The sequence below is a fragment of the Carcharodon carcharias genome, unplaced genomic scaffold (assembly GCF_017639515.1).
Source record: "Carcharodon carcharias isolate sCarCar2 unplaced genomic scaffold, sCarCar2.pri U02, whole genome shotgun sequence".
NCBI classification, from domain to species: domain Eukaryota; kingdom Metazoa; phylum Chordata; class Chondrichthyes; order Lamniformes; family Lamnidae; genus Carcharodon; species Carcharodon carcharias.
In genome coordinates this window covers 469230-541318 of record NW_024470889.1, presented here as the reverse complement: position 1 = coordinate 541318, position 72089 = coordinate 469230, and the positions used below count along the sequence as shown (strand labels likewise).

The 72089-nt window shown below is 47.7% G+C and overlaps 1 protein-coding gene across 1 annotated transcript; it reads right to left on the bottom strand.

Annotated features, from left to right (window-relative positions):
* Window positions 1-18922: 18922 nt before the first annotated feature.
* On the bottom strand, window positions 18923-25253 carry LOC121275112 (tyrosinase-like). Its single transcript, XM_041182526.1, has 2 exons — window positions 24444-25253; window positions 18923-19051 (listed from the first exon to the last, which is right to left on the bottom strand). Exons 1-2 carry the CDS (start codon window positions 25251-25253, stop codon window positions 18923-18925), a joined length of 939 nt encoding a protein of 312 aa, XP_041038460.1.
* Between the last annotated feature and the right edge of the window lie 46836 nt (window positions 25254-72089).

The following is a 72089-nucleotide window of genomic DNA, read 5'->3' as shown; positions in this document are numbered from 1 at the left end:
TTACCCTTTCTACCATCCCTGAGGACTGTGGCTGGTCGGGAATATGCAGTTTCCATTGAAATCCCAGAACCTGCGCTAAGTCTTTTACTGTCTTTCTGGTAAAGTGAGGCCCTCGGTCACTATTTATTCCCAGAGGTTTTCCCTATCCAGGTGATATTTCTTTCCACAATATTTCCACGAGCATTCGAGCAGCATCTTTCCGTGTGGGGGAAGCTTCTACCCATCGGGTGACCATGTCCACGATCACTAACATATTCTTATATCCCAAGGCCCAGGGCAAAGGCCCAAAGCCAGTGAGTAAAGTTTGGGAGGGTGTCCTGGGCGGGGGAGGTGATCAGACTCGGCTGCTGCTCCTTTGTTATTCTGCTGCCAAATCCAACAAGAGCCAGTGATTTGTCAGCGATGAGCATTGGTCTCGAGGCAGCGATGCCTCAGGAATGGGGACACTGAGGGGCTGACAGGACCTTCTCACTCAGCTCACAGTCTGGATGGAATCACTTGGAGACACAGCCAATCAGGGGACATCGGCTCCGTGCCAGCCAATCAGGAGACAGCGGCTCCGTGCCCAGCCAATCAGGAGACTGCAGCTCCGTGCCCAGCCAATCAGGGGATAGCGCCTCCGTGCCAGCCAATCAGGAGACAGCGGCTCCGTGGCAGCAATTCAGGGCACAGCGGCTCCGTGCCAGCTAATCAAGAGACAGCGGCTCCGTGCCCAGCCAGTCAGGGGAGAGCGGCTCCGTGCTAACCAATCAGGGGACAGTGCCTCCGTGCCAGCCAATCAGGGCACAGAAGCTATGTCCCGCGCTCAGACTGCGCGCGCATACTGATCGTTACCGCTCGTGCGCTGAGGCTGTGGCCGGAGATTGTGGCTGGAGCCCTGGAGCCGGGTAAGTGGGGGCGGATTGGGGGGGGGGGGGGTCACCGGTCATGGGGCCGCGGCGAGGGCAGGATTTCAATGACCAGTCTCCACCCCTCCCAATGTCACCTCCCGCGGTTGGGAACCGAGTTTGTGTCCAGAGGTAACTCGGTGGCGGGGGAGACCCGCCTGAGGCCCGTTTAACCCCTGAGGGGGGGCGGGGCTCCCGCCCTAGGTCACAGCCAGGGGGCGGGGTTCCCCCCTTGGGTCACAGCCAGGGGGCGGGGTTCCCCCCTTGGGTCACAGCCAGGGGGCGGAGTTCCCGCCTTGGGTCACAGCCAGGGGGCGGGGTTCCCGCTTTGGGGTCACAGCCAGGGGGCGGGGTTCGCCCCTTGGGTCACAGCCAGGGGGCGGAGTTCCCGACTTGGGTCGCAGCCAGGGGGCGGGGTTCCTGCCTTGGGTCACAGCCAGGGGGCGGGGTTCCCGCCTTGGGTCACAGCCAGGGGGCGGGGTTCCCGCCCTGGGTCACAGCCGGGGGTCGGGGTTCCCGCCCTGGGTCACAGCCGGGGGGCGTGGTTCCCCCTTTGGGGTCAGAGCCAGGGGGCGTGGTTCCCCCCTTGGGGTTACAGTCTGGGGGCGTGGTTCCCTCTTTGGGGTCACAGCTGGGGGGCGAGGTTCCTGCCCTGGATCACAGACGGGGGGCGGGGTTCCCGCCCTGGGTCACAGCTGGGGGGCGTGGTTCCCTCTTTGGGGTCACAGCCGGGGGGGCGAGGTTCCTGCCCTGGGTCACAGCCAGGGGGCGGGGTTCCCGCCTTAGGGTCACAGCCAGGGGGCGGGGTTCCCGCCTTAGGGTCACAGCCGGGGGTGGGGTTCCTGCCCTGGGTCACAGCCAGGGGGCGGGATTCCCGCTTTGGGTCACAGCCGGGGGGCGGGGTTCCTGCCTTGGGTAACAGCCGGGGGGTGGGGTTCCCGCCTTAGGGTCACAGCCAGGGGGTGGGGTTCCTGCCCTGGGTCACAGCCAGGAGGTGGGGTTCCCCCCTTGGGGTCACAGCCAGGGAGCGGGGTTCCCGCCCTGGGTCACAGCCAGGGGGCAGGGTTCCCCCCTTGGGTCACAGCCAGGGGACGGGGTTCCCCCCTTGGGTCACGGCCAGGGGGGCGGGGTTCCCCCCTTGGGTCACAGCCAGGGGGCGGGGTTCCCCCCTTGGGTCACTGCCAGGGGCCGGGGTTCCCGCCCTGGGTCACTGCCAGGGGGCGGGGTTCCCCCCTTGGGTCACAGCCAGTGGGCGGGGTTCCCCCCTTGGGTCACAGCCAGTGGGCGGGGTTCCCCCCTTGGGTCACAGCCAGGGACGGGGTTCCCCCCTTGGGTCACAGCCAGGGGGCGGGGTTCCTGCCCTGGGTCACACCCCATTCTCCGGCCATCCTGCTCGCTCCAGTGCGTTTCAATAAATTCCACCCAAAGTCACTGATCAATCCAATAGGCAATTCAGGAGGAAGTTCCATTTCCAGGGAGCAGGGAGATATTGATGAGGCGACCGGCATAGAGATGTATTTCAGAGGAAGTTAGATAAACACATGGGGGAGGAAGGAGGAGAAGAGACTGACCTTTGGGTTTAGATGAAGAGGGGGAGGAGCAAGGGAAATGGAGACGGTGGTCATGTCACTGGCCTAGTAAGCCCAAGGTCTAGGTCTGGGGGCACTGGGTTCAAATCCCATCGTGCCAGCCGGTGGATTTTAAATTCAGTTAATAAACCCGACATGACAACTATTGTCAATTTGTTATAAAGATCGACCTGACTCACTAACGGCCTCCCTTTAGGGAAGAATATCCTTACCTGGTCTGACCTGCATGTGACCCTGGACCCACAGGAATGTGGTTGACTCTTAACTGACCTCTGAAATGACCGAGCAAGCTGCTCAGTTCAAGGGTAATTAGGGATGGGCAACAAATGTTGGCCTTGCCAGTGACGCCCACATTCCATGAAAAAATCTAGATTCTTTTGTTTAGAGGATCTTTCAAATCATCTTTCTTTAAATTATTCCCTAACTCAGCTGTAGAGTTTAATCAACCGACAGATAATATGATTTGAATGGTCTTTTTTAAAGACAAATTTTGGTGATGCAGTTGGTCAGCTGATCCTCAAATGGGATCTTTTACATCGATTTGAGAGGATGGATGGGTCTTTGGTTACAAATTGCATCCAAAATTTGTAGCAGCTAAAAGCAGTGAGGTGCTCCCTCAGCTCTGCACTGATGTGTCAACATCAATTTTTGGGCACAAGCCTCGGATGTGGAGCTTGAACGTGGACCTTCTGACTGAGGCAGACTGACTTACCCACTGTCCCAAGGGAACGTTGACCTCCTGCAGCCTTTTCTCCAGTTGCAGGCTTGGCTTCTAACAATGCTGGTTCCCTGATATTCCCAACAAGATTTAAGTATATTTCTGAAAATCTCCAAGTGCTTGCTGAATATTGGTACTAACCCTGAGCAGGAGTAGCTGCTTTTTTTCTCCGGGTTCACACCAACAATGTCAGCTCTGGCCCAGTGAGCACAGTTCTTGACTTTGAATGGGAAGGTTGTGGCCAAGTCCTAATCCAAAGATTTGAACACAAAACCTAGACTGATGCTCCCAGTGCAGTACTGAGGGAGTGCTGCAGTCTTCAAGGTGCTGCTGTATTTGGGTAAGGCATCAAATGGAGGCCCCTGTCTGCCATCTCAGGTGAACGTAAAAGATCCCGTGGAGCTGTTTTGGATAAAAGCCTCAAACGAGATCACTAAAACAGAAGTCCTGCTCGTAATTGCATTTCTGTTTGTAGGAGCTTGCTGAGTGTAACTTGGCTCGGATATTAACTTCATTGCAACAGTGACGACGCTCCACATGTACTTAATTCCTTTCAAGCACTTTGGGATGTCCTGAGGCCATAACCAGTATTAAATACATGCAAGTTCTTTGTTTCCTATAATACTAACAACAGAGGTGAGGGTGGCCTTGGCAACCAGGCCTGGCATTGCCTGTTTTCACCTGAAGCACAATGATAAGGCACTGAAACCACCATAAAATGCAGTTTGGCTGAAATGAATAGAAACAGTATAAATGAATTGACAGTGGTTGGGAGCAAGGAGAGTAACCGTCTGTTAAATTTCCAGTGACTGAAACTTGCTATAAACAAGCGGGATTTAATAGTAACCTATAAAATTCTAACAGGACCAGACAGGGTAGATGCAGGAAGGATGTTCCCGATGGTGGGGGTGTCCAGAACCAGGGGTCACAGTCTGAGGATATGGGGTAGACCATTTAGGACTGAGATGAGGAGAAATTTCTTTACCCAGACAGTGGTGAGCCTGTGGAATTCACTACCACAGAAAGTAGTTGAGGCCAAAACATTGTATGTTTTCAAGAAGGAGTTAGATATAGCTCTTGGGGGCGAAAGGGATTAAAGGGTATGGGGAGAAAGCGGGAGCAGGCTATTGAGTTGGATGATCAGCCATGATCATGATGAACGGTGGAGCAGGCGCGAAGGGCCTGTTTCTATGTTTCTATGAGCTCTTTTGCATATTGGATATATTAGAAATTCAGCAATATTTTGAAATGTAGTCAGAGTAATTGTTATCCTGGGGGATTTGCTGTGCTGTCACATTAAGGTGAAAATGGCTTTCTAACTTCTGGTGTCAAATGCCAATCTGAATCCCCAGAGCAGAAATGCCCAGCTGCAGCAAATCTTTCTCAGGACAGGCAGTCTGATGCAGCTTTGAATCCACTCTGGCTTCAGCCCAACGTCAAGGCAAGATCACCTGTGAACTTGTTAACATTTCAACATGTCTTAGTAATATAAATAGACAACACTCCCACATTTGTAAGATTGATCATTATATAAATAACGTCCACTCCCACATAAAGGGCAGTGAAGACCTGGAACTGTGTTGTTGGAAAAGGCTGTTGATGGTAGGTCATTTGGAGATTTTGGGACTGAGATCCATGTTTCTATGTTGCTAACCACATTCTCCTAACATTCAATATGAGCACATGGGGAGCAGGGCACTGCATTTTCTGAGTTTCTCTCTGGCTCGGGGCAGGAGTGAGGGTAGCAGGTAACTGTGGCCTGGTGGGTGATGGGTGAGTGCTGCCTCCTGGAAATTCTGCTCTGAGATCAGTACTTCTGCAGGGTAATTACAACTTAACTTTCTTATTTCGGATCTCACTGAGAGGCGAGAACGAGATCTTCAACTTCCTTAATCACTTTCTGAAAAATGACAAAGGATTAGACGGAGTGAAATTGAGTTGGGTGGTGAGCACAAAACAGACGGTATCACTTTGCCCATCCCACACTCCATCCAACTCTCAGTTCCATTGACTTCATTAACGACCAGCACAAGTGATTCTGCTTGTTTAGCATCACTGCTTGTGCCCATATCACTCCTTTATCATGATTATTTTGGACTACACAGCTTTTTCTCCCCTGTATTTTGTTTTTTAAGGGTAGGCCACAATGAGGATTAATGGCTTGGAAAATGTGAATGATCAGACAAGGGTGCTGAAGGGTGCAGACAAAGCTTGAGTTATTTTGGTTGAATCATTGCGGGGTTTGGGGCCGTTGTGACAGAGATGGGGAGATATTAGACGTTGTGCTGGTTCCTTCACACTGCTCCACTGGGCAGGGTTGAAACACTCATTCCACCACTGAATTGAAAACCATCCCACCAGCTCTCCTGGAATTCCTTGAGATTGGACAGTAGCCTACCAATATTATACGATAGGCTACCAATATTATAATCAAGTGCAGCGCTAAATTACATTTACAGCGCAAAGACTGGTCATTCAGCCCAACTATTCCATGCCAGGGTTTATACTCCACACAATCCTCCTGCCGAATTTTTCAGCTAACCCTGGGCAGTGTCTTCTCCACTGTACAAAAAAGGTTCTCTGGCATCAGGGCCATTTGAAAGTGGTGTGCCCTGCAGCGCCATCTTATAGGAGGCAGCCAATGAGCAGCCCATTATGGGAGATGTGGATGCTGCTGAGGTATCCGTGGCCCTTAATTGTGTCACGGGCGAACTAGCAACTGCTGCCCCAAGATCCGACCTCCATGAAAATCTCCTGGAGGCCGAAACACATTGGAGAACAGACCCAACCGGCTTCAGTCATATTTTCTCGGCTCCCTCCCCACCCCCCAACTGAATCCAAATCCTCAGGGCTGGTAAGATTCTGCCCTCTATCACCATGTCCTTCTATTTGAGTATTGCTGAAAAAAAGACCTGTCTCAGCTTTTCGTCTAGGAGTCATCAGTGTGATACAAAAAATTTAGATGTGGCCCTTTTTTCAGCAATACTCAAGTTGTTTACTACCAAAGCTTCGATTGCTTTCTCCCTCATGTGGTTACCCAGCTTTTCTTTAAATGCATCTATGGTATTCACTGATGGAGCAGGTTTCGTGTTCTTGCAGTTGTCTAAGTGCAGGAGCAATGTACATTCACGTGGTACAGGAAAGGTCAGACATAGGACTGAGGGTGATGAAACTTTATAGGCCTCAAAGGTATACAATTAATGAGGGAGTAATGAATTATACTTTCCCCGTCACTTAAAATGTTTAATTAAAAAAAGAAATCTTTCTTCTGGTGCTGCAGAAACAGCTGGCCAGGCTGTATCATAGTCGTCTTCTACAGGCCTCCACCAGCAATAAGCATCTTTCTTTCCCCTCCCTACCGCGCCCCACCTCTCCCCTCCCTACCGCGCCCCACCTCTCCCCTCCCTATGGCGCCCCACCTCTCCCCTCCCTACCGCGCCCCACCTCTCCCCTCCCTACCGCGCCCCACCTCTCCCCTCCCTACCGCGCCCCACCTCTCCCCTCCCTACCGCGCCCCACCTCTCCCCTCCCTACCGCGCCCCACCTCTCCCCTCCCTACCGCGCCCCACCTCTCCCCTCCCTACCGCGCCCCACCTCTCCCCTCCCTACCGCGCCCCACCTCTCCCCTCCCTACCGCGCCCCACCTCTCCCCTCCCTACCGCGCCCCACCTCTCCCCTCCCTACCGCGCCCCACCTCTCCCCTCCCTACCGCGCCCCACCTCTCCCCTCCCTACCGCGCCCCACCTCTCCCCTCCCTACCGCGCCCCACCTCTCCCCTCCAAGCCCTGACAAGGCTGGTCCCCGACAGTAAATGGACAATAATAAATGAAAGAAAGAAGGTGCATTTACCTGACACCTTTCACAACTTCGAGACATCCCAGATTGTTTGACAGATAATGATGAAAGATGATGAGGGTCAGTTATGAGCAGGAGAGGGTAATGTCACTGAATGTGTAGTTCAGAATCCCAGGCTAATGCTGTGTGGACATGGGTTCAAATCCCACTCTGGGAGCTGGTGGAATTTAAATTCTGTTAATAAAACCTGGAACACAAAGTAATACTGAGTATGTTATTGTTTGTTGTTAAAAAGCTCTCTGGGTCACTAATGTCCTTTTGGGAAGGAAATCTGCCATCCTTATCCGGTCTGGCCTACTTGGGACTCCAGACCCCCAGCAATGTGGTTGACTCTTAACTGCCCTCTGAAATGGCCGAATGAGCCACTCAGTTGAAGGGCAGTTAGGGATGGGCAACCCTTGCCAATGATGCCGACACGCCACGAAAGAATAAAAAAATACTTTTCAAAGTGCTGTCAAAGTTGCAATTAAGCTGCCACAGAGCTCACAACAAGATCCCATAAATAACACTGGGCCAGATATGACCAGATCGCTTTAGTTGGTAAATGTTGGCCAGTGCGTGAGGAGAACTGTCTGCTCTTCTTTGACTAGAACCACGGGACTTTTTCCACTTGCCTGAGAAGTCAGACAGGGCCTCAGTGAAAGTACAGAATTTCCAGAGTGTTGCACGAATTATGTGCTCAGCCTTCTGTCCCCAACTGAGCTCCACTTGACGCTTCCATCTGACCCTCCAAATCACCTGGGGTGAGGAGTGCAGGGTGAAGGTGCAGCCATGGTGAAGTTGTGCCAGTGTAGTAGCCAGGAGAAAAGTCTGGCCCTGGATCTTTACTGCTGGTAACTCAGCTCTTTCGTGCTATCAGCCTCAATGACTCTCTGAAGCTAGTCGCTTTGATCGCACAAATTTACAGAATTCAATGGCATTAAAGGAAAAGGAAAAACAATATACGATTTAGACTTTAATGAGAGATTTTCTTCTTATACAATGGGTATTGAGGAGAGTTGGTCCCTGTAAGGGGACCCACACTATTTCCCATCCATCCACTATTGGCCAGGCTCCGTTATTCGTGTGCTTGATGTTCCTCCACAAAGTCCAGTCCTGGGCCAGGATTTTACAGCCCCTCCCGCCCAGTGGGATATTATGGTCCCACCGAAGTGAATGGAGATTTTAATGGCTTGCTGCATCTGCCGGGTGAGCGGGGAGACACAACGTGGCGAGGCCGTAAAATCCTGGCCCTGGTGATAACTGGCACCGAAGCATAAGAGAGCTCCCTGGAGATGCTTTTTCTGAACAGATGATCTTTAGGGATGCGTCCCAAAACCCTTCATAAATCAGTACCTTCTTTTTCAAATGATTTACATTAAAATCAATGAATTGACATTGAAACGTCAAAGTGAATTAATTATGCAGCAATGTTTTCTGTGAGCAGTATAACGCCAAGTTTATCCAGTCACTTTAAAACAGGAGCTCACCTTCCCAGAAGTGTCTTGACTGTATTTTCTCGGGGAGATGTAAAGTGTTCAGTACAGTTTTAAGAGCTGACTGAATTTCCTGTGTGATTTTCTTGTCATTGAACCTACTTTCTGTTGATAAAAACAAAAAAAACTGCGGATGCTGGAAATCCAAAACAAAAACAGAATTGCCTGGAAAAACTCAGCAGGTCTGGCAGCATTCGGCGGAGAAGAAAAGAGTTGACGTTTCGAGTCCTCATGACCCTTCGACAGAACTTGAGTTCGAGTCCAAGAAAGAGTTGAAATATAAGCTGGTTTAAGGTGCGTGGGGGGGCGGGGGGGGGGGGGGGGTGGTGGCGGAGAGAGAGAGAGAGAGAGAGAAGTTGAGGGGGGGTGTGGTTGTAGGGACAAACAAGCAGTGATAGAAGCAGATCATCAAAAGATGTCAACAACAATAGAACAAAAGAACACATAGGTGTTAAAGTTGGTGATATTATCTAAACGAATGTGCTAATTAAGAATGGATGGTAGGGCACTCAAGGTATAGCTCTATTGGGGATGGGGAGAGCATAAAAGATTTTAAGGTATTTAAAAATAATGGAAATAGGTGGGAAAAGAAAAATCTATATAATTTATTGGAAAAAAAAGGAAGGGGGAAACAGAAAGGGGGTGGGGATGGGGGAGGGAGCTCACGACCTAAAGTTGTTGAATTCAATATTCAGTCCGGAAGGCTGTAAAGTGCCTAGTCGGAAGATGAGGTGTTGTTCCTCCAGTTTGCGTTGGGCTTCACTGGAACAATGCAGCAAGCCAAGGACAGACATGTGGGCAAGAGAGCAGGGTGGAGTGTTAAAATGGCAAACGACAGGGAGGTTTGGGTCATTCTTGCGGACAGACCGCAGGTGTTCTGCAAAGCGGTCGCCCAGTTTACGTTTGGTCACTCCAATGTAGAGGAGACCACATTGGGAGCAACGAATGCAGTAGACTAAGTTGGGGGAAATGCAAGTGAAATGTTGCTTCACTTGAAAGGAGTGTTTGGGCCCTTGGATGGTGAGGAGAGAGGAAGTGAAGGGGCAGGTGTTGCATCTTTTGCGTGGGCATGGGGTGGTGCCATAGGAGGGGGTTGAGGAGTAGGGGGTGATGGAGGAGTGGACCAGGGTGTCTCGGAGGGAGCGATCCCTACGGAATGCCGATAAGGGGGGTGAAGGGAAGATGTGTTTGGTGGTGGCATCATGCTGGAGTTGGCGGAAATGGCGGAGGATGATCCTTTGAATGCGGAGGCTGGTGGGGTGATAAGTGAGGACAAGGGGGACCCTATCATGTTTCTGGGAGGGAGGAGAAGGCGTGAGGGCGGATGCGCGGGAGATGGGCCGGACATGGTTGAGGGCCCTGTCAACGACCGTGGGTGGAAAACCTCGGTTAAGGAAGAAGGAGGACATGTCAGAGGAACTATTTTTGAAGGTGGCATCATCGGACCAGATGCGACAGAGGCGAAGGAACTGAGAGAATGGGATGGAGTCCTTACAGGAAGCGGGGTGTGAGGAGCTGTAGTCGAGGTAGCTGTGGGAGTCGGTGGGTTTGTAATGGATATTGGTGGACAGTCTATCACCAGAGATTGAGACAGAGGGGTCAAGGAAGGGAAGGGAAGTGTCAGAGATAGACCACGTGAAAATGATGGAGGGGTGGAGATTGGAAGCAAAATTAATAAATGTTTCCAAGTCCCGATGAGAGCATGAAGCGGCACCGAAGTAATCATCGATGTACTGGAGAAAGAGTTGTGGAAGGGGGCCGGAGTAGGACTGGAACAAGGAATGTTCCACATACCCCATAAAGAGACAGGCATAGCTGGGGCCCATGCGGGTACCCATAGCCACACCTTTTATTTGGAGGAAGTGAGGAGTTGAAGGAGAAATTGTTCAGTCCCTGACCTTCCCCTCTCCGATGCTGAATGTTCAGTGCTCAGGAAAGGACTTAGTTTCATACCCTTACGCCCTCACCTCAATGAATTTCGGGCTCGGCATGATGCTGAACTTTTCTTCCGCCGTCTTCGTCTCCGGGCTCACTTCTTTGGGCAGGAGTCCTCTCCCAGTTCAACGGATCCTTTTACCCATCTCCAATATTCTCCCTCCACCTGGACCCCTCCCTCTGGATTCTTAGCTTCTCTTGATATTTTCATTGAGAACTGTCGGCGCGACATTAGTCGTCTCAATTTCTCTGCTCCTCTCACTCATTCTAAACTGTCTCTCTCTGAACTTACTGCACTCCATTCTCTCAGGTCCAACCCTGACATTGTCATCAAACCCGCTGACAAGGGTGGTACTGTTGTTGTCTGGCGCACTGACCTCTACCTCGCGGAGGCTGAGCGTCAACTAGCAGACATTTCCTCCTACCTCTCCCCGGACCATGACCCCACCACTGAACATCAAGCCATTGTTTCCAGGACTGTCACTGACCTCATCTCCTCTGGGGATCTTCCTCCCACAGCTTCCAACCTGATAGTCGCCCAACCTCGGACGGCCTGCTTCTATCCCCTACCCAAAATCCACAAACAGAACTGCCCCGGTAGACCGATCGTCTCAGCTTGCTCCTGCCCCACAGAACTCATTTCTCGTTATCTTGACTCCCTTCTCCCTCCCCTTGTCCAGTCCCTTCCCACCTACATCCGTGATTCCTCTGACACCTTACGTCACATCAACCATTTCCAGTTCCCTGGCCCCAACCGCTTCCTCTTCACCATGGACGTCCAATCCCTCTACACCTCCATCCCCCACCAGGATGGTCTGAGGGCCCTCAGCTTCTTCCTCGAACAGAGGCCCGAACAATCCCCATCCACCACTACTCTCCTCCGTCTGGCTGAACTTGTTCTCACGCTGAACAATTTCTCCTTCAACTCCTTTCACTTCCTCCAAATAAAAGGTGTGGCTATGGGAACCCACATGGGCCCCAGCTATGCCTGTCTCTTTATGGGGTATGTGGAACATTCCTTGTTCCAGTCCTACTCCGGCCCCCTTCCACAACTCTTTCTCCGGTACATCGATGATTACTTCGGTGCCGCTTCATGCTCTCATCAGGACTTGGAAAAATTTATTAATTTTGCTTCCAATCTCCACCCCTCCATCATTTTCACGTGGTCTATCTCTGACACTTCCCTTCCCTTCCTTGACCCCTCTGTCTCAATCTCTGGTAATAGACTGTCCACCAATATCCATTACAAACCCACCGACTCCCACAGCTACCTCGACTATAGCTCCTCACACCCCGCTTCCTGTAAGGACTCCATCCCATTCTCTCAGTTCCTTCACCTCCGTCGCATCTGTTCCGATGATGCCACCTTCAAAAACAGTTCCTCTGACATGTCCTCATTCTTCCTTAACCAAGGTTTTCCCACACACGGTTGTTGACAGGGCCCTCAACCGTGTCCGGCCCATCTCCCGCGCATCCGCCCTCACGCCTTCTCCTCCCTCCCAGAAACATGATAGGGTCCCCCTTGTCCTCACTTATCACCCCACCAGCCTCCGCATTCAAAGGATCATCCTCCGCCATTTCCGCCAACTCCAGCATGATGCCACCACCAAACACATCTTCATTTCACCCCCCCTATCGGCTTTCCATAGGGATCGCTCCCTCCGGGACACCCTGGTCCACTCCTCCATCACCCCCTACTCCTCAACCCCCTCCTATGGCACCACCCCATGCCCACGCAAAAGATGCAACACCTGCCCCTTCACTTCCTCTCTCCTCACCATCCAAGGGCCCAAACACTCCTTTCAAGTGAAGCAGCATTTCACCTGCATTTCCCCCAACTTAGTCTACTGCTTTTGTTGCTCCCAATGTGGTCTCCTCTACATTGGAGTGATCAAACGTAAACTGGGTGACCGCTTTGCAGAACACCTGCGGTCTGTCCGCAAGAATGACCCAAACCTCCCTGTCGCTTGCCATTTTAACACTCCACCCTGCTCTCTTGCCCACATGTCTGTCCTTGGCTTGCTGCATTGTTCCAGTGAAGCCCAACGCAAACTGGAGGAACAACACCTCATCTTCCGACTTGGCACTTTACAGCCTTCCGGACTGAATATTGAATTCAACAACTTTAGGTCGTGAGCTCCCTCCCCCATCCCCACCCCCTTTCTGTTTCCCCCTTCCTTTTTTTTCCAATAAATTATATAGATTTTTCTTTTCCCACCTATTTCCATTATTTTTAAATATCTTAAAATCTTTTATGCTCCCCCCACCCCCACTAGAGCTATACCTTGAGTGCCCTATCATCCATTCTTAATTAGCACATTCGTTTAGATAATATCACCAACTTTAACACCTATGTGTTCTTTTGTTCTATTGCTGTTGACATCTTTTGATGATCTGCTTCTATCACTGCTTGTTTGTCCCTACAACCACACCCCCACTCCACTTCTCTCTCTCTCTCTCTCTCTCCGCCCCCACCCCACACACCTTAAACCAGCTTATATTTCAACTCTTTCTTGGACTCGAACTCAAGTTCTGTCGAAGGGTCATCAGGACTGGAAACGTCAACTCTTTTCTTCTCCGCCGATGCTGCCAGACCTGCTGAGTTTTTCCAGGTAACTCTGTTTCTACCTTCTGTTGAACCATTCCCAGGATCAGCCCCCAGATGACAGGCGGCAACTGCCAAAAGCTTCAATTTCAAAGCAGTGACAGCCAGGCACCATTGGTTAATGCCTTACAAACCAGAAGGAACGTTAACACCAAAGCCTTGAGATTCGGGACAAACCAAATCGCGTTCAGCATTTTTTACTTCAAAGTTCATTTAAATCCGCACACAAACAAATGTCAAGAGGGAAACACCAAGCGGACTTGCAACTAGGAGTTGGGTAGGAGAGGGGTGGAGTGAGAAATTGAAAAAGAGAAAGAATGCTTTCGTGTAGCAGTACAATCCATCTCAAACTCTCTGCACTTGAATCTTCTGAAGACACTCTTTCTGCATGACCCCTCCCGCCCGGCCACCTGACCCCACGTCTGATTTACAGCAGACACCTCTTACCTTCAACGAGTCGATGTTTAGACTTTCTTTCATTGACATTCTTTGAATCACTATCTCCTCCTTTCTCTCATATTGTTCCCTCTCCACCCCTCTTTCTGACTGATGCTTCTTTCCCCCTCAATCAATGGGAACTAACTCTCAGTAAAGCCTAAACCAATCCAAGAGTTGAGTAACTCGAGGAAGCTCTTCTAAAAATCCGACATTCCTGAGCAGGTTACAAGCAGAAGATGGTCTCTTGTCCCAAATGTTTCCTTGTTTGCCATTGGAATTTTTCTTCTCTTTCCATTTTATTGATTGTAATCAGTCTTCCATTAGCTGAGTTTTTCTCCCTTGCTTCCCCAAAGTCCCAAATCTTTGTCATATTTGCTTTTGCTCCTCGCTGTGTTGAATGTGTCATCTCTTATTCCCACTCATTCTTTCCCAGGACCTCATCCTGCATTGTTCCTCTATTCTCACAGTCCAGGTCACACGAGACAATAGCTTTATTAAAATGAATTGCACATTATTTTAGAATTCTTTATAAAGTTCTTTTCAAGTAAGTTTGTTGTTCCAAAAGAAGAAAAAGAGAAAACTTGATCTTCAACTCCCCTGCATTCGAAACACTGATCTTTCACAAAGACTTCCATTTATATAGCACCCAATCACACCACTGAAATGTCTGGAACACTTCACAAATGTTGAAGTGCACTGACTGTTGGTGAACTGCCCAGACTACACTACCTACTCACAGTAGAATTTCAACGCACATGTGCACTTGCTATTAGAATTTGAAGTGAACTCTGTACCCCAGGAAGGGTATGCAACATTTTGAAGTTTAATTCTGAATCTGTGTTAAACAATATTTCATGTACCTCTCGTTTAAATCTCAGCATGGAAACTTGAAACTGTTGCCAAAGCTACAAGTATTCAGAAGCTAGCAGTGTCCTTTGTCTAAAAATAAATTATACCTTTTTACTCCTTTTATTTCCTTTTCTGATGGTGCAACCCTCAAGTCCCTCCATTGTGAGTCCAGTCAACAGTTTGTTTCAGGACCATTATATCCCAGCCCAGAGCTGGTCTCATCCAACATTACAGAAGTGTAAGTTTCTAGGGTTACAGGGTAACAATTAGAAACTAGAGGTGGACTCTTTACCCTTTTCAGTGCCCAGATGAGCAACTCACTTGTAAGTACCTGAACACAATCCTGGCTGTGATCAACTTACTCCATATGCAAAAGTGATTGAACCTCAAAACTTCCCACTCTCCTCAAGTGCATTTAAACTCCACAAGTGTGGAGCACAGCTGAAAGGGCTTTGTCCTGATGCTAAACGTAGGAGTGTAAAATGTGTGTGAAGCTTGGATGTGACTCTGAGATGATGATGAGCACTGTGACTGCACTTAGGCTGCACATAAATTGAAATTATAATGTCAACTGACTCCACAATTGGGAAGTAAATGCACCCTAAGGTGCAATAACCACTTCCAAGTCAGTCATTAAAGTGCCTTTTTATTAATGATTAATTAAACTGTAAACAGATGTGAAGGCTTCTTCCCATAGTAAAAGTGCCATCCAGTGTTTCTGTTTGTGGAATGCTGACTAGATATTGGGTTACTTTCATAAAATGAGTGACTAAATGGGAACTAAATAATATAACGTACTAGAGAGCAAGTCCACAGAGTTTAATTGGCACATGTTTGTCCTAAACTAGAAATCTCAAGATGGCAAAATTCATGGTTCAGGTTGTTCCAAGATGTTCTGAGAATAGGATTGAAGCACCTTATTGGGTACAGTGGTATATTGGCTCTGTTACTGAACTAGTAATCTGGAGGCTTAGACTATTTATTATTTTATTCTTTGATAGGATGTGGGCATTGTTGACAAGGCCAGTCTTTGTTGCCCATCCCTAACTGCCCTTGAGCTGAGTGCAGTCACATGTAGGCCAGACCAGGTAAGGGCAGCAGACTTCCTTCCCTAAAGAACATGAGTGTCCCAGATAAGTTTTTAGAGCAATCAATAATAGGTTATGGTCATCATTATTGAGACTAGCTTTATATTCCAGGTTTTATTAATTGTATTTACATTCCACCAGCTGCCTTGGTCGGACTTGAAGCCGCGACCCCAGATCATTAGCTTGGGCTCCTGGATTATGAGTCCAGTCACATGAGCATGACACAACCTTCTCCCCCTAATAATTTGGAGAATATGTTCCAATTCCACCATGCTAGTTGGAGAATGTAAATTAAGGTAGTTAAATAAATCTGGAATAAAAAAGCTAGTATATGTAGTGGTGACCATAAAATGACCAGAATGTTGTCCAAACCCATTTGGTTCACGAATGTAATTTGGAGAGAGAGACCTGTCCTTACCCGGTGTGGCCCATTGTGACTCCAGACCCACAGCAATGTGGTTAACTCTGAATTGGCCTAGCAAGCCGGACAGTTACCACCACCTCTTCCTTAAGGGCAATTAAGGATGGACAACAAATGCTGGGCTTGCAATGAATAAAGAAAACCATTAGAAACAATAGGAGCAAAGTAATGGAAGGTTTACCTTGTATCTAGCTGGTTCTGCACCTGGCCCAGTTGTGCTCGCAGTGACTCCAGAAAACGGTTGGGGGAGGTGGAGATTGAGCTGGCCAGCATCAGTGCTGGGTGCCCACACAGGACTGGAATTTCACAGCATTGAGACTGGGATAATGACAGAATGCTGTTTCATCCCCATTGCCCCGCCCAGCTTCTTGGGCACCTGCAGAGCCTGATTTTCAATGGAATGATGTACATTGATCGGTTTAAAAAAACAGGGGCATTGAATAAACACCAGGTTTGGCATGAGGTCTATTATTGCAGATCCTGTCACTTCCAAAACCAAGAACAGCTATTTGACCGTGGCTACTCTGCAGGCAAGCACGTCCGTGCTCCTCTTCTTCCAGTTTAAGACCACTTCTGCCGATCGATTCATCTTCAACAATGGTGACGGCAATGACTTCATTGCTGTGGGACTAGGTAAAGGGTATGGGAAACTTGTTTGGGTCGTTTTGTTTGAGCTCTCACTGGATTCGCCACATCTGCTGTTGGTCAGTGACTCATGGCGAGTAGGAGCAGTGTAAATGTAAAGGGAAATCACAGGGCTGTAGTGTAAAACATCTGAGTTTCAAAGCAAGTACCCAGCCAGTCAGCTGAGAGTGAATGGTGGTTTAAATCAGAATGTAGAAACTACTCCTTAAAGTAGTATTTGTCTTGACACAACAGCCTTTATGACAAATCTTAAAAAGTGCTTATTTAACTAATTAGATCATAGGGTCACAGCTAATCCCCCCTACCAGCCCCCACCAAAAAAATAATTATTGGCTTGTTGACTTTTAGTGAATGGCCTTGGGTGTGGGTTCAGTTTCTCTGGCTTTTCTTGTGCCAAACTGAGCTAGAACAAGAGATTATTTTGATGATAAATATCACAAAGATTGGCAGAGATCTGACAGGCCATTTATTTCATTTGCTTCAGTCTTGCATCATAGCTTCGAACTGCTTCTTCAACCATTCTGGGATCTCTGCCTCCACGAGCCCACATTTTTCTATATGCATTCTTTCTGCAAATTGACTCCCTGACATCAGCTCTGACCTGCTAACTGTTTGTGCAGAGATCTCCCTGCTCTAAGTGTGACATTTTACAGTGGAATAGTGCTGTTATTAATCTTTGCTATTCCAGTTGCTATCTTGTACGTCTTCATCCCATTCACTACCTTTCAACATGACCGATTCAGAGCTTTCATGTCGATTCGAGCCCCGGCTACCTTCATCACAGCAGTGACTTTGCTTTAAATGGCTCTGAAGGTGCTTTGCGACATCTAGAGGCAACATACAAAGGCCAGTTCTTCCTTTGCAAATCCACACTCTTGAAGTTCATACATGAAGAGATAACGGGACAAGGCATTAGAGAATGAAAGCTACCCATGGAACCTTGTATCCTACAAAGATAGTCAATGCTTTTGAGAGGGGAAAGATAGAAAACAGAAGCAGAAGTGGCTCATTCGGCCCTTTGAGGCTGCTCTGCCTTTCAATTTGATCATGGCTGATCCTCTATCTCAATGCCATATTCCTGCTCTCTCCCCATAATCCCTTGATGCCTTTAGAGTTTAGAAATCTATCTATTTCCTTCTTAAGTATAATCAGTGACTCTAGCGAGAGAATTCCACAGCTTTACCACCATCTGAGTGAAGAGGTTTCTCTGCATCTCAGCCCTAAATAGCCTACCCCATATCCTGAGATTGTGACCTCTTGTTCTAGAACCCCCCAACCAGCTAGAGGAAAGATCGTCCCTGCATTCAATCTGTCCATCCCTGTCAGAATTTTATATGTTTCAGTAAGATCCCCTCTCATTCTTCTAAACTCCAGTCAACACAGGCCGAGTCGGCCCAACCTCTCCCTCATACAACAACCCTGCCTTCCCAGGCATCAAGCAATTCAAGAGTGCTTCTCTTTGAAAAGGAAAGAATATGAAATAATCATCGAGGGTCTGGTTACCATTTTCATTGCCAAAGTTAAATTAAAATGAAACAATGAATCTGTGAGAAATGCACAACTTCTCAATTTTCTATTTTCTCATTTTGATATTAATTAGGTCACGTATATTTTTTGCTAAGCAGTGTAATATTTTTATTGCAATTCTAATGTATAATTGCAATTTACAATATATACAAATTCCTTTATTTAATTTGTGTTTGTTGATATCCTTTGCTCACCAGTCCTGACTCCAGGATTTGTTTAAAACTTGGTGAATCCATGTCCTTCTGCAGATACATCCACAGTGTGTTTGACCTGGAAATGGGCCAAACATTATCAAGCGGAACTCTGAAAAGGTCTTGGGTGACAATCAATGGCTCAATGTGGTTATCGCCAAAGACAACAGCAACACACACACTTAAGGTGGATGCTAGATCTGTGACTCATCATCAATGGTGCCAAAACCCTGGTCCTTAAAGGTAAGCTTCTTTCAATTTAGACCCCTCAAAACCCCGCACAACCCCAATTCAGTCAGTTAAGCTGCAAGATCAATTAAATTACGCACACATTACCATTTGGAGAGGACTTATGCTGGCCAACAAAGCTAAGGCTGTTGATGAGCTATGTTCACACAAAGACTGCAGTTTTCTGTAATTACCATGGTTAATTCTTAGGCCACCACAATTCACAACAATGAGAAAGAACTCCTGACTCTTTCAAGAAATGTGGACACAGGGGATGTGATGCCTTGGGTGCTTAATGTACCGTGTAATGTGATATGTCCCGATTGGGGGACTTGGCCAATTCACTGACTCGGGTGAAACTGTGCCAACAAATCCCCAGGCTGGATCCAGGGATGTGGTATAGTGTCTGACCTCTGCAGCTGGCCTTTAGGGCCCTGGTCAAAGTAGAGAGGATTAGGCCCATTCCACTGTCTAGTTGCCCCTTTTCTTGGATTGTGCCAACGTCTGGATGTCAGTGTGGAACTCGATGTTCTCGTTTCTGAAATTGTGGCTGCCGACTTTGGTTTTGTACATGCAGAATGGGAACTGTAGTCGGAAAGGCTGGTGACACCAATAGGACAATACAAAAGCTTCATCAGGGCCTTGAGCAGGGGAGAGAACCCGGGAACAGTGAGGCTGGGAGCATGTGTTTTACTTGACTGGGGTGTAAAATTGTGATTGCTGAATGCAATAAAAAAATAAGGCAGACAAGGGCAACAACTGACACTTGCATTTGGCCCTGAATGTTTGCAAGAAGGGCTACAAGGCGTGGTCTGGGTGAACCCTGAATGAGTGGCTGTGCTGGGTGGTGGGGGGAGTTAACAGGGGTTGGAATCAGTGGCAATGGGGTAGAACAGTGCTTCCCAATTTGCCTTTGGTGTTGTCAGATGCACCCTCCCTCTGATCTAGAAGCATTAGCTCCACATCTCCTGCTTACCTGAACACTTTGCATGCAGGCAGAAAAGCTTTCATTAAAACGTGAGGTTTCGGAGAAAATTTGGCGAGCCCTATGGCACTGCATAAAACATCTGGAATACCGTTTAGACAGGGAGACACGGTATGTTATTAAAGGGAAAGCTACAAAGAGTGGAAAGGACCTGGCAAGGTAATGGGATGTGATGCGAAAACAGTAATTGTGCAACACTGCAGTCAAACTGTCCAGGTACTTTCTTTGTTGTTAATTGGCACTGACTCTACCTTTACAGGTTCTGAACAGAACATAGAATGCGAGGAGGGGCGCATACACACACACATACATACGTACATACACACACACACATATACATACATACATACACACACACATATACATACATACATACACACACACATACATACACACACACACATACATACATACATACACACACACATACATACACACATACATGCATACATACACACACATACATACACACACACACATACACACACACATACATACACATACACACACAAACACACACACATATACAGACATACATATACATACACACACACACACATACATACATATACACCCATACATACACATACACACACATACATAGATACACACACACATACATAGGTACACATACATACGCGCATACATACACATACACACACATACATACACACACACAATATACATACACACACATACATACACACACACACACACACACACGCATACATACATACACACACACATACATGCACACACACACACACATACATAGATACACACATAAATACATACACATACACACACACACATACATAGATACACACACAGACACACATACATACACACACAAATGCACACACACATACATGCATACAAATACACATACATACATGCAAACGCACATACGTACACACACATAAATATACACACACACATACACACACAGACACACATACACACACATACACATACACACACACATACATAGATACACACACACATACACACACACATACATACACACATATATGCACACACTTCAGAGAGAATCAGTGACTCAGGCAGTGAGAGAGAGAATCAGTGACTCAGGCAGTGAGTGAGAGAATCAATGACAGAGGCAGAGAGAGAGAGAGAATCAGTGAAAGAGGCAGTGAGAGAGAGAGAATCAGTGACAAAGGCAGTGAGAGAGAATCAGTGGCAGAGGCAGAGAGAGTCAGAGACAAAAAGAGATACAGAATCAGTGACAGACATCGAGAGAGATATAGATGATCAGTGACAGAGGCAGTGAGAGAGAGGGAATCAGTGACAGAGGCAGAGAGAGAGAGAATCAGTGACAGGCAGTGAGAGAGTGAGAGAGAATCAGTGACAGGCAGTGAGAGAGAGAGAACCAATGACAGCGGCAATGAGAGAGAGAGAGAGAATCAGTGACAGAGGTAGTGAGAGAGAGAATTAGTGACAGCGGCAGTGAGAGAGAGAGAATCAGTGACAGAGGTAGTGAGAGAGAGAATCAGTGACAGAGGTAGTGAGAGAGAGAATCAGTGACAGAGGTAGTGAGAGAGAGAATCAGTGACAGGTAGTGAGAGAGAGAGAATCAGTGACAGAGGTAGTGAGAGAGAGAATCAGTGACAGAGGTAGTGAGAGAGAGAGAGAGAATCAGTGACAGAGGCAGTGAGAGAGAGAATCAATGACAGAGGTAGTGAGAGAGAGAGAATCAGTGACAGAGGTAGTGGGAGAGAGAGAATCAGTGACAGAGGTAGTGAGAGAGAGAGAATCAGTGACAGAGGTAGTGAAAGAGAGAGAGAGAATCAGTGACAGAGGCAGTGAGAGAGAGAGAATCAGTGACAGGCAATCAGAAACAGGTATAGAAAATGTGTGACAGGCAGTGTTAGAGAACCAGTGACTGAGGCATTGAGAGAGGAAGAGACTTCGTGGCACAGGTCATAAGAGAAGGAGAGAATCAGTGACAGGAAGTGAAAGAGAGAGACACAGAGAAAGAGAATCAGTGGCAGCAGTAGTGAGAGAACAAGGGAAGGAGGGAGAATCAGTGACAGAGGTAATGAAAGAGAGAGAGAAAAGTTTTACCATGATGCTTCTGGGGATGGGAGATTTTAGTCACAAGTTTCGATGGGAAATGCTGCGATTGATCTCCTTGAATCACAGGAGGTTGATGGGAGATTTGTTAGAAATGAACGAGGTGTTGACAGGGTTTATTAAGCTAGACAAGGTGGCTGTCCCATTAGCTGATCGTACAAGGACTGGGGAACACAGAGTTTTCATTTCAGGCAAGAGATGCAGAAGGAATGTGGGCAAGAAGTGTTTTAACACAGCGAGAGGTGATGTTCTGGAACCCCACGCGGTGGTGGAAGTGGAGATGATGAATGATGTGAAAAGGAAAATGGATGAGAACTTGAGGGGAAACAGGGATAAATGGGGGTCTGGGACTGACTGGATTGCTGTCCAGAGGGCCAGCATGGACTTGATGGGCTGAATGGTCTACTTTTTTTTCTTTATTTTTTTCATGGGTTGTGAGCATTGTCCGCAAGGCCAGCATTTGTTACCCATCTCTAATTGCCCTTGAACTGAGTGGCTCTGCTCGGCCATTTCAGAGGGCAGTTAAGAGTCAACCACAAAAAGGTGTGTCTGGAGTCACATGCTGGCCAGACCGGGTAAGAATGGCAGATTTCCTTTCCTAAAGGACATTAGTGAACCAGATGGGTTTTTTCAACAATTGATGATAGTTTCATGGTCACCATTCCTGGCACTAGCTTTCAACTCCAGATTTATTGATTGAATTGAACTTCCACCAGCTGCTGTGGTGGGATTTGAATGTGTATTCTGAGCCACAAATGACACTATGAGAGTCCGAGACAAACAAAGAGAGATTGACAAAAAGAAAAATACCTGGAAAAACTCAGCAGGTCTGACAGCATCTGCGGAGAGGAACACAGTTAACGTTTCAGGTCTGAATGACCCTTCAACAGAACGAAGGAAATAGAGAAATGAGGTGAAATATAACCTGGTTGATGGGGGTGGGACACGTAGAGCTGGATAGAGGAGCAGTGATAGGTGGAGGCAAAGAAGAGATTGCCAAAAAAATCATAGACAAAAGGGGTGTTGACGGTGGTGATATTATCTATGGAATGTGCTAATAGGGACATTAAGGATAGCAGGTAGGACAGGGCAAATGGCCCTGGTGGGGTTGGGGTGGGGGGGAAGGGATCGAAATGGGCTAAAAGGTGGAGATAAAACAATAGATCGAAATAAATTTTAAAATAGGTGGGAAAAGACAAACGTATATATTTTTTAAAAATTGTGAATTATTGGGAAAAGGGGGATTGGAAAGGGGGTGGGGATGGAGGAGAGAGTACATCATCTGAAATTGTTGAATTCAATATTAAGCCCGGAACACTATAAAGTGCCTAATCGGAAGATGAGGTGCTGTTCCTCCAGTTTGCGTTGGGCTTCACTGGAACAATGCAGCAGGCCAAGGACAGACATGTGGACATGAGAGCAGGGTGGAGTGTTGAAATGGCAGTGGACAGGGAGGTCTGGGTCATTCTTGCGGACAGACCGAAGGTGTTCTGCAAAGCGGTCATCCAGTCTGTGTTTGGTCTCTCCAATGTAGAGGAGACCACACTGGGAGCAGCGAATGCAGTAGACTAAATTGAGGGAAGTGCAAGTGAAATGCTGCTTCACTTGAAAGGAATGTTTGGGCCCTTGGACGGTGAGGAGGGGGGAAGTGAAGGGGCAGGTATTGCACCTTCTGTAGTTGCATGGGAAGGTGCCATGGGAGGGGGATGAGGTGTAGGGTGTGATGGAGGATTGGACCAGGGCGTCCCATAGGGTATGATCCCTATGAAATGCCACCGGGGGGGGTGAAGGGAAGATGGGTTTGGTGGTGGCATATTGCTGGAGTTGGCGGAAATGGCGGAGGATGATCCTTTGAATGTGGAGGCTGGTGGGGTGATAAGTGAGGACAAGGGGGACCCTATCACGTTTCTGGGAGGGAGGAGAAGGTGTGAGAGCGGATGCGCGGGAGATGGGCTGGACACGGTTAGGCCCTGTCAACCACCGTGGGTGGAAAACCTCAGTTAAGGAAGAAGGAAGACCTGTCAGAGGAACTGTTTTGGGAAGTGGCATCATCAGAACAGATGTGACGGAGGCGAAGGAACTGAGAGAATGAGTCCTTACAGGAAGCGGGGTGTGAGGAGCTGTAGTCGAGGTAGCTGTGGGAGTCGGTGGGTTTGTAATGGATATTGGTGGACAGTCTATCACCAGAGATTGAGACAGAAAGGTCAAGGAAGGGAAGGGAAGTGTCAGAGATGGACCATGTGAAAATGATGGAGGGGTGGAGATTGGAAGCAAAATTAATAAATTTTTCTAAGTCCCGACGAGAGCATGAAGCAGCACCGAAGTAATCGTCGATGTACCGGAGAAAGAGTTGTGGGAGGGGACCGGAGCAGGACTGGAACAAGGAATGTTCCACATACCCCATAAAGAGACAGGCATAGCTGGGGCCCATGCGGATACCCATAGCTACACCTTTTATTTGGAGGAAGTGAGAGGAGTTAAAGGAGAAATTGTTTAGTGAGAGAACAAGTTCAGCCAGACAGAGGAGAGTAGTGGTGGATGGGGATGGGGAAAGAGAGTGAGAGACAGTGTGACACTGAGAGGGAGACTGAGAAAGAGAGAGATTCAGAGAAAGAGTCAAAGAGATTCAGAGGCAGAGACAGTGAGAGCGAGAAATAGAGACAGAGAGAGGAAAAGAGAGTCAGTGAAAGAGACGGGCAGAGACAGTAAGAGAGAGAAACAGAGAGAGGGAAAGAGAGAGTCAGTGAGAAAGATGGAGGTAGAGTGAGAAACAGAAATAGAGAAACAGCAGGAGAGAGAGACATGGACAGAGAGAGAGAGAGGGAGATGGATTGTGGGTGGTATCTTAGAGGAGTTGGAGATTGAGTGGGGAGAGAGGTGTTAAAGCCGACATGAACAGTGAGTTGATCTTACCAGCCAGCTGCAGAAGCAGGAGGTCTGACTGAGGACCCCTTGTGCATCATTGGAACCGAAGATATGGTCAATGCAGATGTCACAGCTCTGCTGTCCTGCCCAGGCCCAGTATGGGAGGTAGAAATCCTGCTCTCCAGTCAGGTTTCTCATCTCCCTCTCAAAGGACAGGAGGTAGACATGGTGCCAACAGGGGAAGGCAGGTCCCCGGTGGGCGTAGGTACTCAGCTGGCCATCCCCCTGGGGCTTGGCACAGAGATAGTGTGCCCAGGCCAAGATGTCGTTGAGGCTGGCATCACGGACATGGAGCGGCGAGCCGGGCTCAGGACTGGAGCTTGTATAGATGACGTATCGGGAGCTGACTGTGCGCTTGGCAAGCAGGAGGCGGTCCAGGAAGAGGTCCCGCTCAGACACTGACATCTGCCGCAGATCCCGCCTCTCCACCAGGCGTCGCCGCTGGCATTGTGAGCCCACCCGGCCGGGGGCACACTCCCCACAGTCCACACCGCCACATCCCCGTTGGCACGCGCACAGCCAGCTGAAGAAGTAGGACGGCCAGCCTAGGCGGAAATGGGTGGCGCGCCCCTCACCCACCTGCCCATCTGACCAGGGTGACGGCAGTGCCAGCTCCTGGCAGTAACCCCGGCCTGAGGCACTCCCACAGGGTGAGCCGTCGCCCCACCAGTGTGGGCAGCACATGCGATTTGCTATGTGCCAATCACTGGCGCAAGTGCGAGGGACCTGCCCTTGGGTGCTTGCCAAGATAGCCAATACCAGCAGTAGCTGGCAGCAGCAGGCACAAGGTTTGGACATTGGGAGAAAGTAAGCTCACAATCTGTAACCAAGAGCATCTCTCGTGGTCACTTGAAGTTTCAGGCACACTCGCCTTGTGGCTGATACAGCCTTGTCGCTGATACAGCCTTGTACCTGATACAGCCATGTACCTGATACAGCCTTGTCGCTGATACAGCCTTGTACCTGATACAGCCTTGTACCTGATACAGCCTTGTTGCTGATGCAGCCTTGTTGCTGATGCAGCCTTGTACCTGATACAGCCTTGTCACTGATACAGCCTTGTACCTGATACAGCCTTGTCACTGATACAGCCTTGTCACTGATACAGCCTTGTACCTGATACAGCCTTGTCACTGATACAGCCTTGTCGCTGATATAGCTTTGTACCTGATACAGCCTTGTCGCTGATACAGCCTTGTCGCTGATACAGCCTTGTCGCTGATACAGCCTTGTACCTGATACAGCCTTGTCGCTGATACAGCCTTGTACCTGATACAGCCTTGCAGCTGAAACAGCCTTGTACCTGATACAGCCTTGTCGCTGATACAGCCTGGTCGCTGATACGGCCTTGTCGCTGATAAGGCCTTGTCGCTGATACGGCCTTGTCATTGATACAGCCTTGTACCTGATACAGACTTGTACCTGATACAGCCTTGTACCTGATACAGCCTTGTCACTGTTACAGCCTTGTCACTGATACAGCCTTGTACCTGTTACAGCCTTGTCGCTGGTACAGCCTTGTCACTGATACAGCCTTATCACTGATACAGCCTTGTACCTGATACAGCCTTGTCACTGATACAGCCTTGTCACTGATATAGCCTTGTCGCTGATACAGCCTTGTACCTGATACAGCCTCGTCTCTGATACAGCCTTGTACCTGATACAGCCATGTCACTGGTACAGCCTTGTACCTGATACAGCCTTGTCGCTGATACAGCCTTGTACAAGATACAGTTTTGTCACTGGTACAGCCTTGTACCTGATACAGCCTTGTCGCTGATACAGCCTTGTACCTGATACAGCCTTGTCGCTGATACAGCCTTGTACCTGATAACAGCCTTGTACCTGATAACAGCCTTGTACCTGATAAAGCCTTGTACCTGATACAGCCTTGTCGCTGATACAGCCTTGTCGCTGATACAGCCTTGTTGCTGATACAGCCTTTCCCCGATACAGCCTTGTCCCGATACAGCCTTTTCCCTGATACAGCCTTGTACTTGATACAGCCTTGTCACTATTACGGCCTTGTCGCTGATACAGCCTTGTCGCTGATACAGCCTTGTCGCTGATACAGCCTTTTCACTGGTACAGCCTTGTACCTGATACAGCCTTGTCGCTGATACAGCCTTGTACCTGATACAGCCTTGTCACTGCTACAGCCTTGTCACTGATACAGCCTTGTCACTGATACAGCCTTTTCACTGATACAGCCTTGTTCCTGATACAGCCGTGTACCTGATACAGCCTTGTACCTGATACAGCCTTGTAACTGCTACAGCCTTGTCGAAGATACAGCCTTGTCATTGACACAGTCTTTTCCCGGATAAAGCCTTGACCCTGATACAGCCTTGTACTTGATACAGCCTTGTACTTGATACAGCCTTGTCACTATTATAGCCTTGTCACTGATACAGCCTTGTCGCTGATACAGCCTTGTACCTGATACAGCCTTGTCACTGATACATCCTTGTTCTTGTTATAGCCTTGTCGCTGATACAGCCTTGTCGCTGATACAGCCTTGTACCTGTTACAGCCTTGTCGCTGATACAGCCTTGTACCTGATACTACCTTGTCACTGGTACAGCCTTGTTCCTCATACTGCCTTGTCACTGATACAGCCTTATAACTGATACAGCCTTATACCTGATACAGCCTTGTACCTGATACAGCCTTCTACCTGATAACAGCGTTGTACCTGATACATCCGTGTACCTGCTACAGCCTTGTCGCTGATACAGCCTTGTCATTGATACAGCCTTGTCCCTGATACAGCCTTGACCTTGATACAGCCTTGTACTTGATACAGCCTTGTCACTATTACAGCCTTGTTACTGATACAGCCTTGTACCTTATACAGCCTTGTCACTGATACAGCCATGTACCTGAAACAGCCTTGTCACTGATACAGCCTTTTACCTGATACAGCCTTGTCGCTGTTACAGCCTTGTCACTGATACAGCCTTGTCACTGATACAGCCTTGTACCTGATACAGCCTTGTACATGATACAGCCTTGTCATTGATACAGCCTTGTACCTGATATAGCCGTGTACCTGATACAGCCTTGTCGCTGATACAGCCTTGTCGCTGATACAGCCTTGTCGCTGATACAGCCTTGTCACTGATACAGCCTTGTCGCTGATACAGCCTTGTCCCTGGTACAACCTTGTACCTGATACAGCCTTGTCGCTGATACAGCCTTGTACCTGATACAGCCTTGTCACTGGTACAGCCTTGTAACTGATACAGCCTTGTCACTGATACAGCCTTGTACCTGATACAGTCTTGTACCTGATACAGCCTTGTACCTGATACAGCCGTGTAACTGCTACAGCCTTGTCGCAGATACAGCCTTGTCATTGACACAGTCTTTTCCCTGATAAAGCCTTGACCCTGATACAGCCTTGTACTTGATACAGCCTTGTACTTGATACAGCCTTGTCACTATTATAGCCTTGTCACTGATACAGCCTTGTCGCTGATACAGCCTTGTACCTGATACAGCCTTGTCACTGATACATCCTTGTTCTTGTTATAGCCTTGTCGCTGATACAGCCTTGTCGCTGATACAGCCTTGTACCTGTTACAGCCTTGTCTCTGATACAGCCTTGTACCTGATACTACCTTGTCACTGGTACAGCCTTGTTCCTCATACTGCCTTGTCACTGATACAGCCTTATAACTGATACAGCCTTATACCTGATACAGCCTTGTACCTGATACAGCCTTCTACCTGATAACAGCGTTGTACCTGATACATCTGTGTACCTGCTACAGCCTTGTCGCTGATACAGCCTTGTCATTGATACAGCCTTGTCCCTGATACAGCCTTGACCTTGATACAGCCTTGTACTTGATACAGCCTTGTCACTATTACAGCCTTGTTACTGATACAGCCTTGTCACTGATACAGCCTTGTCACTGATACAGCCTTGTACCTGATACAGCCTTGTCACTGATACAGCCTTGTTGATGTTACAGCCTTGTTGATGTTACAGCCTTGTACCTGATACAGCCTTGTCACTGATACAGCCTTGTCACTGATACAGCCTTGTCGCTTTTATAGCCTTGTACCTGATACAGCCTTGTACCTGACACAGCCTTGTACCTGACACAGCCTTGTACCTGACACAGCCTTGTACCTGATACAGCCTTGTACCTGATACAGCCTTGTCACTGGTACAGCCTTTTCACTGATACAGCCTTGTCACTGATACAGCCTTGTCACTGATATCGCCATGACACTGATACAGCCTTGACACTGATGCAGCCTTGTACCTAATACAGCCTTGACAGTGATACAGCCTTGTACCTGATACAGCCTTGTACCTGATACAGCCTTGTACCTGATACAGCCTTGTCGCTGATACAGCCTTGTCGCTGATACAGACTTGTCGCTGATACAGCCTTGTCGCTGATACAGCCTTGTCACTGATACAGCCTTGTCCCTGATACAGCCTTGTACCTGATAGAGCGTTGTCGCTGTTACAGCCTTGTTACTGATACAGCCTTGTACCTGATTCAGCCCTGTCACTGGTACAGCCTTGTACCTGATACAGCCTTGTCACTGGTACAGCCTTGTACCTGATACAGCCTTGTCACTGATACAGCCATGTACCTGAAACAGCCTTGTCACTGATTCAGCCTTTTACCTGATACAGCCTTGTCGCTGTTACAGCCTTGTCGCTGTTACAGCCTTGTCGCTGATACAGCCTTGTCACTGATACAGCCTTGTACCTGATACAGCCTTGTACCTGATATAGCCGTGTACCTGATACAGCCTTGTCGCTGATACAGCCTTGTCACTGATACAGCCTTGTACCTGACAGAGCATTGTCGTTGTTACAGCCTTGTCACTGATACAGCCTTGTACCTGATACAGCCTTGTACTTGATACAGCCTCATCGCTGATACAACCTTGTCGCTGATACAGCCTTGTCACTGGTAAAGCCTTGTCACTGATACAGCTTTGTCACTGATACAGCCTTGTCACTGATACAGCCTTGTCACTGATACAGCCTCGACACTGATACCACCTTGACCCTGCTGCAGCCTTGTACCTGATACAGCCTTGACACTGATACAGCCTTGTACCTGATACAGCATTGTACCTCATACAGCATTGTATCTGATACAGCCTTGTCGCTGATACAGCCTTGTCGCTGATACAGCCTTGTCGCTGATTCAGCCTTGTACCTAATACAGCCTTGTCACTTGTACAGCCTTGTACCTGATACAGCCTTGTACCTGATACAGCCTTGTACCTGATACAGCCTTGTACCTGATAACAGCCTTGTACCTGATACAGCCATGTACCTGATACAGCCTTGTCCCTGATGCAGCCTTGACCCTGATACAGCCTTGTCACTGATACATCCTTGTCGCTGTTATAGCCTTGTCGCTGATACAGCCTTGTCGCTGATACAGCCTTGTCGCTGATACAGCCTTGTACCTGATGCAGCCTTGTACCTGATACAGCCTTGTCACTGGTACAGCCTTGTCACTGGTACAGCCTTGTCACTGGTACAGCCTTGTCGCTGATACAGCCTTGTACCTTATACAGCCTTGTCATTGATACAGCCTTGTACCTGATACAGCCGTGTAGCTGATACAGCTTTGTCGCTGATACAGCCTTATACCTGATACATCCTTGTCGCTGATACAACCTTGTCGTTGATACCGCCTTGTCACTGATACAGCCTTGTCATTGTTACAGCCTTGTCGCTGATACAGCCTTGTCGCTGATACAGCCTTGTCGCTGATACAGCCTTGTCGCTGATACAGCCTTGTCGCTGATACAGCCTTGTCGCTGATACAGCCTTATACCTGATACAGCCTTGTACCTGATACAGCCTTGTCACTGTTACAGCCTTTTCGCTGTTATAGCCTTGTACCTGATACAGCTTTGTACCTGATAAAGCCTTGTCACTGGTAGAGCCTTGTACCTGATACAACCTTGTCACTGATACAGCCCTGTCGCTGTTACAGCCTTGTACCTGATACAGCCTTGTACCTGCTACAGCCTTGTACCTGATACAGCCTTGTACCTGATACAGCCTTGTACCTGATACAGCCTTGTCACTGGTAGAGCCTTTTCACTGATACAGCCTTTTCACTGATACAGCCTTGTCACTGATACAGCCTTGACACTGATACAGCCTTGACACTGATGCAGCCTTGTACCTTATACAGCCTTGACACTGATACAGCCTTGTACCTGATTCTGCCTTGTCACTGATACACCCTTGTCACTGATACAGCCTTGTCACTGATACAGCCTTTTCACTGATACAGCCTTGTACCTGATACAGCCTTGTCGCTGATACAGCCTTGTCGCTGATACAGACTTGTCGTTGATACAGCCTTGTCGTTGATACAGCCTTGTCACTGATACAGCCTTGTCACTGTTACAGCCTTGTCATTGATATAGCCTTGTCACGGATGCAGCCTTGTACCTGATATAGCCTTGAACCTGATACAGCCCTGTCACTGATACAGCCTTGTCGCTGTTATAGCCTTGTACCTGATGCAGCCTTTTACCTGATGCAGCCTTTTCACTGATACAGCCTTGTACCTGATACAGCCTTGTCGCTGATACAGCCTTGTCGCTGATACAGCCTTGTCGCTGATACAACCTTGTCGTTGATACAGCCTTGTCACTGATACAGCCTTTTCACTGTTACAGCCTTGTCGCTGATACAGCCTTGTCACTGATACATCCTTGTACCTGATACAGCCTTGTACCTGATACAGCCTTGTCACTGATATCGCCATGACACTGATACAGGCTTGACACTGATGCCGCCTTGTAGCTAATACAGCCTTGACAGTGATACAGCCTTGTACCTGATACAGCCTTGTACCTGATACAGCCTTGTCGCTGATACAGCCTTGTCGCTGATACAGACTTGTCGCTGATACAGCCTTGTCGCTGATACAGCCTTGTCACTGATACAGCCTTGTCCCTGATACAGCCTTCTCACTGATACAGCCTCGTCGCTGATACAGCCTTGTCACTGAACAGCCTTGTCCCTGATACAGCCTTGACACTGATAGCAGCCTTGTACCTGATACAGCCTTGTACTGATACAGCCTTGTACCTGATATCACCTTGTACCTGATACAGCTTGTACCTGATACAGCCTTGTAGCTGATACAGCCTTGGACTGATACAGCCTTGTCGCTGATTCAGCCTTGTACTGATACAGACTTGTCACTGATACAGCCTTGTCCCTGATACAGGCCTTGTACTGATAGCAGCCTTGTACTGATACAGCCTTGTCACTGATGACAGCCTTGACCCTGATACAGCCTTGTCCTGATACAGCCTTGACACTGATACAGCCTTGTCGCTGATACAGCCTTGTCGCTGATACAGCCTTGTACCTGATGCAGCCTTGTACCTGATACAGCCTTGTCACTGGTACAGCCTTGTCACTGGTACAGCCTTGTCACTGGTACAGCCTTGTCACTGGTACAGCCTTGTACCTGATACAGTCTTGTCGCTGATACAGCCTTGTACCTTATACAGCCTTGTCATTGATACAGCCTTGTACCTGATACAGCCTTGTACCTGATACAGCCTTGTCGCTGATACAGCCTTGTCGCTGATACAGCCTTATACCTGATACAGCCTTGTACCTGATACAGCCTTGTCACTGTTACAGCCTTTTCGCTGTTATAGCCTTGTACCTGATACAGCTTTGTACCTGATAAAGCCTTGTCACTGGTACAGCCTTGTACCTGATACAACCTTGTCACTGATACAGCCCTGTCGCTGTTATAGCCTTGTACCTGATACAGCCTTGTACCTGATACAGCCTTGTACCTGATACAGCCTTGTACCTGATACAGCCTTGTCACTGGTACAGCCTTGTCACTGATACAGCCTTGTACCTGATACAGCCTTGTACCTGATGCAGCCTTGTCGCTGATGCAGCCTTGTACCTGATACAGCCTTGTCACTGATACAGCCTTGTACCTGATACAGCCTTGTCACTGATACAGCCTTGTCACTGATACAGCCTTGTACCTGATACAGCCTTGTCACTGATACAGCCTTGTCGCTGATACAGCTTTGTACCTGATACAGCCTTGTCGCTGATACAGCCTTGTCGCTGATACAGCCTTGTCGCTGATACAGCCTTGTACCTGATACAGCCTTGTCGCTGATACAGCCTTGTACCTGATACAGCCTTGTAGCTGAAACAGCCTTGTACCTGATACAGCCTTGTCGCTGATACAGCCTGGTCGCTGATACGGCCTTGTCGCTGATAAGGCCTTGTCGCTGATACGGCCTTGTCATTGATACAGCCTTGTACCTGATACAGACTTGTACCTGATACAGCCTTGTACCTGATACAGCCTTGTCACTGTTACAGCCTTGTCACTGATACAGCCTTGTACCTGTTACAGCCTTGTCGCTGGTACAGCCTTGTCACTGATACAGCCTTATCACTGATACAGCCTTGTACCTGATACAGCCTTGTCACTGATACAGCCTTGTCACTGATATAGCCTTGTCGCTGATACAGCCTTGTACCTGATACAGCCTCGTCTCTGATACAGCCTTGTACCTGATACAGCCATGTCACTGGTACAGCCTTGTACCTGATACAGCCTTGTCGCTGATACAGCCTTGTACAAGATACAGTTTTGTCACTGGTACAGCCTTGTACCTGATACAGCCTTGTCGCTGATACAGCCTTGTACCTGATACAGCCTTGTCGCTGATACAGCCTTGTACCTGATAACAGCCTTGTACCTGATAACAGCCTTGTACCTGATAAAGCCTTGTACCTGATACAGCCTTGTCGCTGATACAGCCTTGTCGCTGATACAGCCTTGTTGCTGATACAGCCTTTCCCCGATACAGCCTTGTCCCGATACAGCCTTTTCCCTGATACAGCCTTGTACTTGATACAGCCTTGTCACTATTACGGCCTTGTCGCTGATACAGCCTTGTCGCTGATACAGCCTTGTCGCTGATACAGCCTTGTCCCTGGTACAACCTTGTACCTGATACAGCCTTGTCGCTGATACAGCCTTGTACCTGATACAGCCTTGTCACTGGTACAGCCTTGTAACTGATACAGCCTTGTCACTGATACAGCCTTGTCACTGATACAGCCTTGTACCTGATACAGTCTTGTACCTGATACAGCCTTGTACCTGATACAGCCGTGTAACTGCTACAGCCTTGTCGAAGATACAGCCTTGTCATTGACACAGTCTTTTCCCGGATAAAGCCTTGACCCTGATACAGCCTTGTACTTGATACAGCCTTGTACTTGATACAGCCTTGTCACTATTATAGCCTTGTCACTGATACAGCCTTGTCGCTGATACAGCCTTGTACCTGATACAGCCTTGTCACTGATACATCCTTGTTCTTGTTATAGCCTTGTCGCTGATACAGCCTTGTCGCTGATACAGCCTTGTACCTGTTACAGCCTTGTCGCTGATACAGCCTTGTACCTGATACTACCTTGTCACTGGTACAGCCTTGTTCCTCATACTGCCTTGTCACTGATACAGCCTTATAACTGATACAGCCTTATACCTGATACAGCCTTGTACCTGATACAGCCTTCTACCTGATAACAGCGTTGTACCTGATACAGCCGTGTACCTGCTACAGCCTTGTCGCTGATACAGCCTTGTCATTGATACAGCCTTGTCCCTGATACAGCCTTGACCCTGATACAGCCTTGTACTTGATACAGCCTTGTCACTATTACAGCCTTGTTACTGATACAGCCTTGTACCTTATACAGCCTTGTCACTGATACAGCCATGTACCTGAAACAGCCTTGTCACTGATACAGCCTTTTACCTGATACAGCCTTGTCGGTGATACAGCCTTGTCGCTGATACAGCCTTGTACCTAATACAGCCTTGTCACTGGTACAGCCTTGTACCTGATACAGCCTTGTACCTGATACAGCCATGTACCTGATACAGCCTTGTCCCTGATGCAGCCTTGACCCTGATACAGCCTTGTCACTGATACATCCTTGTCGCTGTTATAGCCTTGTCGCTGATACAGCCTTGTCGCTCATACAGCCTTGTCGCTGATACAGCCTTGTACCTGATGCAGCCTTGTACCTGATACAGCCTTGTCACTGGTACAGCCTTGTCACTGGTACAGCCTTGTCACTGATACAGTCTTGTCGCTGATACAGCCTTGTACCTTATACAGCCTTGTCATTGATACAGCCTTGTACCTGATACAGCCTTGTCGCTGATACAGCCTTATACCTGATACAGCCTTGTACCTGATACAGCCTTGTCACTGTTACAGCCTTTTCGCTGTTATAGCCTTGTACCTGATACAGCTTTGTACCTGATAAAGCCTTGTCACTGGTACAGCCTTGTACCTGATACAACCTTGTCACTGATACAGCCCTGTCGCTGTTATAGCCTTGTACCTGATACAGCCTTGTACCTGATACAGCCTTGTACCTGATACAGCCTTGTCACTGTTAGAGCCTTTTCACTGATACAGCCTTTTTGCTGATACAGCCTTGTCACTGATACAGCCTTGTACTTGATACAGCCTTGTCACTATTATAGCCTTGTCACTGATACAGCCTTGTCGCTGATACAGCCTTGTACCTGATACAGCCTTGTCACTGATACATCCTTGTTCTTGTTATAGCCTTGTCGCTGATACAGCCTTGTCGCTGATACAGCCTTGTACCTGTTACAGCCTTGTCGCTGATACAGCCTTGTACCTGATACTACCTTGTCACTGGTACAGCCTTGTTCCTCATACTGCCTTGTCACTGATACAGCCTTATAACTGATACAGCCTTATACCTGATACAGCCTTGTACCTGATACAGCCTTCTACCTGATAACAGCGTTGTACCTGATACATCCGTGTACCTGCTACAGCCTTGTCGCTGATACAGCCTTGTCATTGATACAGCCTTGTCCCTGATACAGCCTTGACCTTGATACAGCCTTGTACTTGATACAGCCTTGTCACTATTACAGCCTTGTTACTGATACAGCCTTGTCACTGATACAGCCTTGTCACTGATACAGCCTTGTACCTGAAACAGCCTTGTCACTGATACAGCCTTGTCACTGTTACAGCCTTGTCGCTGTTACAGCCTTGTCGCTGATACAGCCTTGTCACTGATACAGCCTTGTCACTGATACAGCCTTGTACATGATACAGCCTTGTACCTGATACAGCCTTGTACCTGATATCGCCTTGTACCTGACACAGCCTTGTCGCTGATACAGCCTTGTCACTGATACAGCCTTGTCACTGATACAGCCTTGTCACTGGTACAGCCTTGTCACTGATACAGCCTTGTCACTGATACAGCCTTGTCACTGATACAGCCTTGACACTGATACAGCCTTGTACTGTTACAGCCTTGTACCTGATACAGCCTTGTACCTGATACAGCCTTGTACCTGATACATCCTTGTACCTGATAAAGCCTTGTAACTGATACAGCCTTGTCCGCCTTGTCCTGATACAGCCTTGTACTGATACAGCCTTGTACCTGATACAGCCTTGTCACTGATACAGCCTTGTACCTGATACAGCCTTGTCCTGATACAGCCTTGTCACTGATACAGCCTTGTACCTGATACAGCCTTGTCCCTGATACAGCCTTGTACTGATACAGCCTTGTACCTGATACAGCCTTGTCACTGATACAGCCTTGTACCTGATACAGCCTTGTACCTGATACAGCCTTGTACCTGATACAGCCTTGTGGCTGATACAGCCTTGTCACTGATACAGCCTTGTCACTGATACAGCCTTGTCACTGATACAGCCTTGTCACTGATACAGCCTTGTCACTGATACAGCCTTGTACCTGATACAGCCTTGTCACTGATACAGCCTTGTACCTGATACAGCCTTGTCACTGATACAGCCTTGTCACTGATACAGCCTTGTATCTGATACAGCCTTGTCACTGATACAACCTTGTACCTGATACAGCCTTGTACTGATACAGCCTTGTCCTGATACAGCCTTGTACCTGATACAGCCTTGTACCTGATACAGCCTTGTCACTGATACAGCCTTGTACTGATACAGCCTTGTACTGATACAGCCTTGTCACTGATACAGCCTTGTACTGATACAGCCTTGTCCTGATACAGCCTTGTACCTGATACAGCCTTGTAGCTGATACAGTTTTGTCGCTGATACAGCCTTGTCACTGATACATCCTTGTACCTGATACAGCCTTGTCACTGATACAGCCTTGTACCTGATACAGCCTTGTACCTGATACAGCCTTGTTCCTGATACAGCCTTGTCACTGATACAGCCTTGTCACTGATACAGCCTTGTCACTGATACAGCCTTGTCACTGATACAGCCTTGTACCTGATACAGCCTTGTCACGGATACAGCCTTGTAACGGATACAGCCTTGTCACTGATACAGCCTTGTAACTGATACAGCCTTGTACCTGATACAGCCTTGTCGCTGATACAGCCATGTCACTGATACAGCCTTGTCATGATACAGCCTTGTACCTGATACAGCCTTGTACCTGATACAGCCTTGTCGCTGATACAGCCTTGTCATGATACAGCCTTGTACCTGATACAGCCTTGTACCTGATACAGCCTTGTCACTGATACAGCCTTGTACCTGATACAGCCTTGTACCTGATACAGCCTTGTACCTGATACAGCCTTGTCGCTGTTACAGCCTTGTCGCTGATACAGCCTTGTCGCTGATACAGCCTTGTTCCTGATACAGCCTTGTCCTGATACAGCCTTGTCCTTGATACAGCCTTGTAGCCTGATACAGCCTCTGTACTGATACAGCCTTGTACTGATACAGCCTTGTCAGCTGATACAGCCTTGTCCTTGATACAGCCTTGTCACCTGATAAGCCTTGTCACTGTTACAGCCTTGTACCTGATACAGCCTTGTACCTGATACAGCCTTGTCACTGATACAGCCTTGTACTGATACAGCCTTGTCCTGATACAGCCTTGTCCTGATACAGCCTTGTGACTGATACTGCCTTGTACCTGATACAGCTTTGTCACTGATACAACCTTGTCACTGATACAGCCTTTTCACTTATACAGCCTTGTACCTGATACAGCTTTGTACCTGATACAGCCTTGTCACTGATACAGCCTTGTCCCTGATACAGCCTTGTCACTGATACAGCCTTTTCCCGATACAGCCTTGTCTCTGATTCAGCCTTGTACCTGATACAGCCTTGTCGCTGATACAGCCTTGTCCTGATACAGCCTTGTACCTGATACAGCCTTGTCACTGATACAGCCTTGTCACTGATACAGCCTTGTACCTGATACAGCCTTGTACCTGATACAGCCTTGTACCTGATACAGCCTTGTCACTGATACAGCCTTGTCACTGATACAGCCTTGTACCTGATACAGCCTTGTCACTGATACAGCCTTGTACCTGATACAGCCTTGTCACTGATACAGCCTTGTCACTGATACAGCCTTGTCACTGATACAGCCTTGTCACTGATACAGCCTTGTCACTGATACAGCCTTGTACCTGATACAGCCTTGTCCCTGATACAGCCTTGTAACTGATACAGCCTTGTCACTGATACAGCCTTGTCGCTGATACAGCCTTGTCACTGATACAGCCTTGTACCTGATACAGCCTTGTCACTGATACAGCCTTGTCACTGATACAGCCTTGTACCTGATACAGCCTTGCACCTGATACAGCCTTGTCGCTGATACAGCCTTGTCACTGATACAGCCTTGTCACTGATACAGCCTTGTCACTGATACAGCCTTGTCACTGATACAGCCTTGTACCTGATACAGCCTTGTCCCTGATACAGCCTTGTCACTGATACAGCCTTGTCGCTGATACAGCCTTGTCACTGATACAGCCTTGTCACTGATACAGCCTTGTCACTGATACAGCCTTGTACCTGATACAGCCTTGTCGCTGATACAGCCTTGTCGCTGATACAGCCTTGTCGCTGATACAGCCTTGTCGTTGATACAGCCTTGTCACTGATACAGCCTTGTCACTGTTACAGCCTTGTCACTGATACAGCCTTGTCACTGATACAGCCTTGTACCTGATACAGCCTTGTACCTGATACAGCATTGTCGCTGATACAGCCTTGTCGCTGATACAGCCTTGTCGCTGATACAGCCTTGTACCTGATACAGCCTTGTCATGATACAGCCTTGTACCTGATACAGCCTTGTCGCTGATACAGCCTTGTCGCTGATACAGCCTTGTCGCTGATACAGCCTTGTCGTTGATACAGCCTTGTCACTGATACAGCCTTGTCACTGATCCAGCCTTGTCGCTGATACAGCCTTGTCACTGATACAGCCTTGTACCTGATACAGCCTTGTACCTGATACAGCCTTGTCACTGATATCGCCATGACACTGATACAGCTGTAGCTGATACAGCCTTGTCGCTGATACAGCCTTGTCGCAGATACAGCCTTGTACCTGATACAGCCTTGTCACTGATACAGCCTTGTACCTGATACAGCCTTGTCACTGATACAGCCTTGTACCTGATACAGCCTTGTCACTGATACAGCCTTGTCACTGATACAGCCTTGTCACTGATACAGCCTTGACCCTGATACAGCCTTGTACCTGATACAGCCTTGTCACTGATACAGCCTTGTACCTGATACAGCCTTGTACCTGATACAGCCTTGTCGCTGATACAGCTTTGTGGCTGATACAGCCTTGTAGCTGATACAGCCTTGTCGCTGATACAGCCTTGTCACTGATACAGCCTTGTCGCTGATACAGCCTTGTCGCTGATACAGCCTTGTCGCTGATACAGCCTTGTCACTGATACAGCCTTGTACCTGATACAGCCTTGTCACTGATACAGCCTTGTCACTGATACAGCCTTGTCACTGATACAGCCTTGTACCTGATACAGCCTTGTCGCTGATACAGCCTTGTACCTGATACAGCCTTGTACCTGATACAGCCTTGTACCTGATACAGCCTTGTATCTGATACAGCCTTGTCACTGATACAGCCTTGTCACTGATACAGCCTTGTCACTGATACAGCCTTGTCACTGATACAGCCTTGACACTGATGCAGCCTTGTACCTGATACAGCCTTGACACTGATACAGCCTTGTACCTGATACTGCCTTGTCACTGATACAGCCTTGTCACTGATACAGCCTTGTCACTGATACAGCCTTGTCACTGATACAGCCTTGTACCTGATACAGCCCTTGTCGCTGATACAGCCTTGTCGCTGATACAGCCTTGTCGTTGATACAGCCTTGTACCTGATACAGCCTTGTCACTGATACAGCCTTGTCACTGATACAGCCTTGTCACTGATACAGCCGTGTCACTGATACAGCCTTGTACCTGATATTGCCTTGTCACTGATACAGCATTGTCGCTGTACAGCCTTGTACCTGATACAGCCTTTTAACTCATAAAGGCTTGTCCCTGATACAGCCTTGTACTTGATATTGCCTTGTCACTGATACAGCATTGTCGCTGTACAGCCTTGTAAGTGATACAGCTTGTACCCTGATACAGCCTTGTCGCTGATACAGCCTTGTACCTGATACAGCCTTGTACCCTGATACAGCCTTGTACCTGATACAGCCTTGTACCTGTACAGCCTTGTCACTGATACAGCCTTGTACCTGATACAGCTTGTCCTGATACAGCCTTGTCCTGTTACAGCCTTGTCACTGATACATCCTTGTCCCTGATACAGCCTTGTACTGATACAGCCTTGTCACTGTTACAAGCCTTGTCACTGATACAGCCTTGTACCTGATACAGCGTTGCCCCTGATACAGCCTTGTACCTGATACAGCCTTGTCACTGATACAGCCTTGTCACTGCTACAGCCTTGTGTCTGATACAGCTTGTACCTGATACAGCCTTGTACCTGATACAGCCTTGTCACTGGATACAGCCTTGTCGCTGATACAGCCTTGTCACTGATAAGCCTTGTCGCTGATACAGCCGTGTATCTGATACAGCCTTGCCCTGATACAGCCTTGACCTTGATACAGCCTTGTACCTGATACAGCCTTGTACCTGATACAGCCTTGTCGCTGATACAGCCTTGTCACTGATACAGCCTGGTCACTGATACAGCTTTGTACCTGATACAGCCTTGTACCTGATACAGCCTTGTCACTGATACAGCCTTGTCGCTGATACAGCCTTGTATCTGATACAGCATTTTCCCTGATACAGCCTTGTACCTGATACAGCCTTGTCACTGATACAGCCTTGTCACTGATACAGCCTTGTACCTGATACAGCCTTGTCCCTGATTCAGCCTTGTACCTGATACAGCCTTGTCACTTATACAGCCTTGTACCTGATACAGCCTTGTACCTGATACAGCCTTCTCACTGATACAGCCCTTGTCCCTGATACAGCCTTGTACCTGATACAGCCTTGTACCTGATACAGCCTTGTACCTGATACAGCCTTGTCACTGATACAGCATTGTACCTGATACTGCCTTGTACCTGATACAGCCTTGTACCTGATACAGCCTTGTACCTGATACAGCCGTGTACCTGATACAGCCTTGTCCCTGATACAGCCTTGTACCTGATACAGCCTTGTCACTGATACAGCCTTGTCACTGATACAGCCTTGTCACTGTTACAGCCTTGTCGCTGATACAGCCTTGTCACTGATACAGCCTTGTCGCTGATACAGCCTTGTACCTGATACAGCCTTGTACCTGATACAGCCTTGTCACTGGTGCAGCCTTGTAGCTGATACTTCCTTGTCACTGATACAGCCTTGTACCTGATAAAGCCTTGTCACTGATACAGCGTTGTACCTGATACAGCCTTGTCACTGATACAACCTTGTCGCTGATACAGCCTTGTCGCTGATACAGGCCTTGTCGCTGATACAGCCTTGTCACCTGATACAGCCTTGTCACTGATACAGCCTTGTCCCTGATATAGCCCGTGTACCTGATACAGCCTTTTAACTGATACAGCCTTGTTACTGATACAGCCTAGTAACTGATACAGCCTTGACCTGATACAGCCTTGTACCTGATACATCCTTGTCACTGATACAGCCTTGTACCTGATACAGCCTTGTCGCTGATGCAGCCTTGTCGCTGATACAGCCTTGTCGCTGATGCAGCCTTGTCCCCTATAAAGCCTTGTTGCTGATACAGCCTTGACCCTGATACAGCATTGTACCTGATACAGCCTTGTAACTGATACAGCCTTGTCCATGATAGCGCTTGTCCCTGATACAGCCTTGTCCCGGTTACAGCCTTGTCATGATACAGACTTGTCACTGATGCAGCCTTGTCGCTGATACAGCTTTGACGCTGATACAGCCTTGCACTTGATACAGCCTTGTACCTATACAGCCCCTTGTCAGTGATACAGCCTTGTCACTGATACAGCCTTGTACCTGATACAGCCTTGTACCTGATACAGCCTTGTCACTGATACAGCCTTGACCTGATTCAGCCTTGTAACTGATACAGCCTTGTACCTGATACAGCCTTGTCACTGATACAGCCCTTGTACCTGATACAGCCTTGTCACTGATACAGCCTTCTACCTGATACAGCCTTGTCACTGATACAGCCATTCACCTGATACAGCCTTGTCACTGATACAGCGTTGTCCCTGATACAGCCTTGTACCTGATACAGCGTTGTCACTGATACAGCCTTGTACCTGATACAGCATTGTCCCTGATACAGCCTTGTACCTGATACAGCCTTGTCACTGATACAGCCTTGTCACTGATACAGCCTTGTCGCTGATACAGCCTTGTCCCTGGTACAGCCTTGTACCTGATACAGCCTTGTACCTGATACAGCCTTGTACCTGATACAGCCCTGTACCTGATACAGCCTTGTCACTGATACAGCCTTGTCACTGATACAGCCTTTTCGCTGATACAGCCTTGTCGCTGATACAGCCTTGTCGCTGATACAGCCCTTGTCACTGATACAGCCTTGTCACTGATACAGCCTTGTCACTGATACAGCCTTGTACCTGACACAGCCTTGTACCTGATACAGCCTTGTACCTGATACAGCCTTGTCACTGATACAGCCTTGTACCTGATACAGCCTTGTACCTGATACAGCCTTGTACTGATACAGCCTTGTCCTGATACAGCCTTGTACTGATACAGCCTTGTACCTGATACAGCCTTGTACTGATACAGCCTTGTCACTGATACAGCCTTGTCCTGATACAGCCTTGTACCTGATACAGCCTTGTACTGATACAGCCTTGTCCTGATACAGCCTTGTCCTGATACAGCCTTGTCCTGATACAGCCTTGTCACTGATACAGCCTTGTCCTGATACAGCCTTGTACCTGATACAGCCTTGTCCTGATACAGCCTTGTACCTGATACAGCCTTGTACTGATACAGCCTTGTCCTGATACAGCCTTGTACCTGATACAGCCTTGTCCTGATACAGCCTTGTACTGATACAGCCTTGTACTGATACAGCCTTGTACCTGATACAGCCTTGTACTGATACAGCCTTGTCATGATACAGCCTTGTCACTGATACAGCCTTGTACCTGATACAGCCTTGTACCTGATACAGCCTTGTCACTGATACAGCCTTGTACCTGATACAGCCTTGTCCCTGATACAGCCTTGTCACTGATACAGCCTTGTACCTGATACAGACTTTTCACTTATACAGCCTTGTACTTATACAGCTTTGTACCTGATACAGCCTTGTCACTGATACAGCCTTGTACCTGATACAGCCTTGTCCCTGATACAGCCGTGTAGCTCATACAGCCTTGTACCTGATACAGCCTTGTACCTGATACAGCCTTGTCACTGATACAGCCTTGTCCTGATACAGCCTTGTCACTGATACAGCCTTGTACCTGATACTGCCTTGTCCTGATACAGCCTTGTACTGATACAGCCTTGTACTGATACAGCCTTGTACCTGATACAGCCTTGTCACTGATACAGCCTTGTACCTGATACAGCCTTGTCACTGATACAGCCTTGTCCTGATACAGCCTTGTCCTGATACAGCCTTGTACCTGATACAGCCTTGTACCTGATACAGCCTTGTCCTGATACAGCCTTGTACCTGATACAGCCTTGTCCTGATACAGCCTTGTACCTGATACAGCCTTGTCCTGATACAGCCTTGTCCTGATACAGCCTTGTACTGATACAGCCTTGTACTGATACAGCCTTGTACTGATACAGCCTTGTCCTGATACAGCCTTGTCCTGATACAGCCTTGTACCTGATACAGCCTTGTCACTGATACAGCCTTGTCACTGATACAGCCTTGTACCTGATACAGCCTTGTCACTGATACAGCCTTGTACCTGATACAGCCTTGTACCTGATACAGCCTTGTCACTGATACAGCCTTGTACTTGATACAGCCTTGTACCTGATACAGCCTTGTACCTGATACAGCCTTGTCCATGATACAGCCTTGTACTGATACAGCCTTGTCACTGATACAGCCTTGTACCTGATACAGCCTTGTACTGATACAGCCTTGTCACTGATACAGCCTTGTCCTGATACAGCCTTGTACTGATACAGCCTTGTCCTGATACAGCCTTGTCCTGATACAGCCTTGTACCTGATACAGCCTTGTACCTGATACAGCCTTGTACTGATACAGCCTTGTACCTGATACAGCCTTGTCACTGATACAGCCTTGTACCTGATACAGCCTTGTCACTGATACAGCCTTGTACCTGATACAGCCTTGTACTGATACAGCCTTGTACTGATACAGCCTTGTCCTGATACAGCCTTGTCCTGATACAGCCTTGTACTGATACAGCCTTGTCACTGATACAGCCTTGTACCTGATACAGCCTTGTCCTGATACAGCCTTGTACCTGATACAGCCTTGTCCTGATACAGCCTTGTCCTGATACAGCCTTGTACTGATACAGCCTTGTCCTGATACAGCCTTGTACTGATACAGCCTTGTACCTGATACAGCCTTGTACCTGATACAGCCTTGTCCTGATACAGCCTTGTCACTGGTACAGCACTTGTACGTGATACAGCCTTGTCCTGATACAGCCCTTGTCACTGTTACAGCCTTGTCATGATACAGCCTTGTACGCTGATACCGCCTTGTACCTGATACAGCATTGTCACTGTACAGCCTTGTCACTGATACAAGCCTTGTACCTGATACAGCCTTGTACTGATACAGCCTTGACACTGATACAGCCTTGTCACTGATACAGCCTTGTCCCTGATTCAGCCTTGTACCTGATACAGCCTTGTACCTGATACAGCCTTGTACCTGATACAGCCTTGTACCTGATACAGCCTTGTACCTGAGACAGCCTTGTCGCTGAGATTGCCTTGTCGCTGATACCGCTTTTCCCGGATGCAGCCTTGTCATGATGCAGCCTTGTCGCTGATACAGCCTTGTACCTGATACAGCCTTGTACCTGGTACAGACTTGTACCTGATACAGCCTTGTCGCTGATACAGCCTTGTACCTGATACAGCCTTGTCACTGATACAGCCTTGTACCTGATACAGCCTTGTCACTGATACAGCCTTGTCACTGATACAGCCTTGTCCCTGATACAGCCTTGACACTGATACAGCCTTGTACTGTTACAGCCTTGTACCTGATACAGCCTTTTACCTGATACAGCCTTGTCACTGATACAGCCTTGTACCTGATAAAGCCTTGTACTGATACAGCCTTGTCCTGATACAGCCTTGTACCTGATACAGCCTTGTCCTGATACAGCCTTGTCCTGATACAGCCTTGTCACTGATACAGCCTTGTACTGATACAGCCTTGTCCTGATACAGCCTTGTACCTGATACAGCCTTGTCCTGATACAGCCTTGTACCTGATACAGCCTTGTACCTGATACAGCCTTGTACCTGATACAGCCTTGTCACTGATACAGCCTTGTACTGATACAGCCTTGTCGCTGATACAGCCTTGTCACTGATACAGCCTTGTGCCTGATACAGCCTTGTACCTGATACAGCCTTGTCCTGATGCAGCCTTGTCACTGATACAGCTTTGTACTCGATACAGCCTTGTACCTGATACAGACTTGTCCCTGATACAGCCTTGTCACTGATACAGCCTTGTCCTGATACAGCCTTGTCACTGATACAGCCTTGTACTGATACAGCCTTGTCACTGATACAGCCTTGTCCTGATACAGCCTTGTACTGATACAGCCTTGTCCTGATACAGCCTTGTACCTGATACAGCCTTGTCCTGATACAGCCTTGTCACTGATACAGCCTTGTACTGATACAGCCTTGTCCTGATACAGCCTTGTACCTGATACAGCCTTGTCACTGATACAGCCTTGTACTGATACAGCCTTGTCACTGATACAGCCTTGTCCTGATACAGCCTTGTCACTGATACAGCCTTGTACTGTTACAGCCTTTGTACCTGATACAGCCTTGAACTGATACAGCCTTGTACCTGATATGGCCTTGTCACTGATACAGCCTTGTCACTGATACAGCCTTGTACCTGATACAGCCTTGTACCTGATACAGCCTTGTACCTGATACAGCCTTGTACTGATACAGCCTTGTCCTGATACAGCCTTGTCACTGATACAGCCTTGTCCTGATACAGCCTTGTACTGATACAGCCTTGTACTGATACAGCCTTGTACCTGATACAGCCTTGTACTGATACAGCCTTGTACTGATACAGCCTTGTACTGATACAGCCTTGTAACTGATACAGCCTTGTACCTGATACAGGTTTGTCGCTGATACAGCCTTGTACCTGATACAGCCTTGTCACTGATACAGCCTTGTACCTGATACAGCCTTGTACCTGATACAGCCTTGTACCTGATACAGCCTTGTCCTGATACAGCCTTGTCCTGATACAGCCTTGTACCTGATACAGCCTTGTACTGATACAGCCTTGTACCTGATACAGCCTTGTCCTGATACAGCCTTGTCCTGATACAGCCTTGTACCTGATACAGCCTTGTACTGATACAGCCTTGTACCTGATACAGCCTTGTACTGATACAGCCTTGTACTGATACAGCCTTGTACTGATACAGCCTTGTACTGATACAGCCTTGTACCTGATACAGCCTTGTACCTGATACAGCCTTGTCCTGATACAGCCTTGTCACTGATACAGCCTTGTCCTGATACAGCCTTGTCCTGATACAGCCTTGTACCTGATACAGCCTTGTCACTGATACAGCCTTGTCCTGATACAGCCTTGTCACTGATACAGCCTTGTACCTGATACAGCCTTGTACCTGATACAGCCTTGTACCTGATACAGCCTTGTCCCTGATACAGCCTTGTACCTGATACAGCCTTGTACCTGATACAGCCTTGTCACTGATACAGCCTTGTACCTGATACAGCCTTGTACCTGATACAGACTTTTCACTTATACAGCCTTGTACTTATACAGCTTTGTACCTGATACAGCCTTGTCACTGATACAGCCTTGTACCTGATACAGCCTTGTCCCTGATACAGCCGTGTAGCTCATACAGCCTTGTCCTGATACAGCCTTGTCACTGATACAGCCTTGTCACTGATACAGCCTTGTCCTGATACAGCCTTGTACTGATACAGCCTTGTACTGATACAGCCTTGTACCTGATACAGCCTTGTCACTGATACAGCCTTGTACTGATACAGCCTTGTCCTGATACAGCCTTGTCCTGATACAGCCTTGTACTGATACAGCCTTGTCCTGATACAGCCTTGTCACTGATACAGCCTTGTACCTGATACAGCCTTGTCACTGATACAGCCTTGTCACTGATACAGCCTTGTACTGATACAGCCTTGTCACTGATACAGCCTTGTCACTGATACAGCCTTGTACCTGATACAGCCTTGTACCTGATACAGCCTTGTCACTGATACAGCCTTGTACCTGATACAGCCTTGTACCTGATACAGCCTTGTCACTGATACAGCCTTGTCACTGATACAGCCTTGTACCTGATACAGCCTTGTACCTGATACAGCCTTGTACCTGATACAGCCTTGTCACTGATACAGCCTTGTCACTGATACAGCCTTGTCACTGATACAGCCTTGTACCTGATACAGCCTTGTCGCTGATACAGCCTTGTCACTGATACAGCCTTGTACTGATACAGCCTTGTCACTGATACAGCCTTGTACCTGATACAGCCTTGTCCTGATACAGCCTTGTACCTGATACAGCCTTGTCACTGATACAGCCTTGTACTGATACAGCCTTGTACCTGATACAGCCTTGTCCTGATACAGCCTTGTACCTGATACAGCCTTGTACCTGATACAGCCTTGTACCTGATACAGCCTTGTCCTGATACAGCCTTGTACCTGATACAGCCTTGTCCTGATACAGCCTTGTCCTGATACAGCCTTGTCCTGATACAGCCTTGTCCCTGATACAGCCTTGTACCTGATACAGCCTTGTACCTGATACAGCCTTGTACTGATACAGCCTTGTCACTGATACAGCCTTGTCCTGATACAGCCTTGTCCTGATACAGCCTTGTCACTGATACAGCCTTGTACCTGATACAGCCTTGTCCTGATACAGCCTTGTACCTGATACAGCCTTGTCACTGATACAGCCTTGTCCTGATACAGCCTTGTACTGATACAGCCTTGTACTGATACAGCCTTGTACCTGATACAGCCTTGTACCTGATACAGCCTTGTACCTGATACAGCCTTGTACCTGATACAGCCTTGTCCTGATACAGCCTTGTACTGATACAGCCTTGTCACTGATACAGCCTTGTACCTGATACAGCCTTGTCACTGATACAGCCTTGTACCTGATACAGCCTTGTCACTGATACAGCCTTGTCTGATACAGCCTTGTACTGATACAGCCTTGTCCTGATACAGCCTTGTCACTGATACAGCCTTGTCCTGATACAGCCTTGTACTGATACAGCCTTGTACCTGATACAGCCTTGTACTGATACAGCCTTGTCACTGATACAGCCTTGTCCTGATACAGCCTTGTACCTGATACAGCCTTGTCCTGATACAGCCTTGTACTGATACAGCCTTGTACTGATACAGCCTTGTACCTGATACAGCCTTGTACTGATACAGCCTTGTACCTGATACAGCCTTGTCACTGATACAGCCTTGTACCTGATACAGCCTTGTACCTGATACAGCCTTGTACCTGATACAGCCTTGTCCTGATACAGCCTTGTCCTGATACAGCCTTGTACTGATACAGCCTTGTCACTGATACAGCCTTGTACTGATACAGCCTTGTCCTGATACAGCCTTGTCCTGATACAGCCTTGTCCTGATACAGCCTTGTCCTGATACAGCCTTGTCCTGATACAGCCTTGTCCTGATACAGCCTTGTACCTGATACAGCCTTGTACCTGATACAGCCTTGTACCTGATACAGCCTTGTCACTGATACAGCCTTGTCACTGATACAGCCTTGTCCTGATACAGCCTTGTCCTGATACAGCCTTGTACCTGATACAGCCTTGTACCTGATACAGCCTTGTACCTGATACAGCCTTGTCCCTGATACAGCCTTGTCACTGATACAGCCTTGTCGCTGATACAGCCTTGTCACTGATACAGCCTTGTACCTGATACAGCCTTGTACCTGATACAGACTTGTCCCTGATACAGCCTTGTAACTGATACAGCCTTGTCCCTGATAGAGCCTTGTACCTGATACAGCCTTGTCCTGATGCAGCCTTGTCGCTGATACCGTCTTGTACCTGATACTGCGTTGTCCCTGATACATCCTTGTACCTGATACCTCGTAGTACTGGATACAGCCTTGTACCTGATACAGCCTTGTACCTGATACAGCCTTGTCACTGATACAGCCTTGTCACTGATACAGCCTTGTACCTGATACAGCCTTGTCACTGATACAGCCTTGTACTGATACAGCCTTGTACTGATACAGCCTTGTACCTGATACAGCCTTGTACTGATACAGCCTTGTACTGATACAGCCTTGTCCTGATACAGCCTTGTCCCTGATGCAGGCTTGTCACTGATACAGCCTTGTCACTGATACAGCCCTCGTCACTGATACAGCCCTTGTCACTGATACAGCCTTTTACCTGATACTGCCTTGTACCTGATACAGCCTTGTCGCTGAAAGCCTTGTTGCTGATACAGCCTTTTACCGGCTACAGCCTTGTCATGATACAGTCTTGTACCTGATACAGCCTTGTACCTGATACAGCCTTGTACCTGATACAGCCTTGTACCTGATACAGCCTTGTGCCTGATACAGCCTTTTCACCGATACAGCCTTGTCACTGATACAGCCTTGTCCTGATACAGCCTTGTCACTGATACAGCCTTGTAACTGAAACAGCATTGTACCTGATACAGCCTTGTCACTGATACAGCCTTGTACCTGATACAGCCTTGTCACTGATACAGCCTTGTACCTGATACAGCCTTGTCACTGATACAGCCTTGTATCTGTTACAGCCTTGTACCTGATACAGCCTTGTACCTGATACAGCCTTGTACCTGATACAGCCTTGTACCTGATACAGCCTTGTACCTGATACAGCCTTGTCCTGATACAGCCTTGTCCTGATGCAGCCTTGTCCTGATACAGCCTTGTACCTGATACAGCCCTGTACCTGATACAGCCTTGTCACTGATACAGCCTTGTACCTGATACAGCCTTGTACCTGATACAGCCTTGTCCTGATACAGCCTTGTACTGATACAGCCTTGTACTGATACAGCCTTGTCACTGATACAGCCTTGTCCTGATACTGCCTTGTAACTGATACAGCCTTGTACCTGATACAGCCTTGTCACGGATACAGCCTTGTACCTGATGCAGCCTTGTCACTGATACAGCCTTGTCACTGATACAGCCTTGTCACTATAATTGGCTTGTACCTGATAGAGCCTTGTACCTGATACAGCCTTGTACCTGATACAGCATTGTACCTGATACAGCCTAGTCACTAATACAGCCTTGTAACTGATACAGCCTTGTCACTGTTACAGCCTTGTACTGATACAGCCTTGTACCTGATACAGCCTTGTACCTGATACAGCCTTGTCACTGATACAGCCTTGTAACTGATACAGCCTTGTCACTGATACAGCCTTGTACCTGATACAGCCTTGTCACTGATACAGCCTTGTCACTGATACAGCCTTGTACTGATACAGCCTTGTCCTGATACAGCCTTGTCACTGATACAGCCTTGTACTGATACAGCCTTGTACCTGATACAGCCTTGTACTGATACAGCCTTGTCACTGATACAGCCTTGTACTGATACAGCCTTGTCACTGATACAGCCTTGTCCTGATACAGCCTTGTCCTGATACAGCCTTGTACTGATACAGCCTTGTCACTGATACAGCCTTGTCCTGATACAGCCTTGTCACTGATACAGCCTTGTACCTGATACAGCCTTGTACTGATACAGCCTTGTCACTGATACAGCCTTGTCACTGATACAGCCTTGTACCTGATACAGCCTTGTACCTGATACAGCCTTGTCACTGATACAGCCTTGTACCTGATACAGCCTTGTACTGATACAGCCTTGTCACTGATACAGCCTTGTCACTGATACAGCCTTGTACCTGATACAGCCTTGTCACTGATACAGCCTTGTACCTGATACAGCCTTGTCCTGATACAGCCTTGTACTGATACAGCCTTGTACTGATACAGCCTTGTCACTGATACAGCCTTGTACTGATACAGCCTTGTCCTGATACAGCCTTGTACTGATACAGCCTTGTACTGATACAGCCTTGTACCTGATACAGCCTTGTACTGATACAGCCTTGTACTGATACAGCCTTGTCACTGATACAGCCTTGTCCTGATACAGCCTTGTCCTGATACAGCCTTGTCCTGATACAGCCTTGTCACTGATACAGCCTTGTCCTGATACAGCCTTGTCACTGATACAGCCTTGTACCTGATACAGCCTTGTACCTGATACAGCCTTGTCACTGATACAGCCTTGTACTGATACAGCCATGTACTGATACAGCCTTGTACTGATACAGCCTTGTACCTGATACAGCCTTGTACCTGATACAGCCTTGTACCTGATACAGCCTTGTACCTGATACAGCCTTGTCACTGATACAGCCTTGTCACTGATACAGCCTTGTCACTGATACAGCCTTGTACCTGATACAGCCTTGTACCTGATACAGCCTTGTCACTGATACAGCCTTGTACCTGATACAGCCTTGTCACTGATACAGCCTTGTACCTGATACAGCCTTGTCACTGATACAGCCTTGTACCTGATACAGCCTTGTCACTGATACAGCCTTGTACCTGATACAGCCTTGTACCTGATACAGCCTGGTCACTGATACAGCCTTGTACCTGATACAGCCTTGTACTGATACAGCCTTGTACCTGATACAGCCTTGTCCTGATACAGCCTTGTCCTGATACAGCCTTGTCACTGATACAGCCTTGTCCTGATACAGCCTTGTCCTGATACAGCCTTGTACTGATACAGCCTTGTCCCTGATACAGCCTTGTACTGATACAGCCTTGTCACTGATACAGCCTTGTACCTGATACAGCCTTGTCCTGATACAGCCTTGTCACTGATACAGCCTTGTCCTGATACAGCCTTGTCCTGATACAGCCTTGTACCTGATACAGCCTTGTCCTGATACAGCCTTGTACCTGATACAGCCTTGTACCTGATACAGCCTTGTACTGATACAGCCTTGTACTGATACAGCCTTGTCACTGATACAGCCTTGTACTGATACAGCCTTGTACCTGATACAGCCTTGTACCTGATACAGCCTTGTACTGATACAGCCTTGTACCTGATACAGCCTTGTCCTGATACAGCCTTGTCCTGATACAGCCTTGTCACTGATACAGCCTTGTACTGATACAGCCTTGTACTGATACAGCCTTGTCACTGATACAGCCTTGTACCTGATACAGCCTTGTACTGATACAGCCTTGTCCTGATACAGCCTTGTACCTGATACAGCCTTGTCCTGATACAGCCTTGTCCTGATACAGCCTTGTCCTGATACAGCCTTGTCCTGATACAGCCTTGTACCTGATACAGCCTTGTACCTGATACAGCCTTGTACCTGATACAGCCTTGTCACTGATACAGCCTTGTACTGATACAGCCTTGTACTGATACAGCCTTGTCCTGATACAGCCTTGTCCTGATACAGCCTTGTCCTGATACAGCCTTGTCACTGATACAGCCTTGTCCTGATACAGCCTTGTCCTGATACAGCCTTGTACCTGATACAGCCTTGTACCTGATACAGCCTTGTCACTGATACAGCCTTGTACCTGATACAGCCTTGTACTGATACAGCCTTGTCACTGATACAGCCTTGTACCTGATACAGCCTTGTACCTGATACAGCCTTGTACCTGATACAGCCTTGTACCTGATACAGCCTTGTACCTGATACAGCCTTGTCACTGATACAGCCTTGTACCTGATACAGCCTTGTCACTGATACAGCCTTGTCACTGATACAGCCTTGTTACTGATACAGCCTTGTCACTGATACAGCCTTGTACCTGATACAGCCTTGTCACTGATACAGCCTTGTACCTGATACAGCCTTGTCACTGATACAGCCTTGTACCTGATACAGCCTTGTCACTGATACAGCCTTGTAATGGATACAGCCTTGTACCTGATACAGCCTTGTACCTACTGCAGCCTTGTACCTGATACAGCCTTGTCACTGATACAGCCTTGTACCTGATACAGCCTTGTCCTGATACAGCCTTGTCCTGATACAGCCTTGTCCTGATACAGCCTTGTCCTGATACAGCCTTGTCCTGATACAGCCTTGTACCTGATACAGCCTTGTACCTGATACAGCCTTGTCCTGATACAGCCTTGTACCTGATACAGCCTTGTACCTGATACAGCCTTGTACCTGATACAGCCTTGTCCTGATACAGCCTTGTCCTGATACAGCCTTGTCACTGATACAGCCTTGTACCTGATACAGCCTTGTCCTGATACAGCGTTGTCCCTGATACAGCCTTGTCACTGATACAGCCTTGTCCTGATACAGCCTTGTAACTGATACAGCCTTGTACCTGATACAGCCTTGTCACTGATACAGCCTTGTACCTGATACAGCCTTGTACCTGATACAGCCTTGTACCTGATACAGCCTTGTCACTGATACAGCCTTGTACCTGATACAGCCTTGTCACTGATACAGCCTTGTACCTGATACAGCCTTGTACCTGATACAGCCTTGTCACTGATACAGCCTTGTCACTGATACAGCCTTGTCCCTGATACAGCCTTTTAACTGATACAGCCTTGTACCTGATAGAGCCATGTCCCTGATACAGCATTGTCGCTAATACAGGCTTTTCACGGATACAGCCTTGTACCTGATACAGCCTTGTCACTGATACAGCCTTGTATCTGATACAGCCTTGTCCTGATACAGCCTTGTCCTGATACAGCCTTGTACTGATACAGCCTTGTCCTGATACAGCCTTGTACCTGATACAGCCTTGTACTGATACAGCCTTGTACCTGATACAGCCTTGTACCTGATACAGCCTTGTACTGATACAGCCTTGTCACTGATACAGCCTTGTCCTGATACAGCCTTGTCACTGATACAGCCTTGTACCTGATACAGATACAGCCTTGTACCTGATACAGCCTTGTCACTGATACAGCCTTGTCGCTGATACAGCCTTGTACCTGATACAGCCTTGTCACTGATACAGCCTTGTACCTGATACAGCCTTGTCACTGATACAGCCTTGTACCTGATACAGCCTTGTACCTGATACAGCCTTGTACTGATACAGCCTTGTACCTGATACAGCCTTGTCACTGATACAGCCTTGTACCTGATACAGCCTTGTCACTGATACAGCCTTGTACCTGATACAGCCTTGTCACTGATACAGCCTTGTCCTGATACAGCCTTGTACTGATACAGCCTTGTACTGATACAGCCTTGTACTGATACAGCCTTGTCCTGATACAGCCTTGTCCTGATACAGCCTTGTACCTGATACAGCCTTGTCACTGATACAGCCTTGTCACTGATACAGCCTTGTACCTGATACAGCCTTGTCACTGATACAGCCTTGTACCTGATACAGCCTTGTACCTGATACAGCCTTGTCACTGATACAGCCTTGTCACTGATACAGCCTTGTACTGATACAGCCTTGTACTGATACAGCCTTGTCCTGATACAGCCTTGTACCTGATACAGCCTTGTCACTGATACAGCCTTGTACCTGATACAGCCTTGTACTGATACAGCCTTGTCCTGATACAGCCTTGTACCTGATACAGCCTTGTCACTGATACAGCCTTGTACCTGATACAGCCTTGTCACTGATACAGCCTTGTCACTGATACAGCCTTGTACCTGATACAGCCTTGTCACTGATACAGCCTTGTACCTGATACAGCCTTGTACCTGATACAGCCTTGTACTGATACAGCCTTGTACTGATACAGCCTTGTCACTGATACAGCCTTGTACCTGATACAGCCTTGTCACTGATACAGCCTTGTACCTGATACAGCCTTGTCCTGATACAGCCTTGTCCTGATACAGCCTTGTACTGATACAGCCTTGTCACTGATACAGCCTTGTACCTGATACAGCCTTGTCCTGATACAGCCTTGTACCTGATACAGCCTTGTCCTGATACAGCCTTGTCCTGATACAGCCTTGTCACTGATACAGCCTTGTCCTGATACAGCCTTGTCCTGATACAGCCTTGTACCTGATACAGCCTTGTACCTGATACAGCCTTGTCACTGATACAGCCTTGTCCTGATACAGCCTTGTACTGATACAGCCTTGTACTGATACAGCCTTGTACTGATACAGCCTTGTACCTGATACAGCCTTGTCCTGATACAGCCTTGTACCTGATACAGCCTTGTACTGATACAGCCTTGTCACTGATACAGCCTTGTACTGATACAGCCTTGTCCTGATACAGCCTTGTCACTGATACAGCCTTGTACCTGATACAGCCTTGTACTGATACAGCCTTGTACCTGATACAGCCTTGTCCTGATACAGCCTTGTACCTGATACAGCCTTGTCCTGATACAGCCTTGTACTGATACAGCCTTGTACCTGATACAGCCTTGTACTGATACAGCCTTGTACCTGATACAGCCTTGTCACTGATACAGCCTTGTCACTGATACAGCCTTGTCCTGATACAGCCTTGTCCTGATACAGCCTTGTCACTGATACAGCCTTGTCCTGATACAGCCTTGTACTGATACAGCCTTGTACCTGATACAGCCTTGTACCTGATACAGCCTTGTACCTGATACAGTCTTGTCGCTGATACAGCCTTGCACGTAATACAGCCTTGTCACTGATACAGCCTTGTTCCTGATACAGCCTTGTACCTGATACAGCCTTGTACTGATACAGCCTTGTCACTGATACAGCCTTGTCCTGATACAGCCTTGTACTGATACAGCCTTGTCCTGATACAGCCTTGTACCTGATACAGCCTTGTCCTGATACAGCCTTGTACCTGATACAGCCTTGTACTGATACAGCCTTGTACCTGATACAGCCTTGTCACTGATACAGCCTTGTACCTGATACAGCCTTGTACCTGATACAGCCTTGTAGCTGATACAGCCTTGTACCTGATACAGCCTTGTCACTGATACAGCCTTGTCCCTGATACAGCCTTGTAACTGATACAGATTTGTCCCTGATACAGCCTTATCACTGATACAGCCTTGTCACTGATATAGCCTTGTACCTGATACAGCCTTGTCACTGATACAGCCTTGTATCTGATACAGCCTTGTCACTGATACAGCCTTGTACCTGATACAGCCTTGTCACTAATATAATCTTGTACCTGATACAGCCTTGTACCTGATACAGCCTTGTCCTGATACAGCCTTGTACCTGATACAGCCTTGTCACTGATACAGCCTTGTACCTGATACAGCCTTGTCCTGATACAGCCTTGTCCTGATACAGCCTTGTCCTGATACAGCCTTGTCCTGATACAGCCTTGTCCTGATACAGCCTTGTCCTGATACAGCCTTGTCCTGATACAGCCTTGTACTGATACAGCCTTGTCCTGATACAGCCTTGTACTGATACAGCCTTGTACTGATACAGCCTTGTCCTGATACAGCCTTGTACCTGATACAGCCTTGTCACTGATACAGCCTTGTACCTGATACAGCCTTGTCCTGATACAGCCTTGTACCTGATACAGCCTTGTACCTGATACAGCCTTGTCCTGATACAGCCTTGTCACTGATACAGCCTTGTACCTGATACAGCCTTGTACTGATACAGCCTTGTACCTGATACAGCCTTGTACCTGATACAGCCTTGTACCTGATACAGCCTTGTACTGATACAGCCTTGTACTGATACAGCCTTGTCACTGATACAGCCTTGTCCTGATACAGCCTTGTCCTGATACAGCCTTGTACTGATACAGCCTTGTCACTGATACAGCCTTGTACCTGATACAGCCTTGTCACTGATACAGCCTTGTACCTGATACAGCCTTGTACTGATACAGCCTTGTACTGATACAGCCTTGTACTGATACAGCCTTGTACCTGATACAGCCTTGTCACTGATACAGCCTTGTACCTGATACAGCCTTGTACTGATACAGCCTTGTCCTGATACAGCCTTGTACCTGATACAGCCTTGTCACTGATACAGCCTTGTCCTGATACAGCCTTGTACTGATACAGCCTTGTTCCTGATACAGCCTTGTACCTGATACAGCCTTGTACCTGATACAGCCTTGTCACTGATACAGCCTTGTCACTGATACAGCCTTGTACCTGATACAGCCTTATACCTTTTACAGCCTTGTACCTGATACAGCCTTGTCACTGATACAGCCTTGTTCCTGATACAGCCTTGTACCTGATACAGCCTTGTCACTGATACAGCCTTGTACCTGATACAGCCTTGTCACTGATACAGCCTTTTAACTGATACAGCCTTGTACCTGATACAGCCTTGTACCTGATACAGCCTTGTACCTGATACAGCCTTGTCACTGATACAGCCTTGTCACTGATACAGCCTTGTACCTGATACAGCCTTGTACCTGATACAGCCTTGTACCTGATACAGCCTTGTCACTGATACAGCCTTGTACTTGATACAGCCTTGTCACTGATACAGCCTTGTACCTGATACAGCCTTGTACCTGATACAGCCTTGTCCTGATACAGCCTTGTCCTGATACAGCCTTGTCACTGATACAGCCTTGTCACTGATACAGCCTTGTACCTGATACAGCCTTGTCCTGATACAGCCTTGTACCTGATACAGCCTTGTACCTGATACAGCCTTGTAACTGATACAGCCTTGTCACTGATACAGCCTTGTACCTGATACAGCCTTGTACCTGATACAGCCTTGTCACTGATACAGCCTTGTACCTGATACAGCCTTGTCACTGATACAGCCTTGTACCTGATACAGCCTTGTCACTGATACAGCCTTGTCCTGATACAGCCTTGTCCTGATACAGCCTTGTCACTGATACAGCCTTGTACCTGATACAGCCTTGTACCTGTTACAGCCTTGTCACTGATACAGCCTTGTACCTGATACATCCTTGTTCCTGATACAGCCTTGTACCTGATACAGCCTTGTACCTGATACAGCCTTGTCACTGATGCAGCCTTGTACCTGATACAGCCTTTTCACTGATACAGCCTTGTACCTGGTACAGCCTTGTACTGATACAGCCTTGTGCTGATACAGCCTTGTCGCTGATACAGCCTTGTCACTGATACAGCCTTGTCACTGATACAGCCTTGATACTGATACAGCCTTGTACCTGATACAGCCTTGTCACTGATACAGCTTTGTACCTGATACAGCCTTGTACCTGATACAGACTTGTCCCTGATACAGCCTTGTCACTGATACAGCCTTGTCCTGATACAGCCTTGTCACTGATACAGCTTTGTACCTGATACAGCCTTGTACCTGATACAGACTTGTCCCTGATACAGCCTTGTCACTGATACAGCCTTGTACCTGATACAGCCTTGTACCTGATACAGCCTTGTCACTGATACAGCCTTGTACCTGATACAGCCTTGTCCTGATACAGCCTTGTCCTGATACAGCCTTGTACTGATACAGCCTTGTCCTGATACAGCCTTGTACTGATACAGCCTTGTCCTGATACAGCCTTGTCACTGATACAGCCTTGTACTGATACAGCCTTGTACCTGATACAGCCTTGTACCTGATACAGCCTTGTCACTGATACAGCCTTGTACTGATACAGCCTTGTACTGATACAGCCTTGTCCTGATACAGCCTTGTCACTGATACAGCCTTGTCCTGATACAGCCTTGTACTGATACAGCCTTGTCACTGATACAGCCTTGTCCTGATACAGCCTTGTACCTGATACAGCCTTGTCCTGATACAGCCTTGTCACTGATACAGCCTTGTCACTGATACAGCCTTGTACTGATACAGCCTTGTACTGATACAGCCTTGTCCTGATACAGCCTTGTACCTGATACAGCCTTGTCCTGATACAGCCTTGTACCTGATACAGCCTTGTCACTGATACAGCCTTGTACTGATACAGCCTTGTCCTGATACAGCCTTGTACCTGATACAGCCTTGTCCTGATACAGCCTTGTCCTGATACAGCCTTGTCCTGATACAGCCTTGTCCTGATACAGCCTTGTCACTGATACAGCCTTGTACCTGATACAGCCTTGTCCTGATACAGCCTTGTCCTGATACAGCCTTGTACCTGAAACATCCTTGTACCTGATACAGCCTTGTCACTGATACAGCCTTGTCACTGATACAGCCTTGTCACTGATACAGCCTTGTCACTGATACAGCCTTGTCACGGATACAGCCTTGTACCTGATACAGCATTGTTCCTGATACAGCCTTGTACTGATACAGCCTTGTCACTGATACAGCCTTGTACCTGATACAGCCTTGTCACTGATACAGCCTTGTACCTGATACAGCCTTGTACTGATACAGCCTTGTACCTGATACAGCCTTGTACTGATACAGCCTTGTACCTGATACAGCCTTGTACCTGATACAGCCTTGTACTGATACAGCCTTGTCCTGATACAGCCTTGTACCTGATACAGCCTTGTCCTGATACAGCCTTGTCACTGATACAGCCTTGTACTGATACAGCCTTGTACTGATACAGCCTTGTCCTGATACAGCCTTGTCACTGATACAGCCTTGTCCTGATACAGCCTTGTCACTGATACAGCCTTGTCCTGATACAGCCTTGTACTGATACAGCCTTGTACCTGATACAGCCTTGTCACTGATACAGCCTTGTACTGATACAGCCTTGTCCTGATACAGCCTTGTCCTGATACAGCTTTGTACATGATACAGCCTTGTCACTGATACAGCCTTGTCACTGATACAGCCTTCTCCTGATACAGCCTTGTCACTGATACAGCCTTGTACCTCATACAGCCTTGTACCTGATACAGCCTTGTCACTGATACTGCCTTGTACCTGATACAGCCATGTACCTGATACAGCCTTGGCGCTAATGAAGCCTTGTGACTGATACAGCCTTGTCCCTGATACAGCCTTGTACCTGATACAGCCTTGTACCTGATACAGCCTTGTACATGTCACAGCCTTGTCACTGATACAGCCTTGTCACTCATACAGCCTTGTCACTGATACAGCCTTGTACCTGATACAGCCTTGTCACTGATACAGCCTTGTCACTGATACAGCCTTGTACCTGATATAGCCTTGTACTGATACAGCCTTGTACCTGATACAGCCTTGTCGCTGATACAGATTTGTACTTGATACAGCCTTGTACCTGATACAGCCTTGTCTTTGATACAGCCTTGTACCTGATACAGCCTTGTACCTGATACAGCCTTGTACCTGATACAGCCTTGTACCTGATACAGCCTTGTCCTGATACAGCCTTGTCGCTGATACAGTCTTGTCGCTGATACAGCCTTTTCCTTGATACAGCCTTGTACCTGATACAGCCTTGTCACTGATACAGCCTTGTCACTGATACAGCCTTGTACCTGATACAGCCTTGTCACTGATACAGCCTTGTCACTGATACAGCCTTGTCCTGATACAGCCTTGTCACTGATACAGCCTTGTACCTGATACAGCCTTGTCACTGATACAGCCTTGTACCTGATACTGCCTTGTACCTGATACAGCCTTGTACCTGATACAGCCTTGTCCCTGATACAGCCTTGTACCTGATACCTCGTTGTACTGGATACAACCTTGTACCTGATACAGCCTTTGTACTGATACAGCCTTGTACCTGATACAGCCTTGTCACTGATACAGCCTTGTACCTGATACAGCCTTTTCTCTGATATAGCCATGTCACTGATCCTGCCTTGTACCTGATACAGCCTTGTACCTGATACAGCCTTGTCACTGATACAGCCTTGTACTGATACAGCCTTGTCCTGATACAGCCTTGTCACTGATACAGCCTTGTACTGATACAGCCTTGTCACTGATACAGCCTTGTACTGATACAGCCTTGTCACTGATACAGCCTTGTACTGATACAGCCTTGTACCTGATACAGCCTTGTACCTGATACAGCCTTGTCACTGATACAGCCTTGTCACTGATACAGCCTTGTCACTGATACAGCCTTGTCCTGATACAGCCTTGTACTGATACAGCCTTGACACTGATGCAGCCTTGTTGCTGATACAGCCTTGTACCTGATACAGCCTTGTACCTCATACAGCCTTGTACCTGATGCAGCCTTGTCACTGATACAGCCTTTTCACTGATACAGCCTTGTCACTGATACAGCCTTGGACCTGATACAGCCTTGTACCTGATATAGCCTTGTACTGATACAGCCTTGTACCTGATACAGCCTTGTACTGATACAGCCTTGTACTGATACAGCCTTGTCCTGATACAGCCTTGTACCTGATACAGCCTTGTCCTGATACAGCCTTGTACTGATACAGCCTTGTACTGATACAGCCTTGTACTGATACAGCCTTGTCACTGATACAGCCTTGTCCTGATACAGCCTTGTACCTGATACAGCCTTGTCACTGATACAGCCTTGTACCTGATACAGCCTTGTCACTGATACAGCCTTGTACTGATACAGCCTTGTCCTGATACAGCCTTGTACCTGATACAGCCTTGTCCTGATACAGCCTTGTCACTGATACAGCCTTGTCCTGATACAGCCTTGTACTGATACAGCCTTGTCCTGATACAGCCTTGTCACTGATACAGCCTTGTACCTGATACAGCCTTGTCACTGATACAGCCTTGTACCTGATACAGCCTTGTCCTGATACAGCCTTGTACCTGATACAGCCTTGTACCTGATACAGCCTTGTCCTGATACAGCCTTGTCCTGATACAGCCTTGTCACTGATACAGCCTTGTACCTGATACAGCCTTGTACTGATACAGCCTTGTCCTGATACAGCCTTGTCCTGATACAGCCTTGTCAGCTGATACAGCCTTGTCCTGATACAGCCTTGTACCTGATACAGCCTTGTACTGATACAGCCTTGTCACTGATACAGCCTTGTACTGATACAGCCTTGTCCTGATACAGCCTTGTACTGATACAGCCTTGTACCTGATACAGCCTTGTCACTGATACAGCCTTGTACCTGATACAGCCTTGTCCTGATACAGCCTTGTCCTGATACAGCCTTGTCACTGATACAGCCTTGTCCCTGATACAGCCTTGTACCTGATACAGCCTTGTCTCTGATACAGCCTTGTACCTGATACAGATTTGTACCTGATACAGCCTTGTACCTGATACAGCCTTGTCACTGATACAGCCTTGTTACTGATACAGCCTTGTACCTGATACAGCCTTGTACCTGATACAGCCTTGTCACTGATACAGCCTTGTACCTGATACAGCCTTGTCACTGATACAGCCTTGTACCTGATACAGCCTTGTACCTGATACAGCCTTGTACCTGATACAGCCTTGTACCTGATACAGCCTTGTTCCTGATACAGCCTTGTCACTGATACAGCCTTGTCACTGATACAGCCTTGTCACTGATACAGCCTTGTACCTGATACAGCCTTGTACCTGATACAGCCTTGTACCTGATACAGCCTTGTACCTGATACAGCCTTGTAGCTGATACAGTTTTGTCGCTGATACAGCCCTGTACCTGATACAGCCTTGTACCTGATACAGCCTTGTCACTGATACAGCCTTGTCGCTATTACAGCCTTGTCGCTGATACAGCCAGTTATCTGATACAGCCTTGTCACTGATACAGCCTTGTCACTGATACAACTTTGTACCTGATACAGCCTTGTCAGTAATACAGCCTTGTACCTGATACAGCCTTGTACCTGATACAGCCTTGTCACTGATACAGCCTTGTTCCTGATACAGCCTTGTACTGATACAGCCTTGTACTGATACAGCCTTGTCACTGATACAGCCTTGTACCTGATACAGCCTTGTCCTGATACAGCCTTGTCCTGATACAGCCTTGTCTGATACAGCCTTGTCACTGATACAGCCTTGTCCTGATACAGCCTTGTCCTGATACAGCCTTGTCACTGATACAGCCTTGTCACTGATACAGCCTTGTACCTGATACAGCCTTGTCCTGATACAGCCTTGTACCTGATACAGCCTTGTACCTGATACAGCCTTGTCACTGATACAGCCTTGTACTGATACAGCCTTGTACTGATACAGCCTTGTCACTGATACAGCCTTGTCACTGATACAGCCTTGTCACTGATACAGCCTTGTACCTGATACAGCCTTGTACCTGATACAGCCTTGTCCTGATACAGCCTTGTCACTGATACAGCCTTGTACCTGATACAGCCTTGTCCTGATACAGCCTTGTACCTGATACAGCCTTGTCACTGATACAGCCTTGTACCTGATACAGCCTTGTCCTGATACAGCCTTGTACCTGATACAGCCTTGTACTGATACAGCCTTGTCACTGATACAGCCTTGTCCTGATACAGCCTTGTCCTGATACAGCCTTGTACCTGATACAGCCTTGTCACTGATACAGCCTTGTACCTGATACAGCCTTGTCCTGATACAGCCTTGTCCTGATACAGCCTTGTACTGATACAGCCTTGTACCTGATACAGCCTTGTCCTGATACAGCCTTGTACCTGATACAGCCTTGTCACTGATACAGCCTTGTACCTGATACAGCCTTGTCCTGATACAGCCTTGTACCTGATACAGCCTTGTACTGATACAGCCTTGTCCTGATACAGCCTTGTCCTGATACAGCCTTGTCCTGATACAGCCTTGTACCTGATACAGCCTTGTCACTGATACAGCCTTGTACCTGATACAGCCTTGTACTGATACAGCCTTGTCGCTGATACAGCCTTGTAACTGATACAGCCTTGTCGCTGATACAGCCTTGTCGCTGATACAGTCTTGTCGCTGATACAGCCTTGTACCTCATACAGCCTTGTACCTGATTCAGCCTTGTCACTGATACAGCCTTCGCACTGATACAGCTTTGTACATGATACAGCCTTGTCACTAATACAGCCTTGTCACTGATACAGCCTTCTCCTGATACAGCCTTGTCACTGATACAGCCTTGTACCTGATACAGCCTTGTACCTGATACAGCCTTGTACCTGATACAGCCTTGTACCTGTTATAGCCTTTTACCTGATACAGCCTTGTCACTGATACAGCCTTGTCACTGATACAGCCTTGTACCTGATACAGCCTTGTCACTGATACAGCCTTGTACCTGATACAGCCTTGTCCCAGATACAGCCTTGTACCTGATACAGCCTTGTACCTGATACAGCCTTGTACCTGATACAGCCTTGTACTGATACAGCCTTGTCCTGATACAGCCTTGTACTGATACAGCCTTGTACTGATACAGCCTTGTACCTGATACAGCCTTGTACCTGATACAACCTTGTACCTGTTACAGCCTTTTACCTGTTATAGCCTTGTCCTGATACAGCCTTGTCACTGATACAGCCTTGTACCTGATACAGCCTTGTACTGATACAGCCTTGTACCTGATACAGCCTTGTCCTGATACAGCCTTGTACTGATACAGCCTTGTCACTGATACAGCCTTGTCACTGATACAGCCTTGTACTGATACAGCCTTGTACCTGATACAGCCTTGTACTGATACAGCCTTGTACCTGATACAGCCTTGTCACTGATACAGCCTTGTCCTGATACAGCCTTGTACCTGATACAGCCTTGTACTGATACAGCCTTGTCACTGATACAGCCTTGTCCTGATACAGCCTTGTCCTGATACAGCCTTGTACCTGATAAAGCCTTGTACCTGATACAGCCTTGTACCTGATACAGCCTTGTTCCTGATACAGCCTTGTACCTGATACAGCTGTGTCGCTGATACAGCCTTGTACCTGATACAGCCTTGTCACTGATACAGCCTTGTAACTGAAACAGCATTATACCTGATACAGCCTTGTACTGATACAGCCTTGTACCTGATACAGCCTTGTCACTGATGCAGCCTTGATCCTGATACAGCCTTGTCTCTGCTACAGCCTTGTACCTGATACAGCCTTGTCCTGATACAGCCTTGTCCTGATACAGCCTTGTACCTGATACAGCCTTGTCACTGATACAGCCTTGTACCTGATACAGCCTTTTACCTGATACAGCCTTGTACCTGATCCAGCCTTGTGCCTGATACAGCCTTGTCACTGATACAGCCTTGTCACTGATACAGACTTGTTACTGATACAGCCTTATACCTGATTCAGCCTTGTAACTGATACAGCTTTCTCACTGATACAGCCTTGTACCTGATACAGGCTTGTTCCTGATACAGTCTTGTACCTGATACAGCCTTGTACCTGATACAGCCTTGTACCTGATACAGCCTTGTCCTGATACAGCCTTGTCCTGATACAGCCTTGTACCTGATACAGCCTTGTACCTGATACAGCCTTGTCACTGATACAGCCTTGTCCTGATACAGCCTTGTACCTGATACAGCCTTGTACCTGATACAGCCTTGTCCTGATACAGCCTTGTACCTGATACAGCCTTGTCCCTGATACAGCCTTGTGTCTGATACAGCCTTGTACCTGATACAGCCTTGTACCTGATACAGCCTTGTCACTGATACAGCCTTGTACTGATACAGCCTTGTACTGATACAGCCTTGTCACTGATACAGCCTTGTACTGATACAGCCTTGTACTGATACAGCCTTGTCCTGATACAGCCTTGTACCTGATACAGCCTTGTACTGATACAGCCTTGTCCTGATACAGCCTTGTCACTGATACAGCCTTGTCACTGATACAGCCTTGTCACTGATACAGCCTTGTACCTGATACAGCCTTGTCACTGATACAGCCTTGTATCTGATATAGACTTGCACCTGATACAGCGTTGTTCCTGATACAGCCTTGTCACTGATACAGCCTTGTCACTGATACAGCCTTGTCCTGATACAGCCTTGTCACTGATACAGCCTTGTACCTGATACAGCCTTGTACCTGATACAGCCTTGTCACTGATACAGCCTTGTCACTGATACAGCCTTGTACCTGATACAGCCTTGTACCTGATACAGCCTTGTCACTGATACAGCCTTGTACCTGATACAGCCTTGTCCTGATACAGCCTTGTCCTGATACAGCCTTGTACCTGATAGAGCCTTGTACCTGATAGAGCCTTGTACCTGATACTGCCTTGACCCTGATACAGCCTTGTACCTGATACAGCCTTGTCACTGATACTGCCTTGTAGATGATACAGCCGTGTACCTGATACAGCCTTGTATTGATCCAGCCTTGTACCTGATACAGCCTTGTCACTGCAACAGCCTTGTCACTGATACTGCCTTGTACCTGATACAGCCTTGTCACTGATACAGCCTTGGCACTGATACAGCCTTGTCGCTGATACAGCCTTGTATCTGATACAGCATTGTCCTGATACAGCCTTGTCACTGATACAGCCTTGTACCTGATACAGCCTTGTCCTGATACAGCCTTGTACTGATACAGCCTTGTCACTGATACAGCCTTGTACCTGATACAGCCTTGTACTGATACAGCCTTGTACCTGATACAGCCTTGTACTGATACAGCCTTGTCCTGATACAGCCTTGTACTGATACAGCCTTGTACTGATACAGCCTTGTCCTGATACAGCCTTGTCACTGATACAGCCTTGTCACTGATACAGCCTTGTACCTGATACAGCCTTGTACCTGATACAGCCTTGTACCTGATACAGCCTTGTACTGATACAGCCTTGTACCTGATACAGCCTTGTACTGATACAGCCTTGTCACTGATACAGCCTTGTACCTGATACAGCCTTGTACTGATACAGCCTTGTACCTGATACAGCCTTGTACCTGATACAGCCTTGTACTGATACAGCCTTGTCCTGATACAGCCTTGTCCTGATACAGCCTTGTCCTGATACAGCCTTGTCACTGATACAGCCTTGTACTGATACAGCCTTGTACTGATACAGCCTTGTACCTGATACAGCCTTGTCCTGATACAGCCTTGTACCTGATACAGCCTTGTCACTGATACAGCCTTGTACCTGATACAGCCTTGTACCTGATACAGCCTTGTCACTGATACAGCCTTGTACTGATACAGCCTTGTCCTGATACAGCCTTGTACCTGATACAGCCTTGTACTGATACAGCCTTGTCCTGATACAGCCTTGTACTGATACAGCCTTGTCCCTGATACAGCCTTGTACCTGATACAGCCTTGTCACTGATACAGCCTTGTACCTGATACAGCCTTGTCACTGATACAGCCTTGTACCTGATACAGCCTTGTACCTGATACAGCCTTGTATCTGGTACAGCCTTGTCACTGATACAGCCTTGTACCTGATACAGCCTTGTCACTGATACAGCCTTGTAACGGATACTGCCTTGTAACTGATAGAGGCTAGTATCTGGTACAGCCTTGTCACGGATACAGCCTTGTACCTGATGCAGCCTTGTCACTGATACAGCCTTGTCCTGATACAGCCTTGTACTGATACAGCCTTGTACCTGATACAGCCTTGTACTGATACAGCCTTGTACTGATACAGCCTTGTACTGATACAGCCTTGTCACTGATACAGCCTTGTACCTGATACAGCCTTGTCCTGATACAGCCTTGTACCTGATACAGCCTTGTCCTGATACAGCCTTGTACCTGATACAGCCTTGTACTGATACAGCCTTGTCCTGATACAGCCTTGTACTGATACAGCCTTGTACTGATACAGCCTTGTACCTGATACAGCCTTGTACTGATACAGCCTTGTCCTGATACAGCCTTGTCCTGATACAGCCTTGTCACTGATACAGCCTTGTCCTGATACAGCCTTGTACCTGATACAGCCTTGTACCTGATACAGCCTTGTACTGATACAGCCTTGTCCTGATACAGCCTTGTACTGATACAGCCTTGTACCTGATACAGCCTTGTACCTGATACAGCCTTGTACCTGATACAGCCTTGTCACTGATACAGCCTTGTACCTGATACAGCCTTGTACTGATACAGCCTTGTCACTGATACAGCCTTGTACCTGATACAGCCTTGTCCTGATACAGCCTTGTCACTGATACAGCCTTGTACCTGATACAGCCTTGTACTGATACAGCCTTGTACTGATACAGCCTTGTCACTGATACAGCCTTGTACCTGATACAGCCTTGTACCTGATACAGCCTTGTCCTGATACAGCCTTGTACCTGATACAGCCTTGTCACTGATACAGCCTTGTACTGATACAGCCTTGTACCTGATACAGCCTTGTACCTGATACAGCCTTGTCCTGATACAGCCTTGTCCTGATACAGCCTTGTACCTGATACAGCCTTGTACTGATACAGCCTTGTACCTGATACAGCCTTGTCACTGATACAGCCTTGTCCTGATACAGCCTTGTCCTGATACAGCCTTGTACCTGATACAGCCTTGTCCTGATACAGCCTTGTACCTGATACAGCCTTGTAACTGATAAAGCCTTGTACCTCATACAGCCTTGTCACTGATACAGCCTTGTACTGATACAGCCTTGTACCTGATACAGCCTTGTACCTGATACAGCCTTGTCACTGATACTTCCTTGTCACTGATACAGCCTTGTACCTGATACAGCCTTGTACCTGATACAGCCTTGTACATGATACAGCCTTGTAGCTGATACAGCCTTGTCCTGATACAGCCTTGTCCTGATACAGCCTTGTCCTGATACAGCCTTGTACCTGATACAGCCTTGTACCTGATACAGCCTTGTACTGATACAGCCTTGTCCTGATACAGCCTTGTACCTGATTCGGACTTGTACCTGATACAGCCTTGTCACTGATACAGCCTTGTACCTGATACAGCCTTGTCCCTGATACAGCCTTGTCCCTGATACAGCCTTGTACCTGATACAGCCTTGTACCTGATACAGCCTTGTACCTGATACAGCCTTGTCACTGATACAGCCTTGTCCTGATACAGCCTTGTACTTGATACAGCCGTGTCACTGATACAGCCTTGTGCCTGATACTGCCTTGTGCATGATACAGCCTTGTACATTATACAGCCTTGTACTGATACAGCCTTGTACTGATACAGCCTTGTCACTGATACAGCCTTGTCACTGATACAGCCTTGTACCTGATACAGCCTTGTCACTGATACAGCCTTGTACCTGATACAGCCTTGTCCTGATACAGCCTTGTCCTGATACAGCCTTGTACTGATACAGCCTTGTCACTGATACAGCCTTGTACCTGATACAGCCTTGTCACTGATACAGCCTTGTCCTGATACAGCCTTGTACCTGATACAGCCTTGTACTGATACAGCCTTGTCCTGATACAGCCTTGTACTGATACAGCCTTGTACCTGATACAGCCTTGTCACTGATACAGCCTTGTACCTGATACAGCCTTGTACCTGATACAGCCTTGTCCTGATACAGCCTTGTCCTGATACAGCCTTGTCCTGATACAGCCTTGTCACTGATACAGCCTTGTACTGATACAGCCTTGTCCTGATACAGCCTTGTACCTGATACAGCCTTGTACCTGATACAGCCTTGTCCTGATACAGCCTTGTACCTGATACAGCCTTGTACCTGATACAGCCTTGTCCTGATACAGCCTTGTACTGATACAGCCTTGTCACTGATACAGCCTTGTCACTGATACAGCCTTGTCCTGATACAGCCTTGTCCTGATACAGCCTTGTACTGATACAGCCTTGTCCTGATACAGCCTTGTCACTGATACAGCCTTGTACCTGATACAGCCTTGTCCTGATACAGCCTTGTACCTGATACAGCCTTGTACTGATACAGCCTTGTACTGATACAGCCTTGTCCTGATACAGCCTTGTACCTGATACAGCCTTGTACTGATACAGCCTTGTCCTGATACAGCCTTGTCCTGATACAGCCTTGTCCTGATACAGCCTTGTACCTGATACAGCCTTGTCACTGATACAGCCTTGTACTGATACAGCCTTGTACCTGATACAGCCTTGTCCTGATACAGCCTTGTACTGATACAGCCTTGTACTGATACAGCCTTGTCACTGATACAGCCTTGTACCTGATACAGCCTTGTCACTGATACAGCCTTGTACCTGATACAGCCTTGTCCTGATACAGCCTTGTACCTGATACAGCCTTGTACCTGATACAGCCTTGTCCTGATACAGCCTTGTCCTGATACAGCCTTGTCACTGATACAGCCTTGTCCTGATACAGCCTTGTCACTGATACAGCCTTGTACTGATACAGCCTTGTCACTGATACAGCCTTGTCACTGATACAGCCTTGTACTGATACAGCCTTGTACCTGATACAGCCTTGTACTGATACAGCCTTGTCACTGATACAGCCTTGTACCTGATACAGCCTTGTCCTGATACAGCCTTGTCCTGATACAGCCTTGTACCTGATACAGCCTTGTACCTGATACAGCCTTGTACTGATACAGCCTTGTACTGATACAGCCTTGTCACTGATACAGCCTTGTACCTGATACAGCCTTGTACCTGATATAGCCTTGTAGCTGATACAGCCTTTTCGATGATACAGCCTTGTCCTGATACAGCCGTGTCACTGATACAGCCTTGTCACTGATACAGCCTTGTCACTCATACAGCCTTGTCACTGTTACAGCTTTGTGCATGATACAGCCTTGTCACTGTTACAGCCTTGTACATGATACAGCCTTGTCACTGATACAGCCTTGTCACTGATACAGCCTTGTACTGATACAGCCTTGTCCTGATACAGCCTTGTACTGATACAGCCTTGTACCTGATACAGCCTTGTCCTGATACAGCCTTGTCCTGATACAGCCTTGTCCTGATACAGCCTTGTACTGATACAGCCTTGTACCTGATACAGCCTTGTCCTGATACAGCCTTGTCCTGATACAGCCTTGTACCTGATACAGCCTTGTACTGATACAGCCTTGTACCTGATACAGCCTTGTCCTGATACAGCCTTGTCACTGATACAGCCTTGTACCTGATACAGCCTTGTCCTGATACAGCCTTGACCTGATACAGCCTTGTACCTGATACAGCCTTGTACCTGATACAGCCTTGTACCTGATACAGCCTTGTCACTGATACAGCCTTGTACTGTTACAGCCTTGTACCTGATACAGCCTTTTCACTGATACAGCCTTGTACTGTTACAGCCTTGTACCTGATACAGCCTTGTACCTCATATTGCCTTGTGCCTGATACAGCCTTGTAGCTAATACAGCCTTGTACTGATACAGCCTTGTCCTGATACAGCCTTGTACCTGATACAGCCTTGTCACTGATACAGCCTTGTACCTGATACAGCCTTGTCACTGATACAGCCTTGTCCTGATACAGCCTTGTACCTGATACAGCCTTGTACCTGATACAGCCTTGTACCTGATACAGCCTTGTCACTGATACAGCCTTGTACCTGATACAGCCTTGTACTGATACAGCCTTGTCCTGATACAGCCTTGTCCTGATACAGCCTTGTACTGATACAGCCTTGTACCTGATACAGCCTTGTCCTGATACAGCCTTGTCCTGATACAGCCTTGTCCTGATACAGCCTTGTCACTGATACAGCCTTGTCACTGATACAGCCTTGTACTGATACAGCCTTGTACCTGATACAGCCTTGTACTGATACAGCCTTGTACTGATACAGCCTTGTACCTGATACAGCCTTGTCCTGATACAGCCTTGTCCTGATACAGCCTTGTCCTGATACAGCCTTGTACTGATACAGCCTTGTCCTGATACAGCCTTGTCCTGATACAGCCTTGTCACTGATACAGCCTTGTACCTGATACAGCCTTGTACCTGATACAGCCTTGTACTGATACAGCCTTGTCCTGATACAGCCTTGTACCTGATACAGCCTTGTACCTGATACAGCCTTGTACTGATACAGCCTTGTACTGATACAGCCTTGTCACTGATACAGCCTTGTCCTGATACAGCCTTGTACCTGATACAGCCTTGTACCTGATACAGCCTTGTACTGATACAGCCTTGTCCTGATACAGCCTTGTCCTGATACAGCCTTGTCACTGATACAGCCTT

Excerpts from the sequence above, each read along its gene's own strand:
- LOC121275112 (XM_041182526.1), bottom strand. The coding sequence starts at position 25,253 with ATGTCCAAACCTTGTGCCTGCTGCTGCCAGCTACTGCTGGTATTGGCT. Across the intron at positions 19,052-24,443 it reads CCTGCTTCTGCAGCTGGCTG|CCTTTCCGACTACAGTTCCC; the intron begins GTAAGATCAACT and ends TGGTGTCACCAG.